General features: G+C 36.5%; 3 protein-coding genes across 3 annotated transcripts; 1 reads left to right on the plus strand and 2 right to left on the minus strand.

Moving 5' to 3' along the window:
* The first annotated feature begins 15,062 nt into the window (after positions 1-15,062).
* On the plus strand, positions 15,063-32,234 carry LOC121444678 (odorant-binding protein-like). The gene is made up of 6 exons (XM_041646583.1): positions 15,063-15,119; positions 15,549-15,688; positions 16,961-17,031; positions 18,380-18,490; positions 19,193-19,294; positions 32,011-32,234. Exons 1-6 carry the CDS (start codon positions 15,063-15,065, stop codon positions 32,232-32,234), a joined length of 705 nt encoding a protein of 234 aa, XP_041502517.1.
* A 2,722-nt stretch (positions 32,235-34,956) lies between these two features.
* Positions 34,957-39,819, minus strand: LOC121444680 (odorant-binding protein-like). The gene is made up of 6 exons (XM_041646584.1): positions 39,763-39,819; positions 39,193-39,332; positions 38,204-38,274; positions 36,111-36,230; positions 35,373-35,468; positions 34,957-34,973 (listed from the first exon to the last, which is right to left on the minus strand). Exons 1-6 carry the CDS (start codon positions 39,817-39,819, stop codon positions 34,957-34,959), a joined length of 501 nt encoding a protein of 166 aa, XP_041502518.1.
* Positions 39,820-52,137: 12,318 nt separating this feature from the next.
* Positions 52,138-52,632, minus strand: LOC121444686 (peptidyl-prolyl cis-trans isomerase A-like). The gene has a single exon (XM_041646587.1). It carries the CDS (start codon positions 52,630-52,632, stop codon positions 52,138-52,140), a length of 495 nt encoding a protein of 164 aa, XP_041502521.1.
* Positions 52,633-72,089: the final 19,457 nt, after the last annotated feature.

Genomic DNA, 72,089 nt, shown 5'->3' on the forward strand with positions numbered 1-72,089 from the left:
GTGCTGGCACAACTGGATGTCAACCCGTAGAAGAATGAAAATAGACCAATATCTATCACCATGCACAAAACTCATGTCCAAATAGATTAAAGACCTCAATATCTTTCAGAACACATTGAACCTGATAGAAGAGAAAGTGGGAAGTACCTTACAACAGATGGGCACAGAACATCACTTCCTATGTATAACCCCAACAGCACAGACATTAAGGGCAACATTAAATAAATGGGACCTACTAAAACTGAGAAGCTTCTGTAAAGCAAAGGACACTGTCACTAAGACAAAAAGGCAACCTACTTACTGGGAGAAGATCTTCACCAACCCCGCAACAGACATAGGTCTTATCTCCAAAATATATAGAGAACTCAGGAAACTAGACTTTAAAATGCTAATTAACCCAATTAAAAAATGGGGAACTGAACTGAACAGAGAATTCTCAACAGAAGAAGTTCAAATGGCCAAAAGACACTTAAGGTCATGCTCACCCTCCTTAGCGATCAGGGAAATGCAAATCAAAACAACTTTGAGATATCATCTTATACCTGTCAGAATGGCTAAAATAAAAAAAAAACTCCAATGATAGCCTTTGCTGGAGAGGCTGTGGAGGAAGGGGTACACTCATCCATTGCTGGTGGGAATGCAATCTTGTACAACCACTTTGGAAATCTGTGTTTCAGTTTCTCAGGAAATTCGGGATCAATCTACCCCTGGACCCAGCAATACCACTCTTGGGAATATACCCAAGAGATGCCCTATCATATGACAAAAGCATTTTTTCAACTATGTTCATAGCCGTATTATTTGTAATAGCCAGAACCTGGAAACAACCTAGATGCCCTTCAATGGAAGAATCGAGTAAGAAAGTTTGGAATATCTACACATTAGAATACTATGCTGTGGTAAAAAACAATGACTTCTTGAATTTTGCATGCAAATGGATGGAAATAGAAAACACTATCCTGAGTGAGGTAACCCAGACCCAAAAAGATGAACATGGGATGTACTCACTCATAATTGGTTTCTAGCCACAAATAAGGGTCACGGAGTCTACAATTGGTGAACCTAAAGTAGCTAAGTAAGAAGGTGAACCAATGGAAAAACATATAGTTACCCTCTTGATTATGGGAAGTAGACAAAATTGCCGGGGAGAAAATTGGGCTCTTGGGGGTGGGGAGGATGTGGGTGAGGGGATATGGGGAGAGAAAAGGGAGGAGGGGAGAATGGGGGGAACTTCGGGAAAAGGATGATTGGGATAAAGGAAGGTAGGATAGGGGAGCACGGAAGCACAATTCTTAGTTAAGGGAGCCACCTTAGGGTTGGCAAGAGTCTTGAACCTAGAGTGGCTCCCAGGAGCCCAAGGACACGTCCCCAGTTAGTTCCTTGGGTGTTTTCTTTTTAACTTTCTATTATTATTATTATTATTATTATTATTATTATTATTATTATTATTAAAATGTCCACCTCCCCCCACCTCCCATTTCCCTCATCCATCCTCCCACTTCATCTGGTCTTCCCTTTCCAGTCCAAAGAGCAGTCAGAGTTCCCTGACAAGAAGTCAGGACAGGGAGGGGTGCACCCATACACTGAGACTTTGGGGATGATCCAATGGGAGCTCACCAAGGCCAGCTGTACTGGGACTGATGGGGCATGGGATCAAACGAGACTCTCTGAGCATGACAGATAATGAAGGCTGACTGAAAAGCCAAAACAATGGCACTGGGTTTTGATCCTATTGCATGTAGTGGCTTTGTGGAAGCCTAGTCTGTGTTTTCTTTCTTTTTTTTGTTTTTTTTTTGCCAAGTGTTAGTATAAATTCAGGCATCAGTGAGCGGATGTTGAGAGGGTAAAATGTGTACTTAGAAACAATCTGTTATGCCAATATTCTGGGTGTTTTCATATAGTGAACTTGGAATCATTGTTCTGTGGTTGGATGAGTCCACAAGTAAATAAGTCCTTAATGTACTTCATCAATTAGATTACTATAAAATGGAATGAAAATATTAGAAGAATTGAAAGAAATGGAAGAAAACACGATGTGGACTTTTATTGTTGAAAATAAAGAGAGGTCGTTTTGTAGTACAGGCTTTAAATTCAATGCTGTGAGCAATGATGAAATACCAGCCCTCTTTTGTGATTACTTAGAGGCATGAGAGAGTAAGTCAATAAATGAGTTAGCTTTGTATTCCATAAAGCTTTCAGAAAACGAAATTATGTTGTGCATATGCTTATGATCAACCAAAAACATGGAAAAATTCCCGGGAGCATTTGCATTTAATAGAAGAGTACAGAAGAAAGAGATAATGTTAAAATCTGATCTTATTTGACCTCAGCCTGTATGAGTGAAGAAAATTGTTCGACGTTGTACAGAAAGCCAAAGCCACAGGGAAGTGTTAAGGTTGGAGAATCTGTCAAATTTGTCACTCAATTGAAAATTAAATAGTTTTTACTTTCCAGACTTTCATAGTCAGTTGATCTTGATAGTGAGTAAACAGTTGTTTGTGGTTAAGGGAATTATTATCTCTTTTGATGATGTATTGAGACCAAACTGTAGATATTAATTTGGGAATAATAAAATATAAAGATTCAAGGACATGTAAGGTAGCAAGTTGTCAAAATATTTTCTAAGGAAAAGGATTTTGATAAGCATGAGACAAAATTCATTACAATAAGATTTTTGATTAAAATGAAGTTCTGTAATCCACATTCTCTAAATCAATTCCATAAAAAGATAACTAGGTGAACCAAAAACATATAGATTTAAGAGGAAAAGCTGAAAAAATATATGAGTATTAACCCACGAAACTTTATAAATTTGGAGACTGGAAATGTAAAAATTGTAGGGGAACAAAAGTTGAGTTAATACATTGTCCTACATAGAACAGGGAAGCAAAGAGGAAAGGAAAACTTTATAAAAAATGTAGATATTTGGGACATTGAGATAAACATTGCTTATAACTGCACACATATTCAAGATGTATGAAGAAATCCTTAATATCATTAGTTAAAAATAAGCACATAAAATATTAGTGGGTAATTGATTGGACATATGTCTATAGAACATATATTTTATAATAATTCTTCTGAAAATGTAAAACAAAACTGCATAGAAGCCATAACAAACATATTGCAATGTTTCTTTGAACAATGGTTCAGTATTCACAAAAATAGTGGTGGCATTTGAGAAACGTTACATCATACAGGTGTGCTCCTTTTTCTATATTGATCCTGAATATCAAACCAAGAGATATCACAGCTAAGTTCTTGATAAAAAAAAAAGTCAGTGAATCATCCATTTAGTTAGAAAAGTTCCACTATCAACGGTTTAAAAAACTCAAAAAACTAGACATCAAAAGCTCAAAATATCCAATTAAGAAATGAGGTACAGATCTAAACTGAAAAATCTTAACAGAGGACTTTCAAATGGCTGAGAAACTCTTAAAGAAATATCTAGCATTCTAAATCATCAGGGAAATGCAAATTAAAACAATTTTGAGATTCCATCCTACACATAATAAAATGGATAAAATAAAAACTCAAGTGATTGCTCATGCTAGAGAGGATGTAGAGCAAAGGGAATATTCCTCTTTTTCTGGCAGAAGTGCAAAATTGAACAGCCACTTTGCATAGCAATATGGTGATTTCTCAGAAAATTGGGAATATATATATATATATATATATATATATATATATATATATCAAGACCCATCTATGTTACTCTTGGTCATATGCCCAAAGGATGCTCCATCATCCTACAAGGACACTTTATTTATGTTTATAACAGCTTTATTCATAATACCTACAAAGCAGAAACAACCTAGATGTCCCTCAACTGAAGAACGGATAAAGAAAATGAGGAATATTTACATAATGGACTATCACTTACTTGGTTCTTAAAAATATGACATCATGAAATTTGCAGGCAAATTGATGGAAGTGGAAAAAAAAACATCATGAGTGAGGTAAACCAGACCCAGAATGACAAGCATGGTGTGTACGCACTTATAACTGGTTAGTACCTTTTAAGTAAATGATGAGCAAGCCACAATCCACAGACCAAGAGAGGGTAGGTAAAGAAAAGGGTTCTTGGGGGGTTAAGAGCTTTCCCTGAGAGGAGGAAGCAGAATATATTTTGAGAGTGTACCAAGGGCAGGTTGACACTGGAGGAGGAAGGATCAGGTTGGATTCAAGGAAGGGGAGAGTGTGGAAAGAATTGGTTGAAAATGGGGGCGGGGCATGTGGAAACGTGGTGAATTGGAAACTTCCTGGAATCTATGAGGGTGACCCTTTTGGGAACTCCTAGTAATGAAAAATCCAGACTCTGAACTCAGCATCTTTTCTAGCCAGGGAAGGCTTCACTGGTGGGAATGGGTTGTGTTTGGTTGTGCTGTTGCCAAGTGGGTCCCATGGAGATTCCTAAATAACTCAGGCTGATGCTAGGGCAGTGGGCTTCTCTCTGAAAAATGACATTAAGTACCCCACTATTGAGAGCAACATCCACACACCTCAGTGAATGGAGAAATGATTGACCTGGGCCTACATGGAGCCTTTTACCCCTAATTTCTAGTCTCTTTTGCATCCAAATTTACTCTACAGGCTATAGAAAGAGAATCCTGGACATCAAACCAGCCACAAAACCCTCAATCTACAATCTGTCCTTCTTGCAAGATATGCTGGGGCAATGGTAATGCAGAACTTGTGGGAGTGGCCAACCAATGTCTGGATGAATTTGAGGCCCACACCATAAGCTGCAAATCATGATATATACTGTATGGATGGCCAGGAATTTTGGAAATCCCAGATACCTAGGTTAGAACCAAACACACCTGGCTAAAAATTCAGTGAAGGGGTTCTTAATGATATTCTGGGATACTCATAGATTTGTTTTGTATGCAGTCATCATCAGAGATGTTTTCACTGCCAACAGATGGGGGTGGGTGCAGAGAATAACAGCCAGACATGCAGCGAGGGAGAGTGTCTCATTTGGAAGTACCCATCAGATTCCTCCTCTCGATGAACTGGGAGTTTCATGAAAGAGGGTAAGGAAAGATTGTAAGAGCCAGAGGGGATGGAGGACACAGGAGAACATGGCCCACTGAATCAGCTAAGCAGGGCTCACAGAGACTAATTTGGCAATCATGGAGCCTGCATTGGTTTGTATCATATCCTCTGTTTATATGTCATGGCTGTTAGCTTGGTGTTTTTATGGGACTCCTAACAGTGGGAGAGGGTGTATCTCTGACTCTTCTGCCTGCTGTTGGGACTCTTTTCCTCTTACTGGGTTGCTTTGTTCATTCTCTCTATGAAGGCTTTGGCCTTGTCTTATTGAATCTTGTTTTCTCTTGTTTCATTGTTGTCTCTTGAAGGCCTGCTCTTTTATGAAGGGAATAGAGGGAAAGTAGATTTGAGGGAGAGGGGAGGTAAAGGGAAACTGGAATGAGTAGTGGGAGAGAAAACTGTGATTGTGGTGTGTTGTGTAAGATAAAAACATATTTTCAATAAAAATAGGTCAACACACAAAAAAATATCAACAATCTGCATTGATTATAAGGGATTCTCCAGTAATTCTTACTGAGTGGTAACAGAAAACAAAACTATATGAAGAACAAATTAAAACTAATGTCTATTTTACATATTGTTTATGGCTAGAATTTCCTAATGAGTAATTACATACCATATTCATATTTTTGGGTCTGTATTATCTTTCTCAGGATAGGGTTTTCTACTTCCATCCATTTGCATGCAAAATTGAAGATGTCATTGTTTTTTACCACTGAGTAATACTCTAATGTGTATATATTCCATACTTTCTTCATCCATTCTTCCATTGAAGGGCATCTAGGTTATTTCCAGGTTCTGGCTATTACAAATAATGCTGCTATGAACATAGTTGAACAAATGCTTTTGTAGTATGATTGGGAATCTCTTTGGTATATTCCCAAGAGTTGTATTGCTGGATCTTGAGGTAGGTTGACTCCCAATTTTCTGAGAAATCACCACACTGATTCCCAAAGTGGTTGCCCAAGTTTGCATTCTCACCAGCAAGGGATGAGTGTTCACCTTACTCCACATCCTCTTCAGCATAGGTTGTCTTTGGTGTTTTTGATTTTAGCCATTCTGACAGGTATAAGATGGTATCTCAAAGTTGTTTTGATTTGCATTTCCCTGATCACTAAGGAAGTTGAACATGTCCTTAAGTATCTTTTGGTCATTTGAACTTCTCCTGTTGAGAATTCTCTGTCCTGGTCTGAATCCCATTTTTTAATTGGGTTATTTAAAATTTTAATGTTTAGTTTCTCGAGTTATTTATTTATTTTCAGATCAAACCTTTGTCTGATGTGGGGTTGGTGAAGACCTTCTCCCATTCAGTTTGTTGCCTTTTTGTCTTAATGACAGTGTCCTTTGCTTTACAGAAGCTTCTCCATTTCAGGAGGTCCCAGGTATTCATTGTTACTCTTATTGTCTGTGCTACTGGGGTTCTTCGTAGGATGTGGTCTCCTGTGCCTATGTATTGCAGGATACTTCCCACTTTCTTGTCTATCAGGTTTAGTGTGGTCAGATTTATATTGTGGTTTTTATTCCATTTGGACTTGAGTTTTGTGCCTGGTGATAGATATCGATCTGTTTTCATTCTTCTACATGTTTACATCCAGTTATGCCAGGACCGTTTGTTAAAGATTCTTTCTTTCTTCCATTGTATAACTTTAGATTTTTTGTCAAAAAAATCAGGTTTTCGTAGGATTGTGTATCAATATCCAGGTCTTCACTTTGAATCCATTGGTCAATGTCTCTGTGTTTATGCCAATACCATGCTGTTATCATTACTGTAGCTCTGTAATAGAATTTGAAGTCAGGGATGGTAATACCTCTGGAAGTTTCTTTATTGTATAGCATTGTTTCAGCTCTCCTGGGTTGTTTGTTTTTCCATATGAAGTTGATTATGGTTTTCTGAAGGTCTGCGAAGAATTGTGTGAGGATTTTGATGGGGATTGCATTGAATTTATAGATTGCCTTTGGTAGGGTTGCCATTTTTACTATATTGATCCTACCAACCCAAGAGCATGGAAGATCTTTATATTTTCTGGTATCCTCTTCAATTTCTCTCTTCAAAGCCTTAAAGTTCTTGTGAAATAGGTCTTTCACTTCCTTGGTTAATGTTACCCCAACTGACTTTATGCTGTTTGTGGCTATTTTGAAAGGTGAAGTTTCTCTGATTTCCCTCTCAGCTTCCATATCCTTTGTGTATAGGAGGGCTACTGATTTTTTTATTTGATCTTGTATCCTGGCACATCATTGAAGGTATTTACCAGCTGTAGGAATTCTCTTTTAGAGTTTTTGTGGTCACTTATAAGCACTATCATATCATTTGCAAATAACAAAATTTGACTTCTTCATTTACAATTCTAATCCCCTTGAACTCCTTATGTTGTCTTATTGCTTTTGCTAGACTTTCAAGCACTATGTTGTAGAGATATGGAAAGAGTGGACAGCTTTTTCATGTTCCTGATTTTACTGGAATTGCTTTAAGATTCTCTCCATTTAATTCGATGTTAGCTGCGTGCTGCTTGCTGTATATTGAGTTTGTTATATGTAGATGTCATCCTTGTATCACTAATCTCTCTAAAACCTTTATCAGAAAGGGATATTGAAAATGTCAATGCTTTTTCAGCATCTAATGAAATAATTCTGTTTTTTTTTCTTTCAGGTTATTTATATGATGGTCTACATTGATAGATTTTCATATGTTGAACCAACCCTGCATCTCTGGGATGAAGCCTACCTCAGCATAGTGAATGATTTTTTTAATGTGTTCTTTGATTCGGTTTGCCAGTATTTTGTTGTGAATTTTTGCATCGAAGTTCATGAGTGAGATTTGTATTTCTATTTCTTGGTTGAGTCTTTGTGTGGTGTTGGTATCGGGGTAATTATAACTTCATAAAAAGAGTTTGGCAATGATTCTTCTGTTTTTCTTATGTGGAGCACATTAAGGAATATAGGTATTAGCTCTTTTTCAAAGTTCTGTTAGAATTCTGCACTAAAACCATCTGGCCCTGAGCTTTTTTGATTGGGAGGTTTTTGATGACAGACAGCTCTTATTTCCTCATGACTTGGTCTATTTAAATTGTTCACCTGGTCTTGATTTAATTTTGATATATGGTGTTTATCTAAAAATAGCCATTTCTTTTACATTTTCCAATTTTGTGGCGTATAGGGTTTTGTAGTAAGACCTAAAGATTCTCTGAATTTCCTCAGTGTCTGTTGTTATACCCCCTTTTCATTTCTGATCTTGTTAATTTGAGTGTTTTCTCTCCACCTTTTAATTACTTTGTATAGGTGTGTGTCAATCCTGTTGATTTTCTCAGAGAAACAGCTCTTTGTTTCATTGATTCTTTGGATTGTTTTCTGTTTCTATTTTGTTGATTTCCGCTCTCAGTTTGATTATTTCCAGTTTTCTCCTCATCCTGGGTGAGTCTGCTTCTTTTTTTTCTGGAGCTCTCAGGTGTGCTGTTAAGTTTCTAATGTGAGCTTTCTCCGTTTTCTTTATGTGGGCACATAGTGCTTTGAACTTTCCTCCTAGCACTGCTTTCATAGTGTCCTATAGGTTTGGGTATGTTGTGTTTTCATTTTCATTGAATTCAAGGAAGACTTTAAATTCCTTCTTTTTTATTTCTTGACCCAGAGATGGTTCAGTAGTTGATGGTTCAGTTTGCATGAGTTTGTAGGCTTTCTGGGAGTGTTATTTTTGTTAAATTCTAACTTAACACTTTGGTGATCCGATAACACAGTTGGTTACTAAATTTTTTTTTGTATCTTTGGGTGTTTGTTTTGTTATCGAGTATGTGATCAATTTTAGAAAAGGTTACATGAGAAGCTGAGAAGAAGCTATATTCTTTGTTGTTTGGGTGGAATGTACTATTATGTTCATTTGATTCATTACATCAGTTAGTTCTCTTATTTCTATGCTGCTTTTCTTTCTGGTTGACCTGTCCTTTGGTGAAAGAGGAGTGTTGAAATCTCGTACTATTAGTGTGGGTTTTTATGTGTGATTTGAATTCTAGTAAAGTTTCACAGACAGAGAGAAAATGACTTAGGAACAGCTTATAAAATGTCCCTTTGCACTAGTCATTTTGGACATGCAAAACTGAGCATTGTTGATACTTACCTTAACCCAGTCAGAAGAGCAAAGACAAAAAAGATAACAATCAAGAAACCTATGAGGGAATGTAGAGAAAAGGGAACACTCATTCACTTGGTGGGATTGCAAAAAATGTAAAATTGCAAACCACTCTGGGCAATTCCTTGAGAAGATGACAGTAAATCTAGCACATGGAACTATGATTCCATTCTTTGTCACATGCTCAAATAATTTGATTTAATATCCCACTAGTATTTTCTCAGTAGTATTTAGCTGCTCTATTCACAATATCTAGGAAATGGAACAAACTGAGAAATGGATAAAGAAAATGTGTTTCCAATGCACTAGGAAACAAGATTTAGCTGCAAATAAACATGGAATCATGACCTTTAAACATAAATGAAAGAAGGAAATATTATACTGAGTGAGGCAACCCAGACCCAAAAAGTAAAAAAGGAACAACAAAAAACCCAAACATCATATTTTCTTCTTCATCTGCAGTTACTAGCTCCAAATCAACAGAGATAAATATGTAACATTGAATGAAAAAAAAAAAGAGATAGAATGTGTAACGAACTATGTATAAAGTGGGGTTTGAGGATTGGGAGGTAAATGACAAGATAAAGGTTCTCTAAAAATGAAAACATTTTCATAGGGTCAAGTTTCCAAGTTGGGTGAGGGAGATCTCTAATACAATAAGGCATGGGGAGGGGAGTGAAACAACATCAAACTTGTTTGGGCAAGCTTCAAAGGATAATATTTTTATTTACCTAATTTATTATAATTTTATTTTGTATTTATATTTTATATTTACCTAAATTTATCTACAATATATGTGAATGTAGGCATATACATATACAAGTGAATAGACATTGATATCATAAATAAACTAAGCCACTTGTACTGGTAAACTACCAACCAGAACAATAAACTAACAAATGGATAGTGTCGGGAATGAGAAAATTCCTTTGGAATGGTTTGTCACATTGTCAATGTGACTGCCAAAAATTATAAAGTATCTGTTTTCAGCTTGCTTACATTGCAGAGGTTATGGGTGGAACCCTATGGCTAAAGGCACTATACAGTTAAGATACTGGAATCAGATAATCATAACTGGTCAGAAACTTTCTTTCCTGTGGTTTTACTTTTCCTGTTCCAGAAAATATGATTTAAGATGCTAAGAGGCGGATATAAACAGTCCTAATTAAGAATGGCAATTAGAAGCATGGCCAGATAAGCAAAATGGTACAAAAAGTGATACTCATATGTTGGTAGCAACCAATAGGCATCTGACAGGATCAATAGTAACTTACCAGGTGGGAAATCATTTCTAGTACTATAAACCTTTTCAAATGCCCAGGGGTAGTGAGATCATGGATTTTAGAAAAGCATCTACTACTGCAACTTTGCTAGTTAAGCATATTCGGTCCTATATTCTAAATCTTTTCTTTATAACCAGACATAAGTGTAGATAGATCCCCCTTCTGGAAAATGTTTCTCTTTACAGCAAATAAAAACCATCACAGAAATCCACACCTGGACACAAAGTAGAGAACAACAGATTGTGAGACCAGGTCCCAGTAGATTAATCTATATCTCAGCTTCTCCATCTAGGAACCAGGGAACATCTCTGAAGAGGGTGTAGAAAGATACTAAAAGACAGAATACCAAGAATTCTGCTGTGGCACTTAAGATGCTAGAAATTATAGAGTTAAAGATGGGAGAAAGATACTAAAAGACAGAATACCAAGAATTCTGCTGTGACACTTAAGATGCTAGAAATTATAGAATTAAAGATGGGAAAATGTCAATATCAATGTCAACGTTACTATGAAAGTGGATATTTACTCAGAGATCCAGCAGTGGACAATGACCACAAATATCTAATGAGTGTGGGAAGAAGGTGAAATAGCATCACCTGAAGGAAGAGTGGCACTGTGATTGTTTGTTCAAGTGGCACTGTGATTGGTTGTTCAATGCAGAGTATAAAGCCATGAAACCATATAAGCATTTATACTTAGAGAAGAAAATCATACTCATCAGGTTGTGTGTAATCCATATATATATATATATATATGTGTGTGTGTGTGTGTGTGTGTGTGTGTGTGTGTGTGTGCGTATTTGTGTGTGTGTGTGCATCAACAATAATCAGAGTAAAAGGCTGTAAAGTTGAGTGGGTGTATGCATACAAGATGTTTCATAGAGGGTAGGTAGGTGGGAGGGACTTGTGGAAGGAAAGAAAGTGGGAAAAGGATGTAAGTTCATGACAACTGAAAACAATAAAATGCAATAAAACAGCACCTGATATCTAAAGAAGACAGTTAAAAATTTGACATTTGTGTTCAAATTTTCTTTCTAATATCACAGATGACTGAACTTCATATTTTGCATCAAGACAATATGTTACTTGACTATGATTCATTTAAATCTTCTCAGTAATAACTATGTTATTTTCTCTCTGTTGAGGATTATTTCTTTTATTTCAATTTCATGCCTTGAAGATTGTTTAAGATATTTCCATGTATACATAGTTTCAATTGAGTAACTCCCAACAGCACCCTTTCCTTAAAGCTATGACTTTTGAAGCTAGTGTCTGCCAAATTTATTTTTTAAAAAGAAAAAAATACAGAGACAAGAAGAAGCAGGAGAAATTATAAGGAAGTGTATTGTTTTTCTTTGTGGGATGTATGAACCTAAGAATCAACCATGCAAAATAAAGGACAAATAGCTTCATCTGTGTAAAGTTGTATTTGCCATGGAAGATATTGTCTGAGTTTTCTCCTACTAGCAAAGCCTTAGTATAAGGTCTGTCATCATACTGAGAGAAGGCTCTGAGAATGCAATGTGTCTTTAGATAAGGAACTTATGTGTAAATATCCTGGGTGTTTTAATTCTGTGACCATGGAATTCATAGTTACTACTCTGTGTAGAATACTGAATACAAGATCAAAATAAACCCTTAAGGTCCATCACCCATAATAATGATATAGAATAAAAATCAGCATCATATGAAAGAAATGAAAAAAAATTTTGGAAAAAAATGTTCCTAAAACAAATGGACGATTATATTTATAACAGATACTAATTTAAATTTAAAATCTTTGATTCCTTTAATTTTAAGATACTATATTATAACCACACCAAATCTCCTTACATTTCTTCCTTCAGAAGCATTTCATAGTTCCTCCTTTGATGGAGGAAGGTCATTGGTTAAATAAAAAGAAACTGCTTGGCCCTCATTGGTTAGAAGATAGGTGGGAGAAGTAAACAGAACAGAACGCTGGGAGGAAGAGGAAGTGAGCTCAGACCCCACAGCTCTCCTCTTGGGAGCAGATGCCTCAAAGAGATGCCATGCTCCCGGCTCCTGGGCAGATGCAAGCGATGAAGCTCCGACCCAGGATGGACATAGGCTAAAACTTCCCGGTAAGCGCACCTAGGGGCGCTACACAGATGATTAGAAATGGGCTAAATTAATATGTGAGAATTAGCCTAGAAGAGGCTAGATAGAAATGGGCCAATCAGTGATTAAATGAATACAGTTTGTGTGTTGTTATTTCGGGCATAAGCTAGCCAGGCAGCCGGGGTGCTGGGGACGCAGCCCAGCCGCCCTTATTACTACACTCCTTTCTCTGACAATATTTGGGTCTACTTTAAAAATTAGTTGCTGTCATATTCAAAATGGTGAAAATTTGATGAATATGACTGTTATGTGAGTACAGATAGAAGAAAGGGAATTGGAGTGAATGAATTTGCTTAGTGTTCCATAAAGCTTTTCAGAATATGAAATCCTTAACTAGGTTTGTACATATGTTTATACTCAAGCAAAGACACAGACAGTTTCTTGACACATTAATGTTAGAGAGGAAAGGAAGAAGGAAGTAGGAAGTATTTAAAAACTGTCCTGATTTGACCTCCACCTGAAAGATGAGACAAATTGCCTAGGATTGAACATGATGCCAAAACCGCAGGGAACTGTTGATGTTGGGGCCTCTGAGGTTATTTGTCACTCAACTGAAAATAAAGAATATTCTCTTTTCAAACTCTCATGGTTCATTCAACTTTGTGCTCTAAACCTAAGTATGGTTTTCAAAAATAATTTGTATCTTTTTATAATACATTGGGAGAAAATGTATATATTAATTTGGGAATTTAAAAATACATTGTATAATGGTAAATGTAAAGGAGAGAGTTGTCAATGGGTATCTAGAAGATTCTTTGTATTGATTTTTATTATTATTTTTTATTATTGATTTGTTACTTTATTTATTATTTTATTATAATTGATTACTATTTTATTGATTTTCTCTGCTCCCCTGTATGCCTTTGCCCTCCCTTTCAACCCTCTCCAATGGTCCCCATACTCCCAAGCTCCCAATTTACTCGGGATATCTTATCTTTTACTGCTTCTCATATAGATTAGATCCATGTATGTCTCTCTTAGCATCCTCATTTTAGGACTCACTTCCTACCTTGGAATTCATATGCATGTAAAATCATTCAGTGATATAAGAGTCCACAAAATTGAAAGAGATGAAGGGGATGCATATTGGAGGGTTTAGAAGGAAGAAAGAAAGTAAAGCGGGGAATCTTGTAATTATGCTATAATCTCAACATTAAAAGAAATAGACATAATAATAGGATAGTAGTTAAAGAAAGTGTCATGAAGGGCTGACTGATTCTTTATAATGATGGAGTTAGTAATCATTTGTTCTCAACCGAAAATATCAAATTGCTAACCGTAGGTTATGCCACGTATCAGAGAGGGAAGCAACAGAGGACAAATCTTGATATGTATGGTTGTTCCTAGAAATGAATGATAGGATCCTATGGCTAAGCACAACACAGACCTTAGTTTTGATGTGCAAAGAGGTAAACTGGGCAGGGAGGGTCCTTGCTTTAGTAAATATAATCATATTTCCTAAATGCAGAGTCCCGTCCATTTGCACATTGTACAGTTTTTTTTATGAGTGCCATTATTTTAATAGACTGTTTCATTTAATTTGTTTTCTTTTGGTTAGTGATATCTGTATTTATTGCCAGTGGACATCTAGCAACTTTTTTTTCCTATTATAAATACAGTTAAACTTTGGTGATATCTCTTGTAGATCTATACAATAGCCATTAAATTCAGTATACTGGAAGAATAAAGTAGTCAATATATTGGTAGACTTAAAGGTAGCACAGGATATATCAATACCCTTCGAGGAAATCCTCGTCATGTTTTTCCATCTTATCTTCTAACAGTGTGGTTGCTTTGGCTCATATAGCCCAGGCCACACCTTAAAATTCATTTAACTGGGCTGGAGAGATGGATCAGAGGTTAAGAGCATTTCCTGCTCTTCCAAAGGTCCTGAGTTCAATTCCCAGCAACCACATGGTGGCTCACAATCATCTGTAATGGGGTCTGGTGCCCTCTTCTGGACTGCAGGCATACACACAGACAGAATGTTGTATACATAATCAATAAATAAATATTTAAAAAAACAAATAAAAAATTCATTTAACTGCACAGTGTTAGGATTAGATTCAGAATGTATTTTAAAGTATGTGCCATGGTTTTAAATGAATCATATATGACATATCTACATGCATTGTGACCTTTACCCACAAGTATAGCTCTGGAGGCAAAATGATTACTTAAATTCTCTCACAGGGACAGATCTTTCTTTCTGAGAGGAATGTTCAATTAATCATCCCAACAGAACCTGACCTTTAGCCTAATCTTATTAGTTTAGGGGTATGAGATCATACGTCGTTCAGCAGGGTGAAGTGAACATACTGGACAGATGCAGGCTGTTGTGGTGCAGAACCATTGGTTGATTCCAGGAGACTCCCTCTAACTAACTGTATAAAAAGCTTTTCATTTCAGTTCCTTCACAACCAATACCCTTCTTTGATCTCCTGTGGAAGAGCAAAGGCAGGCACCACCATGGTAAAGTTTCTGCTGCTTGCTTTGGCATTTGGTCTGGCTCATGCTCAGGCTGAGGTAAATTCATTTGATCTGTGCACAGGTTTGATATTCTTCAATAGTTTAGTTCTGTGGGTGCGGGTGTCATTCAGTTTGTCCTTGCAAATACATATTCATGATATAACCTTTCTGACTTTCACTCAGATACAATTTTCCAGCCAGATTTCTCAAAAATCAAACGAAGAAAATAAAAAAAACCAATGGATTGAATTTGCAGAGCATAGGAGACCAAATATGAGTAGTTCCAAAATGTCTCAAGTTCAAAATGTTATGTAAATTGAGTTATCATATTGTCCCAAGTTATTCTTCTTCCCCAGAAGCATAATTTTGAACTAACAAACAAACTCTTATTGATTTATATTTCTCATTAGCTTATGTATTTCCAAAGATTCGAATCAGAGATGAAAGTAACAACTCAAATTCCAGTGGCCTTTGTTGTTTTTTCAGCTTGAAGGAAAGTGGGTTACCACTGCCATCGCTGCTGACAATGTGGACAAGATAGAGGCAGGAGGACCACTGAGACTCTATGTTCGTGAAATTACTTGCACTGAGGCATGTAGTAAAATGGAAGTCACATTTTATGTCAAGTAAGCAAATTGTCAACAGTGTAACCTGAGCAGACTGCTTACGTTTCACAGATTTTTCTATTGTTAAGCGTATAGGTGAATGTTCTGTTTCTGGTCATGAAACTGAAAATCTCATCTTCAGAAATGCAATTTTGTTATTTCATGATGGGTTAGCTCTGGAGACCACAGGAAAGTAAAAATCTGTCTCCAATTCTATGAGCTTTTCCTGAGAAATTCTTCTGGCTGGAGGCCTGTGGCTGAATTTTATGCTCTAATATTAAAATCATGAGATTCTAAGGATCTCATTTCTAGTTAGCCAAAAGGTAGGTGTGAGCATTTGGGTCAATGTCATGCATGTTATATTATTCAGGCATAGGTGTCATAAAATATTCTTCCACAAACAGGTCAGAAAAATCTAATTTGCAAATCCATGCCTGGTATGGGAAGTACTTCTCTATATGTGTTGTTTTTATTAGTTAATGGATAAAGAATCTACCTTGGCCTGTGATAGGGCAGAATATAGCTAGGCGGGGAAAACTAAACTGAATGCTGGGAGAAAGAAGTCGGTGTCAAAGAGATATCATGTAGCCGCCAGAGGGAATAGACGTGAGTTGCCAGCCGGAACTTTGCCAGTAGGCCACGAGCCTCATGGAAAATATAAAATAATGGAATTTGGTTAATTATAGATGATAAAGTCATTAGCAATATGCTTAAGTGATTGGCCAAGTGGAGATTTAAATAATATAGTTTCTGTGTGATTATTTTGGGTCTGAACTGCCAGAAACATGTCTGTGATGCTCTAGTTTCAAAATTTTTTTTCTGACATTTAGATGACAATGTTCAATGAAAAGGTGCTTAACACTGTAAAAACTTAAAATGTTTATAACCATTATTTTTTTCTAGCCACAACTGTTGTTTTTGGTTAGACACAAAAGCATTTAAAACACATTCATAAAATCTTGTGTACATATTTATTGTTGGAACAGTCAAAGAGAATGAACATATTGAAAATCATACTCCGTGAATACTGAAATTTGGATAAGGAATAAAATAGTCTTCATAACAATTGGGAAAATTGCTACAAATAAAGAAATTCATATGTATGATTGCAAACAGGATAATATTTTCTAAACAAACATTATGAAAAGTGAGGTAAACAGTTTCATCTCTTCTAGCTCTGAACACTGTTCATAGATATGAAAATATCTCATGTTCTGTAATATTTAATTAAATATTTAATATTAATTCAAAGGATAAATACAATAAACCATGATTCCTCTGTTTGATTTTCAGTGTGAATAACCAATGTTCTCAGACCCAAATCACTGGGTATAGGCAAGAAGATGGCAACTACAGAACCCAGTGTAAGTATGGGATCTTGGCACTTCCTCTATGAACAAAAGCATTGTGGGTGAGGGCATACATGCTGACACTTCAGCCACGGATAGATACATGGACCTAGAACAATTTTGGTTACTGGGAATGTTATCAGTCCTTCCAACCAACGGAGATATGATATGAAGTCAGAGTACATTGTAGGTCATCTGAAGTTTACATGGAGAAGTACACAATAAAGTAACGACACGAGTAATGCTAACAAAAAGTCTCCAAATAGTTTCCTGCATGAAAATTTACTTCTAAACAATATTCAGTGTCTTTTCTTTCATACAGTATTTTGGTTTGTTATTGGACAGGCCTGCCGCTCACTATTAGGTCTCGGTGGCCTCAAACATCTTTGCAAACTTCATGATTCAGTTCATCAAGTACTTATATTACAAGGATTATCTATCATCCTAGATTTATAGAGGATTTTAATTAACGATGATATAAGAAAGTTTCCCTTTCTTACATTTTATAAACATCATAACATTTAGATCACTGGATGATCAAATTGACTTTTGAAAAGCAGTTAGGGTAAAATCTGTTTAATAATTTCAAACTTACTACCCCAAATTTGAAAAAAAATGCTAAAATAATATCAACACTATTCAACTGAATTGTACACAGCATAACTTTTGGCTTGATTTTAAATGAAGAGAAGGCACATTCTTCTGGCAAAAATAATGCTTTTCTAACCTCACATGGATATTAAAAAGCAGTCCTGTAACAGAAAATGACCAGATCCTAAAATCCACTTATTTCTGTGAACCATTCTATCATTCATTGAGTATCTGTAAGTGAAAATATCATAGACACACACACATAAAACACACACACACACACACACACACACACACCAGAGAGTTTTTCATCTTACAAGTTGTAAGATGAAAACTTTTGTGCATATTTCTAATGAGTACAGTCTTTTTTGCATATGTATCCCTTTGCCCACCAGGTATTATTATGGTATGACACCAAAGTTTTACACTTTCAGGAAACTGACAAGTGGCCTTTTGTATCTGATTGAAATGGGAAGAATTACCCAACAGAGTGATCCCAGAGGTCTTGACACAGGAATTCAGAGAAAAGGGAAAGTGTCTGTACCTAGGATTCAGTACCAGGTTTAAAGAGTAAGAATGATTGGTTACCACATTATGATAGGATATGTAAAATGAATGACTACAAGAATACCTTTATACATGTGTGTCATATGATAGTGAATCAGAGAATATTGCAGAGTCAGGGTCAATATTAATGTTTAGTCAACAGGTAACATCCAACAAAGTAGAGAAATGGATGACACTGAGTTTTGAAATGTGTCTGTTATTGCAGTTGAAGGGGATAATGTATTTAAACCTGTGAGTGCAACAGAAGACAACATAGTCTTTACCGGTGCGAATGTGGATAGAGCCGGCCAGACAACAAACTTGATTTTTGTTGTTGGTAAGAATGGTAGTGGGTTTCCTGTAACAGTAACAAAAGTACGACCCTGTAAATGAGGATTAAGTCAGATTCACCCACCAAATACAGTATCCTGTTATTTCCAAACTCTTATCAACTAAATAACAGTCCATTTGTTTTGTGAGCCAATTTTTACATTATACTGTAATTCAAGTAGCATGGTCATTGAAGACTAGGGACGATGGCGGGGTGGGGGGTATTGGAAGAGTTGATGTTCGTGTTTCCTCACTGGAAAGAATAGAGTAAAATGGAGTATTTTCCCACAATTCAGACCATTTTGAGTTCATTTGTTCAAGTGTGTACTAAATTAAAACATGAACTCTAGAGTATAGATTTGGGAGAAAAGTGAAGCTTCCATTCATAGGCATCTGTGACTCTCTAGTGTTATGTTTTAGAAAGTGGGTAGGATTGAGATGAGTGAATTCTCTAGAGAAGTTTTTATTTTTAATTTTTTGATGCATCATGAAATGCTGAAAAGTGATCTCATACCGTCATTTAGACATTTTTAAATGTGTTCATGGAACTCTCAAAAATTATTATTGCCTATATTGACTCACCCAGGGTAGTTGAAATTAGAGCAGTTGGTATTTTTATTCTATGTAGTGGTGGGATACTAAAGACGCAATGTAAATTCTCCAGAATTCTACTGATCATGTCTCTGCCATTGGAATTCATGCAATGTAGGAAAAGGTCAACCTTTGACTCCTGAACAACATGAAAAACTTGAGGCATATGCTAAGGAACGTAGCATTCCACCAGAAAACTTTCAAGATGTTCTTGCTACAGGTAACCTTAATTAATATATTTGTCCATAGCATCCATAAATACATACATACATACATATGTATACGTATAACAATGGATATTCATAAATACATGTATGTGTATCTACATACTGAGTCTGTCTCTCTATGTATCTGTTTATGTATTGATGTATCTATTATTCTATGTATCTATCTACCTACTTATCTACTCAGTAAGATCTCTGAATGATGTTATATCTAGCTATATGTTATCTTTGAGTTGTTCTTTCCAGCAACATCCCCTGGGGAGCTGTTCTCGTATTCTTATGAGATCAGTTCTGTTAATCCTTACTCCATTCAACTACTTTTACAGATACTTGTCCTAAATAATGATCTTCTGTAGGTGAGTAGAAACAGAAGGCATGTCTAATCACCTTGATATTTGAGTGTATTTGTGCTTATTATTTAAAAAAAAATGGAGACAAGTATGGGACCAAGGGAAAAATGAATGCAAAATAAAGACAGGTTATTATTTGTCTTTTAAAAATGAAAATCTTACTGTGACAAAACCGAAGGATAGCATATGTTTATTTATAAAGCAGTTTGAAGGACATTTATTCATAATTGCTAATATTTTTGGTATAGAAGAATATTCCGTCATTAAAAGTGTGTCTTGACATTTGAGAAATCCTACTTTACTCATGACTGTGGCATATGATTTGTCACAGATATTGTATAAGCAGGTTGATCTTTTCAATAAATTCATTTAAACCTGTCAATATAAATTGTCGTATAAGATTAAAGAGTGTCATATTTCCTGTCAACAGAGCTCCTATAGAATTCAAAGCACAAGATATTGGTGATTTCTAGGGAAGAAACTGTTCATGGGCAATCCCTTCTCTATACTCTATATTGTTATATTTAATTTTGTATTCATACATTCCCAAGGATGAAAATTTTCCTGTCTGACTAACCATGTTTTAATATTTGCTTTCATGTCTGCAGAGATGACAACAGGATGAGAATTACACATCATGTCCTCTTTACCATGGAATTAGCATCACATACAAATCCCCATTTCTTTCTGAATAAATTTCCCCTTGACTATGAATTCAAGATACCACCATCCAAAGTCCTGACTTACTTTTCCTTTCTCTTTGTATGATCTATGAGCTGTTACTTTTTGAATGATTCAATAAAATGTTTCAAGAAGCAATGAGGACCTTGTGAAAAGGATTTCATTTAAAAACCACTTAAACCTTCACTAAGATAATTAAAATCACCACTCGGCTGTAAGAAATGATGTCTGTATTACTAGAACTTACTGTAATAATTGGAAACTTTACAATTCCTGGAGAGCCATGGGCAAGAACTCTGCTGTGGTAAATTGTGTGTTGTGCTCTTATTTACCTTCAGCTGAAAATTTGTTATTTGCAGATGAATGGTCATAAAACTTTAAAAGATTTCACACAACAAACTCTTTGGATCTGCCTCCATGTTACACATTATTTAAAATAAAGGGTAAAATATGTTTTCAATAGTTCATATGAGGAGATTGTCTCTTGTTAAATGACTTCAGTAAGTAAGCAAATGAATCAAGATATTCTCAATAATGTAAATCTGAGGAGTCATTCTCACTTGAAGAATAAGTTCATGAAAATTATAACAATCCCTATAAATATTCATATATTTATTACAATTTTCTGTTTGTGATACAATGATTCATTAGAATGTAGTTAGCTCTCAAAATAGAAAGCTATAGAAAAGGCAATGCAATTTTTTTTTATTTTCGAAGCAGGGTTTATCCGTAGCTTTTGGTTCCAGTCCTGGAACTAGCTCTTGTAGACCAGGCTGGCCTTGAACACACAGAGATCCGCCTGCCTCTGCCTCCCGAGTGCTGGGATTAAAGGCATGCACCACCACCGCCTGGCTTCTTTGAGAGCTTTAAACAAGGAAAAAGAAAAGATATTAGACAGTGTCGCTACATCCGGTCTCTCATCTAAAGATATAACCAAGTCAAGTACATTCAATATTCATAGGCAACAGATATGAATTAGAAAGAATGAAATAGTTTCTTGTTGACTAAAACATGTTATTTAACCTTTCTTCTGTTTCTTTAAAACACAGTGACGTCAGAACAAATACTGGACTAATGTTTGATAAAAGTTCTGTATATCCAATGTACATTTACATCACTTCACACAAATCTCAAAATAATTACTACTATACTTGTGTCCCATCTCTTCTTCCAATTTTTCCAAGTTCTTCAGGAATATTCGCATTTATTTAAAAGTATGTGTGAATGTGTGTGTGTGTGTGTGTGTGCCTGGATGTGTATTTAAAGAGAGGAGATTGATAGAGAAATTTATAGCCCATATGAGTCCATTTAGTATTTCTAATATGGATTCATGTTTAGTGCTGGACTCTTGGTCTTCAATTACTTACAACTTATGAGTGGTCTCATTTTAGAGGTAAAAGGAACATGGCTACTTCTTTTACTATCAGAAGTTGCTTTCTATGTTGCCAAGCTTTCAAATGGCATGAAAGTTCTTAAGCTCACCATTCACATCGTCATAACATAGCTAGTTTGCGCAATCTGAGAGGTAACTCAGTGGTGATTAGTTGAACTTTCATCCTGAGCTATAGAAGATTAATCATGCTTGGTTCCATAAACATGTCCAACTACCATTGTTGATTTCATCAACCAGTGTAATTTCTCTGAACATTCTGAATGTTAAGTTCTTAACCAAGACTTTAGAGATGATTTAAATATCGATCCTAGTTTGTAGTACTCTCATGTTGACCAAGATAATCTTCCTTCATCAATTTGTAGAGTGTATTATTATTTCTGCAGATATATTCTTATAATAGCCAGAAACCTCTCAAAGCAGTCAGTTTTGCAAGTTAAGAATTCCAGGAATTCTTATTTCTCTGTGTTCTCAGCAAAATAAACATGAAGAAAACAAATGACTTCTTTCCAAACCTGGATTATAGATCAAAAAAGCGTGTTCTCAGAAAGTGAAACACAAAGGTCTGAGAGACACTTAAAAGTGTTCAATATTCTTAGGCATTAGGGAAATAAAATTAAAACTATTTAGATATTTTGTCTTACTGGTGTCAGCATGGCCTAGCTCAATAAAAGAAATGATGCATGGAAAGGGCTGCACTTGGTCCAGGTATGTGGAAGTGAAAACTGATTCAGCTGCTGTCAAAATCAATGACGAGTATCCTAAAGATGACATCAGTCTTACCACAAGTCCTTCAAAGAAGAATTACAACCCAACTATCTTGACTTTTTTTTTTCAAGAATCTACACAGATGACCCCAGCTAAGAATCTAAGCAATAGTGGAGAGGGTACCTTGCTGTGAGACAATGGTCTTCTACTCTGTAAAAATTTATCAGTTATATTGCTTTCATGAAATGCTGATTGGCCAATAGTCAGGCAGGAAGCATAGGAGGGGCAGCCAAGTAGGAAGTAGAGGTAGGGAAATGAGAACAGGAGAATTCTGGGAAGAGGAAGACTCAGTCTGCAGCTGACACCCAGATACAGAGGAAGCAAGATGAGAATGCTTCCTGATAACAGGTTTCAAGCAACGTGGCTAATGCACACATTAATTATAGGCCAATATAAGTTATAAGAGTTAGTAAGAAGCCTGAGCTAAGAGGAAACCAGCGAATGTTAATGTACATCTTTGTGTGCTTTTGGGGGGGACTGAAAGGCTATGGGACCAGGCAGGACAGAAACCTCTGTCAACAGTACCTGAATTGGCCTTCCCCTCTAATCAGATTGATGACTATCTTAATTGTCATCATAGAGCCTTCATCAGCACCTGATGGAAACAGATGCATAGATCCACAGCTAACCACTGGCATGAACTCCTGAAGTCCAGACATAGAGATGGAGGAGTGATATTCCGAGCAAATGGGCCAAGTCTATGATGGGGAAACCCACGGATATAGCTAACCTGAGCATGTAGGAGCTCACTGACTCTATACTTATAGCTGAGGAACCTACATAAGAACAAACTAGGCCCCGTGAATGTGGGTGACAGCTGTGTGGCTTGGGCAATTTGTGGGGCCACTAGAAGTGGAACCAGTATTTATCCTCATGCATAAACTGGCTCCTTGAAGCCGATTTTCTATGAATGGTTAGCTTGCTCAACCAGATATAGGGAAGAGAGCCTTGATCCTGCCTCAAATAATGTGACAATCTTTGTTGACTCCCCATGTACGGCATCACCCTCTCTGAAAAGTGGATAGGGGTGGGGAGAAGATGGAGCAAATGGAAGGATGAGAGGGAGAAGAAACTGTGATATGAATATAAAATAAGATGATTTTTAAAATAAAATAAAATAAATAATTAAACTCCAGTCATACTTGGGAGGGAAGAACTTTTCCCAACTGAACCATTCCCCTAGCCTATGTGGATGTGAGTTTTTATTAGCATTGATACAAAAAAACCAACAGAATGTAAAGAATCACCTCCAAATATGTTATATATAGCCAGTGTTAATTTAATCCCTATCAAAGAACACACATGCACTTGCATACACACACAGAGGCATGCATTCATGTATGCATATGAACATTCATGCACATACAGAAAAACATAACTGGGATCATAGTGTTAAAAAAAACTTAATAAAATACTAGAAAATGAATATACACCCATATCAAAGGAATTGTTCACAATGATTAAGATGGATTTATTCCAGGGATACAGGCTTGATTTAAAATACATAATTCTATAAATATAATGATCATACAACATAATTAAGGCAAGAAAGCACATGATTAATTCAATAGATGAAGAAAAAGCCAGTGATAAAATATATCATACTTTCAAGATAAAATCCCCAGGGAGAGTCGAAATGGAGAAAATATACTTCAAAATATTAAAGGCTATCTCTGAGAAACATACTTCAAAATCCATTCTACATGTAGAAAACTGGCAAGGAAACTGACTAAAATCTTGAAGAAGAGAGAGTGCCCACTCTCCCTATTCCTTTACAATGTCATGTTGGATTTCTTGCAGTGAGCAATAGAGAAAGGGAATGAAATTATAATCACACACATATGAACAGATGAATTCCAATCATCCCCATTTTCAAATGCCATGGTATTATACTTAACACATGGCTGCATTGTACCAGAAAACATGTAGCAAAGTCAACAATTTCAGCAGCATGACAAGCAAAGAATCAGCATACAAATGTTAACAACCCTTCTATCTACCAATAGCCAAGCAACCTTAGAAAGAGTTCATGTACGGAATATCATTTACAATAGTATGGAAGGAAAGAAAATATATTGGGTTAAACATAAATTAAAACAAGAAGGCAAATTTCTTTCTTTTAAAAAATTGTTTATCTGGGGAAGACTAGGTGGGCACTGGCAGTGGCACCAGAATTTATCGTTACTGCATGTACTGGCTTTTGGAGATCCTATTCTCTTTGGATGAAAACCTTCTTTGCTCAGCCTAGATATAGTAAGGAGCGCCTTGACCTTCCATAAAGCAATGTGCCTTACCCTCTCTGAGGAGTGGTCGGGGTGTGGGATGAAATGGTGTGGGAGGAGGGAAGGGAGTGGGAGAAGAAGAGGGAGTGTGGACTTGGATTTGGTAATTTTTAATAATCTAATAAATAAAAAATGCTTTTATTCAGCTATATATTTTCTGTTCCCCTCCCTTCCTCTACCCTCCTCTTCTACCATCTTTCATGATTCCCACTTTCCCTATTTACTTAGATCTTGTCTTTTTCTACTTCCCATGTAGATTAAATCCATGTATTTCTCTCTTAGGGTACTCTTTGTTGTCTAGGTTCTCTGGGATTGTGCATTGTAGGCTGCTTTTCTTTGCATTATGTTAAAAAGCCACTGTGAGTGAGTACAGATGATATTTGCCTTTCTGAGATTTTGTTACCTCACTCAGTATGATGTTTTCTAGATCCATCCATTTGTCTGAAAATTTCAAGATGTCATTATTTTTTCTGCTGTGTAGTACTTCATGGTGTAAATGTACCACATTTTCCTTATCCATTCTTTGATTGAGGGGCATTTAGGTTGCTTCCAGGTTCTGGCTATGACAAATAATGCTGCTATGAAAAGTTGAGCATATGTCCTTGTGGTATGATTGAGCATACTTGGGTATATACCAAAAAGTTGCATGGATGGTTCTTGAGGTAAATTGTTTCCTAATTTTCTGAGAAATCACCATACTGATTTCCAAAGTGGCTATATCGTTTGCACTCCCACCAGTAATGGAGGAGTGTTCCATTTACCCCTTATCCTCTCCAGCATAAGTTGTCATCAATGTTTTTGATCATGGACATTCTTACAGATGAAATATGGAATCCCAGTGTTGTTTTGATTTGCATTTCTCTGATGGCTAAGGATGTTGAGCATTTCCTAAGTGTCTTTCACCCATTTTAGATTTATCTGTTGAGAGTTCTCTCTTTAGGTTTGTACCCGATTATTTTATTGGATATTTTGTTCTTTTGATGGCCAGTTTCTAGAATTCTTTGTTTATTTTGGAGATCAGTCCTCTGTATTATGTGGGGTTGGTGAAGGTCTTTTCCCATTCTTGTAGGCTGTTGTTTTGTCTTGTTGACCATGTCCTTTGCTTTACAAAAGATTTTCAGTTTTAGAAAGTTCCATTTATTAATTTTTTTCTCTTAGTGTCTGTGCTACTAGAGTCACATTTAGGAAGTGTTTGTGCCAATGCATTGAAGTGTACTTCCTACATTCTCTTCCATGAGGTTCAGCGTGTTTGGTTTTATACTGAGGTCTTTGATCCATTTGGACTTGAGTTTTGTGCATGGCGATAGACATGGATCTATCTTTATTCTTTTACATGTTGATATCCAGTTCTGCCAATACCATTTGTTAAAAAAGCTTTCTTTATTTTATATTTTCTATTTTTTTGCTTTTTTGTCAAAAATCAGGTGTTAGTAGATGTGTGGATTAATATCAGGGTCTTCGATTCAGTTGCATTAGTCCTCCTGTCAGTTTTTATGCCAATACCAGAATATTTTCAGTATTGTAGTTCTGTAGTAAAGTTTGAAGTCAGAGATTGTGATGTCTCCAGAAGTTCCTTTATTGTACATGATTGTTTCAGCTATCCTAGTTTTCTGATTTGATTTGTTTATTTATTCATTTATTTATTTATTTTTGCTTTTACATATGAAGTTGAGTAATGTTCTTTAGAGGTCTTTGAAGAATTTTGATGGGATTTTACAGGGCATTGCACTTAATCTGTAGATTGCTTTCGGTAAGATTGCCATTTGTTTTGTCCTCACTGTCCTTGTCTGCTTCTTGTTTTTTAGATAACCTATTATTCTTATTATTGATTTTATTGAACTATATATTTTCCCTGTTTTTCCTCCTTCCTCTTCCATTCCCATCCACCCCCTTCCATGGTCCCCATACCCCCAATTTACTCAGGAGATCTTTTCTTTTTCTAATTCCCATGTGGATTAGATCCATGCATGTACCTCTTAGCATCATCATTGTTGTTTAGGTTCTCTGGGGTTGTGAATTATATGCTGTTGTTTTTATTTATGTCTAAAACCTACTTATGAGGAAGTATATGTGATATTTGTCTTTCTAGGTCTCAGTTACCTCACTCAATATGATGTTTTCTAGATCCATTCATTTGCCTGCAAATTTCATGTTGTCATTTTTTTCTGCTGTGTAATACTCCATTGTGTAAATATACCATATTTTCCTTATCCATTCTTTGGTCAAGGGTCATTTAACTTGTTTCCAGGTTCTGGCTATGACAAACAATGCTGTTGTGAACATAGCTGAGCACATGTCCTTGTGGTACTTTTGAGAATCCTTTGGGTACATACCAAAAAGTGGTATTGCTGGGTATGGAGGAAGGTTGTTTCCTAATTTTCTAAAAAATTGCCATACTGACATTGAAAGTGGCTGTTCCAAAAATGCAGGAGTGTTCCCTTTGCCCCACAACCCCTTCAGCATAAGTTGTCATCAGTGTTTTCATCGTGGCCATTATTACACGTGTTAGATGAAATCTCAGTGTTGTATTGGTTTGCATTCCTCTGATGTTTAAGGATGTTGAACACTTTCTTAAGTGTCTTTCAGCCATTTTAGATTCTTCTGTTGAGAGTTCTCTGTTTAGGTCTGTACTTCATTTTTTAAAATTGGATTATTATTATTATTACTTTTGATGGCCGAATCTTTAGTTCTTTGTATATTTTTGAGATAAGACCTCTGTGTGATGTGTGGTTGGTGAAGATTTTTTCCCATTCTGTAGACTGCCATTTGGTCTTGTTGACCATGTCCTTTGATTTATAGAAGCTTTTCAGTTTCAGAAGGTCGCATATTAAATGTTTCTCTCAAGTTTCTGTGCTACTTGGGTTATATTTGGAAGTGGTCTCCTGTGTCAATGCATTCAAGTTTACTTCCCAATTTCTTTTCTATAAGGTTCAGTGTATTTGGTTTTATGTTGAGGTCTTTGATCCATTTGGACTTGAGTTTTGTGCATGTTAGTAGATATGGATCTATTTTTATTCCTTTACAAGTCAATATTCAGTTTGCCAGCACCATTTGTTAAATAAAATTTCTTTTTTTCTATTTTATATTTTATGCCTTTTTTGTCAAAAATCAGGTATTATTTGATGTGTGGCTTATTATCTCCATCTTCGAATCACTTCCATTGGTCCTTCTGTCTTTTTTTTATGTCTGTATGAGTTTTATTTTTTTCAGTACTGTTGTTGTATAGTAGAGTTTAAAGTCAGGGATTGTGATGCCTTCAGAAGTTCCTTTATTGTACATTATTGTCTTGGCTTCCATGGGTATTTTTTTTTGCTTTTTTATAAGAAGTTGAGTAGTGTTCTTTAAAGGTCTTTGAAGAATTTTTCTGGCTCTATTTTATAGGCTCAATGTCTTTTATTTATGGCTAGAAACCAATTATGAGTGAGTACATCCCATGTTAATCTTTTTGGTTCTGGGTAACCTCACTCAGGATAGTGTTTTCTATTTCTATTCATTTGCATGCAAAATTCAAGATGTCATTGTATTTTACCACTGAGTAGTAATCTAGTATGTATATATTCCACATTTTCTTCAACCATTCTTCCATTGAAGGGCATCTAGGATGTTTCCAGATTCTGGCTATTACAGATAATGCTGCTATGAACATAGTTGAACAAATGCTTTTGTAATATGATAGGGCATCTCTTGGGTATATACCCAAGAGTGGTATTGCTCGGTCCTGAGGTAGTTTGATCTTGAATTTCCTGAGAAATCGCCCCACTGATTCCCAATGTTTTGCATTCCCACCAACAATGGATGCGTTTACCCCTTACTCTACAACCTGTCCAGCAAAGTATATCATTGTTGTTTTTGATTTTAACCATTCTGACAGGTGTAAGATGGTATCTCAAAGTTGTTTTGATTTGCATTTCCCTGATCACTAAGGAGGTTGAGCATGACCTTAATTGTCTTTTGGCCATTTGAACTTCTTCCATTGAGAATTCTCTGTTCACTTCAATGACCCATTTTTTAATTGGGTTAATTAGCATTTTAAAGTCTAGTTTCTGGAGTTCTTTATATATTTTGGAGATCAGACCGTTGTCTGATTCAGGATTGGTGAAGATGTTCTCCCAGTCAGTAGGTTGCCGTTTTGTCTTGGTGACAGTGTCCTTTGCTTTACAGAAGCTTCTCCATTACAGGAGGTCCCTTTTATTCAAAGTTGCCCTTAATTTCTGTGATATTGGGGTTAAGCGTAGGAAGTGATCTCCTGTGCCCATATGTTGAAGAGTACTTCCCACTTTCTCTTCTATCAGGTTCAGTGTGTTCAGATTGATATTGAGGTCTTTGATCCATTTGGACTTGAGTTTTGTGCATGGTGATGGAGAGTGATCTATTTTCATTCCTCTACAGGTTGGTATCCAGTTATTCCAGCACCTTTTGTTGAAGATGCTTTCTTTCTTCCATTGTATACTTTTAGCTCCTTTATCGAAAATCAGGTGTTCATAGGATTGAGGGTTAAAATCCGAGTCTTGTATTTGATTCCATTGGTCGACTTCTCTATTATTTTGCCAATACCAAGCTGTTTTCATTACTGTAGATCTGTAATAGAGTTTGAAGTCAGGGATGGTAATGCCTGCAGACGATGCTTTATTGTATAAGATTGCATTGGCTATCCTGAGTTTTTTGTCATTCCATATAAGGTTGATTATTGACCTCTCAGAGTCTGTTGAGAATTTTGATGGGACCTTCATGGAGATTGCAATGAATCTATAAATTGCCTTTGGTAGAATTGCCATTTTTACTATGTTGATCCTCACAATCCAAGATCAAGGGAGATCCTTCCATTTTCTGGTATGTTCTTCAATTTCTTTCTTCAAAGACTTAAAGTTCTGGTCAAATAGATCCTTCACTTCCTTGGTCAGAGTTACCCCAAGATATTTTATGCTATTTGTGGCCAAAGTGAAAGGTGATGCCTCTCTGATTTCCCTCTCTGCTTCCTTTTCCTTCGTGTATAGGAGGGCAACTGATTTATTGGAGTTGATCTTCTATCCTGCCACATTACTAAAGGTGTTTATCAGCTGCAGGAGTTCTTTGGTGGAGTTTTTGGGGTTGGTTATGTACACTATCATATCATCTGCAAATAAGGAAAGTTTAACTTTTTACTTTCCAATTCGAATCCCCTTAATCCCCTTATGTTGTCTTATTGCTATTGCTAGAATTTCAAGCACTATTTTGAAGAGGTATGGAGAGAGTGGACAGCCTTGTCATGTTCCTGATTTTAGTGGGATGGCTTTGAGTTTTTCTCCGCTTAATTTAATGTTGGCTGTCGGCTTGCTGTAAATAGCTTTTATTATATTTAGGTATGACCATTGTATCCCTAATCTCTCCAAGACCTTTATCATAAAGTGGTGTTGAATTTTGTCAAATGCTTTTTCAGCATATAATGAAATGATCATATGTTTTTTTTCTTTCAGTTTATTTATATGATGGATTACATTGATAGATTTGTATATGTTGAACCAGCCCTGCATCTCAGGGATGAAGCCTACTTGATGATAATGGATAATTTTTCTAATGTTTTCTTGGATTCGGTTTGCCAGTATTTTATTGAGAATTTTTGCGTCCATGTTCATGAGTGAGATTGGTCTGTCGTTCTCTTTCTTGGTTATGTCTTTGTGAGGTTTTGGTATCAGGGTGACTGTAGCTTCATAAAAGGAATTTGGCAATGCCTCTTCTGTTTCTATATTGTGAAATATGTTAAGGAGTATAGGTATTAGCTCCTCTTGGAAGTTCTGGGAAAATTCTGCATTGAAACCATCTAATCCTGGGCTTTTTTGGAAGGGAGTTTTTTCATAAGAGCTTCTAATTCTTCGCAACTAATGGGTCTATTTAGATTGTTCACCTGGTCTTGGTTTAACTTTGGTATATGGTACTTATCTAAAAAAATGTCCATTTTTTTGCATTTTCCAGTTTTGTGGCATACAGGCTTTTGTAGTAATATCTAAAGATTCTCTGAATTTCCTGTGTCTGTGTTTATGTCCCCGTTTTCATTTCTGATCTTATTTATTTGCGTGTTCTCTCTCTGCCGTTTAATTACTTTGGATAGTGGTTTGTCGATCTTGTTGATTTTCTCCAAGAACCAACTTTTTACTTCATTGATTCTTTGGATTGTTTTCTGTGTTTCTATTTTGTTGATTTCAGCCCTCAGTTTGATTATTCCCAGTCTTCTACTTCTCCTGGGCGTGTCTGCTTCTTTTTTTTCTTGAGCTTTCAGGTGTGTTGTTAAGTCCCCAATGTATGCTTTCTCTGTTTTCTTCAAGTGTGCACTTAGTGCTATGAACTTTCCTCTTGGCACTGCTCTCATTGTGTCCCATAGGTTTGAGTATGTTGAGTCTTTATTTTCATTGAATTCAAGAAAGACTTTAATTTCTTTCTTTATTTCTTCCTTGATGCAGGTGTGGTTCAGTAGTTGATTGTTCAGTTTCCATGAGTTTGTAGACTTTCTGGGGGTAGCATTGTTGAATTCTAACTTTAATCCATGGTTATCCGATAAGACCCAGGTGGTTACTAATTTTTTTTTGTAACTGTGGAAGTTTGCTTTGTTACCGAGTATGTGGTCAATTTTCAAGAAGGTTCCATGAGCTGCAGAGAAGAAGGTATATTCTTTCCTATTTGGGTGGCATGTGTGTCAAGCAGAGTCTATAATTCAAATGCTATTCTTGGCAAGAGGAGCTTCAGAGCAGCTAACTAGGGATTTCAAAGCTTTGCTTGCAAGTAGCATTTTTTCTAAAAATGAAGGAAAAGGAACTGTTGTATACAAAGATGCTCTTCTTTTGTTCACATATTTTATATTACAGAAAGATACTGACCAAGAATATTCAGGTAGGGTTGGTTTCCTATTAAAATAAATCAGCTATCTGGGGTAACATGAACAATAGATTTGTCTCCTATCTTGGAATGCTAAGGATAACTATTTAGTCATAAACCATTGCCATATCAAAACAATGACAAAGATAGTAACTTTATGACAATTTAATCCAACTTCCTTCAATAAATGATGTTGTGGCCAAAATTAGGTTCCTCGAGCTTTCTTTGGTTATGTGAAGGTTAAGCCACAATAAATGGGACTCCCAGAACCTAGGACCCCACACTCATTCAAACAATGTATATGTGAGTGTGTGTGTGTGTGTGTGTGTGTGTGTGTGTGTGCGTGTGTATGAATGTAAAATATGTCAACAGAGTTTTGTAATTATTCTTTGAAGGACTTATGGTAAAACGGATGTTAGGATCCTACCCACTGATGTTGATCACAGCAGAATCAGGTTTCACTTCCACCAACCAGGGCCAAGTGCAGCCATTTCCCGCGCTGATTTTGATCACAGTTGAATCATTTTTCACTCCCACCAACCAGGACCAAGTACAGCCCTTTTCCTGCATCATAGACAAAATCTCTAAGGAGATTCAAGTTTATTTCTGTGATGGCTAAAGACACTGAACACTTTGAAGTGTGTCTCAGATATTTATGCTTCACTCTCTGAGAACATGAGTTTTAGTTTTATAATACATGTTTTGATATGGAGTCATATGTTTTCTTGGTATTAATTTTGCTGAGGAGATAGAAAGATGAGGATTCCTGCAGTGTAAACTTGTAAAACTGACACCTTTGGAAGGCTTCAGGCTGTTATAAGAACATATCTGCAGGAACAATGCATTCTACAATTTGATGAAGGAAGATTATTCCTGGTCACCATGAGAGTACTACTAAATAAGATCAGTATTTAAATCATCTCTAGTAGTCGTGATTAAGAAATTACCATTCAGAATATACATAGAAATTACATAGTTGGTGAAAAGAGCAATGATAGAGGAATATGTTTATGGAATCAAGGATGATTTACATTCTACAGCTCAAGGTGTAAGTTTAACTAATCACCTCTGAGTTACCTCTCAGATTGCGCAAGCTTTACCCATGTTAGCATAATGTGAATGGTGAGCTTTAGAACTTCTATGCCATTTGAAGTCTTGGCAGTTTAGAAAGCCACTTCTGATAGGACAAGATGTAGCCATATTCCCTTTACTTCTAAAATGAGACTTATGGGTAATAAGTAATTGAAGCATAAAAGGACAGCACTGGGTACAAATGCATATTAGAAACTCTAAATGGACACAATTGGGTATAAATTTCTGTGTCAACCTCTTCTTTCTTAATACACACACATATTCACACATATATTGAAATGAATTTGTATATTCATGAAGAAGTTGGAGAAATTGCAAGAAGAGGACACAGGAATAGCACTAATTAGTAGGAGAACGAAGGTGATGTGATGTAAATGTACACTGAATATACCAAATTTACAGAAGACATTGGTCAATTATTTTTTCTAAAGTAACATTGTTTTGCCAGTCACACAGTGAAAGTTTAAATAACAGGATTTTTCACAGAAAAATTATCATTGTTTCTTATTCATATCTCTTGTTTATGAATATTGAATGCACTTTGCTTTCTTTATATCTTAAGACTTCATTAAACTGTATGTAACAACATTTTCTAATATATTTTGTTTTTCCTTGTTCCAAGCCCTAAAAGAAGATCGCCTCTGCCTTTTCTAATTTGATAACTAACTACATCCTAAGTAATTGTTGCAATACAAAGAGAAAATTGTAACCAGCACATGCACATATGTGGGGCATGGTATCTATGGAATATCATTCTTAAGAAATTATTCTTCAAATGTAACTGAGTCATATGTACACTATTAAAGCATATCCTGATCCATTTGCTTACTGAAGTCATTTAGCAAAAAATAATCTCCTCAGATAGACTTTTGAAAACATATTTAATCCTCTCTTTTAAATAATGTGTAACATGGAGGCAGACCCAAAGAGATTTTTCCGTGAAATCTTATAGAGTGTTAGGACTGTTCAACCGCAAATCATAATTTTAAGCTGAAAGTAAGCATGAAGCACAATATAAAATTTATTTCTTCAGTGTTCTTAATCATGGATCTCCAGTAATTATCAAATTTCGTTTTTATCTATTTATTAACGATTTCTGCCTCCTCTCTGCCACTGCCTCCCATTCCCTCACCTCCCCCAATCAAGTCCCCCTCCCTCATCAGCTCCAAGAGCAGTCAGGGTTCCCTGCCCTGTAGGAAGCCCAAGGACCTCCCACCTCCTTCCCGGTCTAATAAGGTGAGCATCCAAACAGCTTAGGCTCCCACAAAGCCAGTACATGCAGTAGGATCAAAACCCAGTGCCATTTTTCTTGACTTCTCAGCAGTCCTGATTTAGTAATACTGATATCATTTGTTACACCAGAGTGGTTATTTTATTAGTTTAGTGAATATTTATGTGCTTTTTGAATGAGATCCTTTTCACAACATCTTTATTGCTTCTTGAAACACTTTATTTAATCATTAAGAAATATGAAGACCTTATAAATCATAAGAAGGGAAAGGAAATACAAGTCAGGAATTTGGTATAGGCTGCTCTGACTTCACAGGAGAAAAGACAATTCATTTAAAAGAAACGGTGATTTATATATGACATTGATTCCATGGTTAAGAGGATATGATGCATCATTCTATTCCTCCTGTCATCTGTGCAGATAGACATGAAAGCAAAAATTAAAACATGATTGAACAGACAGTAAAGATTTCATCATTGAGAGTTCATGGATGCAAAAATATATATAACAATATAATGAGTATACATAAATGATGGTACACAAACAGGTCCTATCCTAGAAATCACCAATACCTTGTACTGTGGAAACTATAGAAGCACTGTCAACAGAAAATAATGATATTCTGTGCCCTTACATGAAAATTTATATTGAGTGGTTTCAAGGAATATGCTGAAAATATCAACATCATTTTACCATATCTGTGACAAATAATACCCCACAATCATAAGTTATATAAGATTTTTACAAATAGCAAGGCAGACTCTCTTGATGAAGTATTCTTCTATGTAAGCATATTAGCAATTGTGAATTAGATAAAATTCTTCATCTTTTTATAAATAAAGATATTTTATCCTTCATTTCTATCTCTGTAATATTTTCTCTTTTAAAAGACATATGATACCCAGTCTTGATTTTACTTATTTTCAGTTCACATTTTCCTTGGTGACATACTTATCTCTAATTTTTATGTAATAAGCACAAATCATGGCCTTTGTTTCTACTCACCTCCAGAAAGTCATTATTGAGGACAAATATCTGCAAAAGAATATGAATGGGGTAAGGATTAACAGAAACGTTTTTATAGGAATATAATAACAGATCCCCAAGGATTATTTCTGGAAATAGCAACTGAAAGATTGCATACGAATCCATATAATCTGAATCAGGGATCTTACTGAGTAGATATATAGGCAGATAGATAGATAGATAGATAGATAGATAGATAGATAGATAGAGTTAGATTCGTTATATATATATATATATATATATATATATATTATGTATATGTTATATAAATACATGAATTTATGAGAGAGAGGGAGAGAGAGGGAGGGAGAGAGAGAGGGAGGGAGGGAGGGAGGGAGGGAGAGAGAGAGAGAAAGAGAGAGAGAGAGAGAGAGATTCTGTAGCCAAAATAATATTCATTGGGGTTACCTGAAGCCAGAACTTCTCTAATGTTTTCTTTTGGAATGTTTTGTTCCTTAGCAAATTCTTCAAGTTTTTCATATTGTTCAGGAGTCAAAGGTTTACCTTTTCCCACAGTTTATTAAACACAGTGTCAAAGACATGTTCAAGAAATATGGAGAAATTATATTGCTTCTTTATTATCCCTGCATCACATGCAATAGAAAATCCCAACTGCTTCAAAAGATCTATCCTAGGTATATCAATACAGACAGTGATAATTTTCCCCAAATTCCATTTTCAGTGTTTTATGAGGTATGCAAAAATAAAGCAGCTTCTTTAGGGAATTCTCACATCTCAAGCCTATGTATTTTCAAAAATATAACACTAAAGAATCATGAATGCTTATCAATGGCAGCTTCACATTTCTCCTGAGTCTATACTCTAGAGTTTATGATTTCTTTAGTACACACTTGATCAAATGACACTCAAAATGTTTTAAATTTCAGACAAATAGTATTTAGTCTTTTCTTTCTAGTAAGGAAACATGAACATAAACACTTCCAATAACATTCACCATCACCAATACTCTTCAATGACCATACAACTCAAATTACAAAATAAGGTAAAAGTTGGTCCACACAACAAGCATATTGTCATTTATTGGAGAGGAGTTTGGAAACACCACAATACTGTTTGGAGTGTGAATCTGACTTAACCTCGATTTTCAGGGTGCTACTTCTCTTACTACATCAGAAAACCCACTACCATTCTTACCAACAAGAAAAATCAGGTTAGTTGTCTGGCCAGCTCTATCCACATTCTTACTGGTAAAGACTATGTTCTCTGGTGTTACATGCACAGGTTCATATCTGTTGTCACCTTCAACTGTAATAACAGAAATATTTCAAACTCAGTGCCACTCATTTTTCTACTTTGTTTGGCATCACCTGTTGACTAAACATTAATATTGATCCTGACTGTAGCAATCATCTCTGATTCACTATCATTTAACACATGTTGGCAAAGGTATTCTTGTAGTCATTCATTTTGCATATCCAATCATAATATGAGAACCAATCATTTCCACTCTTTAAACCCGATAGTGAATCCAAGGTTCATACAATTTCCTTTTTTCTGAATTCCTTGTGTCAAGACCTATGGGATCACTCTGTTGGGTAATCCTTCCCCTTTCAACCAGATCCAAAAAGACACTTGTCAGTTTTCTGAACTGAAAACTTTGATGTCATACCATAGTAATACTTGGTGGGAGAATTGATACATATGCTAAAAAGAACATACTAATTAGACATCTGCACAAAATTTTATTCTTGTTAGATTATAGATAGAAAAGATGTAAGAATCAACATTTTAAGTTTACCAGACATTCATAGTGTGTGTGTTCTCTCTCTGTGTGAGAGTTTTTCTGTTTGCATTCTCTCTCTGTCTCTCATCATCATCATCATCATCATCATCATCATCATCATCATCTCTCTCTCTCTCTCTCTCTCTGTGTGTGTGTGTGTGTGTGTGTGTGTGTGTGTGTGTGTGCGTGTAGTATTTTATCTTAAAGACATTTATTAAGTTATAAAAGTGGTTCATGGAAAAATAAAATGAATTTATTATCTAGTAAATTTCTATTACTTCACTACTTTATAATGGTCATGTAAACTTAAGAAAACAATAAAGTTGGCAGAAGAATGTGCCCTCCCTTCATTCAAGATCTAAACAAAGATCATCCTATGCATACTTCAGTCCAATATTTTTACTGTTATTTTAACAATGTTTACAAAATTGAAGGAGTCTGTCTGAATTTTTTAAACAGATTTTCCCTAACTGCCTTTCAAAATTGAAGTTTATCATTTAATGATGTAAATTTTATGACCGCTACAAAGTAAGAGAATAGGAAACTTTAAAATAGGACCATTAATTTAAAATTTCCCTGAATCCAGAATGACAGTTCAGGCTTGTAATATGAGTGCTTGTCAGCCTGAGGCAAGAAGTTTTCAATGATGTTTGAGGCCACTGAGACCTATCAGTGAGTATCAGGCCTGTCTGATGACAAACAGAGATATTGTATGAAATCAGCATTATTTGTCATAGCCAGAACCTAGAAACAACGTAATTAGCCCTTTTCAGGAGAATGGATAAGAAAAATATAGTACATTTATACAATGGAGTACTACATAGCAGGGAAAATGACATCTTGAAATTTGCAGGCAAATAAATGCATCTAGAAAATATTATATTGAGTGAGGTAACCCAGACTCAGAAAAACCAATATCATGTGTACTCACTCATAGGTGCTTTTTAGACATAAGGAAAAGAAAAACTACCCTACAATTCACAATCCCAGAGAACCTAGACAACAAAGAGGACCCTAAGAGAGACTGGCATAGATACAATCTACATGGGATATACAAAAAGACCAGATTTGAGAAAAATGGGAGCATGGAAAAAAAATGGGAGCATGGACAACAAAGGAGAGGGTAGAAGGGGTTGGGCTAGGAAGGGAGGGGAGCAGAGAAAAATATATAGCCTAATAATAACAAATTTAAGAAAAGAAAAGACACTGAATATTATATAGAAATAAATTTTCATGCAGGAAACTATTTGGAGACATTTTGTTAGCATAATTACTTACATATCAGGTTCAGTGTTCTTCTCCATGTAAACTTCAGACGACCTACATTCTACTCTGACTTTGTAGCATATCTCAGTTGGTTGGAAGAACTGATGAATTTCCAAGTAACTAATATTGTTCTAGGTCCATGTACCTATCAGTACCTTAAGTGTCAGCATGAATGTGCTCACTCAAAATGCTTCTGTTCGTAGAGGAAGCTCCCAGATCCCATACTTACACTGGGTTCTGTATTTGCCATCTTCTTGCCTATACCCAATGGCTTTGGTCTCTGAACATTGGCCATTCGCACTAAAAATCAAACAGAGGATCCCTGGTTTATACTTTATAACCTTTAATTCATATTAAATATCTTTAAGTATTATAATGAACTTGATGATATAATAAAATGTATGAACAGTGTACAGAGCTGTAACAGAAGTACCTATGCTTACCTCACTTCTCTTAATTCTTGTTTAGAAAATAGCATCCTGTTTGTAATCATACACATGACTTTTTTTATTTGTGGCAATTTTACCAAGTGCTATGAATTCTCTGATGGCTTCCTTATTCAAATTTCACTATTCACTGCGTATGGTTTTCAATATCTTAATTCTCATGTTCTAATCCAATGATAACATGTACATAGTTTCATATGCACGTGTTTTAAGTGATTTAATTGATAACCTAAAACTTACATTCATAGCTAGAAGAAAGAAATGGTTGTAAGCTTTGTAAGTTCTTATGCTGTTATGCAACCTTTCAATGAACATAATCATCTAAATGGCAAAAAGTGTTTTTGAAAGTAGAGCATCAAAGAAAGGGGTTTGCAAATTAGATTTGTCTAATTTGTTTGTGAAAGACTTTTTATGATGTCATTGACTAAATAATATAACATATATTATTATGAACCAAATGTTCACACTTACCCTTCAACTTACTAGAAATGAGATTCTTAGAGTCTCTTGCATCTAATATTAGAGCACAAAATTCAACCACAGTCCTCCAACCAAAAGGATTTCTAAGGAAACACTCAGGGAATTGAAGACAGTATCAAACATCCATGTAATACCGGGAGCTAACCCATCTCGGAATAAAATAATCACATTGCCAAAGATGAGGCCTTAAATTTCATGACCAGAAACAGAACATTCCCCTGGAAGTTTGACAACATAAATGCTGAGAAATGGAAATATTCTACTCAGTTTACATAGTTGACAATTTGCTAACTTGACATAAAATGTGACTCCCATTTGACTACATGCTTCACTACAAGTAATTTCACGAATATAGAGTCTCAGAGGTCCTTCTTCCTCTATCTTGTCAACATTGTCAGCAGCGATGGCAATGGTAACCCACTTTCCTTCAAGCTGAAAAAAACAACCAAGTCCCTGGGAATGTGAGTTGGTACTCGCGTCTCTTATCTGAATCTTTAGAAATACATAAGCTAACAAGAAATATAAAATAAAAAATATTTTGTTTATTAGTTAAAAATTATGTTTCTAGGGATGTAGAATAACACAGGGTAATACGATGACTCAATTTACATAGCATTTGGTACCAGTGACTTTTTGGAACTACTCATGTGCTGGCCTCGTAAGCTCTGAAATTCAACCCGTTGTATCCTTCTTTCAATTGTTTCATCCTAGAAAAATCTTATTTAAAAAGTGCACATGTGTGAAAGCCAGAAAGGTTATTTCATGAATATGGACTTGCACGGACAAACTGAATGAAACATCACATCCACAGAAATATGCTGTTGAAGAACATCAAACCTGTTCACAGACCAAATGAAATTACCTCAGCATAAGCGTGAGCCAGACCAAATGCCAAAGCCAGCAGCAGAAACTTTAACATGGTGGTACCTGCTTTTGCTCTTTGGTAGAAGCTCAAATTAAGATATTGCTGTGAAGGAACTGAACTGACAAAGCTTTTTATACAGTTAGTTAGAGGGAGTTTCATGGAATCAACCAATGGTTCTGTGCCACAACAACCTGCATCTGTCCAGTATTTGCTCTTTGGCCCTGGTGAATGGCACATTATCTCATATCCCTAAACTAATAAGATTAGGCTAAAGGTCGGGTTCTGTTGGGATGACGAATTGAGTGTTCCTGTCAGAAAGAAAGAACTATCCTTGTGAAAGCATTAAAGCAATTGTTTAGACTCCACAACTCTACTGGTGGGTAAATGTCAATATCCATATGAACATGTTGTATCTGATTCGTCTAATCAATGCTGCCTTTTAAAATACATTCTGAATCTAAGCATAACACTGTGCAGTTACATGAATTTCAAACTGTGGCCTGAGAAATATGAGTCAAAATAATCACATTCTTAGAAGATAAGATGATAAAACTAAAGAAGGTTTTCCTGTACGGATACTGATATATCCTGTGCTACCTTTAAGTCTTCTATATTGACTACTTTATTCTTCCAGCACATGGAATTCAAAGGCTATGGTACATAACTACAAGAGAATCACCAAAACTTAACTGTATAAGTAATAGAAAATAAATGCTACTAGCTGTCCACTGGGAATAAAAACAGGTCTCATTAATAAAAAGATGCCAAATCAGTATTTGGTTCTTCTGTGTAATACTCCACTGTGTAAGTGAACCACATATTCTTTACCCATTCTTTAGTCAAAGGGCATTTAGGCTGTTTCCAGGTTTTGGCTATGACAAAAATGTGATATGAACATAGCTGAGCACATATTTTTTGTTTGATTAAGCATTCTTTGAGTATATACCCAAAAATGCTATTGTTGAGTCTTGAGGTAATTTGTTTCTTAATTTTCTGAGTAATAACCATACTGATATCAAAAGAGGTTGTAGCAGTTTAAATACACACCAACAATGGAGGAATGTTCCCATTACCCAACATCCTCTCCATCATAAGTTTTCATTAGTGTTTTTTTTTTTATTTTGGCCATTGTTACAGGTGGAAGATGGAATCTGAGAGTCATTTTAATTTGCATTTCTCTGAAGACTAACTATGTTGAGCACTTCCTAAGTGTCTCTCAGCCATTTTAAATTCCTCTGTTGAAAGTTCTCTGTTTAGGTCTGTATTCCATTTTTAACTGGGATTATTTGTTCTTTTGATGACCAATTTATTGAGTTCTTTGTGTATATTTGAGGCCAGCCTTCTATCCTATGTGGAGTTTGTGACAATCTTTTCCCATTTTGTAGGCTGCAGTTTTGTCTTGTTGACCGTGTCCTTTGCTTTAAAGAAGTTTCTCAGACTCAGGAGGCCCCATTTATTAATTTTTTTTCTCTTAGTGTCTGTGCTGCTGGGGTTACATTTAGGAAGCGGTCTCCTGTGTCAATGCGTTCTAGTGTACTTCCCACATTAGCCTCTATGGGATTCAGTATGGATAGTTTTATCCCTTTGGGCTTGAATTTTGTGCATGGCTGTAGGAGCAGGTCCCAGGTGGCTTACACCCGAATTAATCACACCGAAACTATGTGGTTTAAAACACTGCTTGGTGCATTAGCTCCAGTTTCTTATTGGCTAACTCTTACACTAACTTAATCCACTTCTAGTAACCTGTGTATCACCACTTAGCAGAGGCTTACTGGGTACAATTCCAAGCTTCTGTCTCTGGGGGTTCCATGGCGTTCCTCTGACTTTGCCTTCTTCCTCCAAGAATTCAGTTCTGTCTTGTTGCTGGGATTTTGATTGATATTGTGTTGAATCTGTCGAATGCTTTAGGTAAGATTGCCATTTTTACTATGTTAATACTATCTGCACAGAAACATGAAAGATATTTTCATTTTCTGGTGTCTTCTTCAATTTCCTACTTCAGAGATTCAAAGTTTTTGTCATGCAGGCCTTCCGTTTGTTTGGTTATAGCTGCTCCAAGATATTTTATGCTATTTGTAGCTATTGTGAATGGTGACATTTTTCTGATTTTTTCTCAGTCCATTTATCTTCTGTGTAAATTAGGACTACTGATATTTTTTAACTTAATCTTGTATCCTGCTGCATTGCTGAAGGTGTTTATGAGTTGTAGAAGGTTCTTGGTAGAATTCTTGAGTCCCTTATGTAGACTATCCTATCATTAGTAAATAGTGAGAGTTTGACTACTGCTTTTCTGATTTGTATCCTCTTGATCTTTTGTTGTCTTATTGTTCTAGTCAGAACCTCTTGAATAGATATGAAGAGAGAAGACAACATTGTCTTGTTTCTGATTTCAATGGTATCATTTTGAGTATCTCTCTATTTAGTTTGTGTTGGCTGTTGGATTGATGTATATTACTTATTATTTATTTATTTATTTATTTGTTATTTTTCGGTATATTCCTTGTATCCTGTTCTCTCCAAGACCTTTTTCATGAAGGGATGTTGAATTTTGTGGAAGGCTTTTTCAGCATCTAATGAGATGATCATGTGGTTTTTATTCAGTTTGTTTACATGTTGGATTACATTGACAGATTTTCATATGTTGACCCATCCCTGCTTTTCTGGGATGAAGCCTACTTGGTCATGGGTGCATAATTATTCTGATGTGTTCTTTGTCTTGTTTTGCCAGAATTTATTGAGTATTTTTGCATCAATGTTCATGAGTGAGACTGCTCTGTAATTTTCTTTCTTAGTAATGTCCTGGTGTCGTTTTCGGTATCAGAGTAGTCATAGCCTTAGAAAAGAGTTTGGCAATGTTACTTCTGTTTTCATTGTGTGGAACAATATGAGAGTGTTGGTATTAGTTTTTTTTTTGGCAAACTTGTTGATATCTGCACTGAAACAATTCAACCCTGTGCTGTTTTTGGTTGGGAGAACTTTGATGACTGTTTCTATTTCTTTAGCAATTATAGGTCTATTTAATGTGCTTGTCTGACCTTGATTTAACTTTGGTAAGTGATATTTATCCAGAATTTTGTCCATTACCTTTTGTTTTCCAATTTGGGGCAGTACATGTTTTCAAAGTATGACCTTATGATTCTCTGGATTTCCACCATGTCTGATATTATGTCCCCATTTCCTTTCTGATTTTATTAATTTGGATATTCTCTCTATACCTTTTGGATAGTTTGGATAAAGTTTTGTCTATTTTGTTGATTTTCTGTTAGGACCAACACTTTGTCTCATTGATTATTTGTTTTGTTTCTTTTGTTTCTATTTTTTGATTTCAGCTCTCAATTTGATTATTTCCTGCCAACTAGTCCTCTTGGGATAGTTTGTTTCTTTTTGTTCAAGAGCTTTCAGGTGTCCTGTTAACTTACTTCTGTGGGATTTTTTCTGCTTCTTCGTGTAGGCATTTAGTGTTATGAACTTTCCACGTAACACTGCTTTCATTGTGTCCCATAAATTTTAATATGTTGTTTGGTGACTTTCAATGAATTTTAGGAAGTATTTAATTTCATCCTTTATTTTTTCCTTGACCCATTGACGATTCACGTGAGCATTGTTTAATTTCTGTGTGTTTGCCAGATTTTTTAATCCAGCGTTGCTGTTGAATTCTAATTTTAAGTAATCTTCATCTTATAAGATACATGGGATTATTCCAATATTTTTTTATCTCGTGAGGTCTGCTTTGTCTGACCTAGTATGTGGTCAATTTTTGAGAAGGTTTCATTAGTTTCTGAGAAGGTATATTATTGTATGTTTGAGTGGAATGTTCTATAGGTATCTGCTAAGTCCATTTGAGTTCTAACATGTTTGTTCCCTTATTTCTATATTAATTTTCTTTCTGACAGACCTGTCCAGTGCTGGAATGGGGTGTCAAAGTCTCTCACTTTAGTGTGCTGGTTTTGTTGTGTGACTTACACCTTAGTACTGTTTCTTTTACATATGAGGGTGCCCTCATATTTGGGGCATAGATGTTTAGTATTCGGATTTCCTCTTGATGGATTCTTTTCCCGTAACTAATATGAAATGTTCTTCTTTGTCTCTTTTGGTTTATTTTAGTCTGAGGTTTATTTTGTTAGATATTACAATAGGTACATCAGATTGTTCCTTATTTCCATTTTATTGGAATTTTTTTCCAAATACTTTATTCTGAGGCAATGTCTGTCTTTGAGGTTGAGGTGGGTTTCTTGTATGCCGTAGAAGGATGGATTGTCTTTTCATATCCAATCTGCTAACCTGTGTCTTTTTATAAGTGAGTTGAATCCATATATATTGTGGGATATTAATGACCAGTGATTGCTAGTTACTTTTTTTTAAAAATTTTCATTGTTGGCAATGTTATTGTGTGTGTTTTCCCCTTCTTTGGGGTTTGTTTTAGTGAGATCATCTATTGACTGTGTTTTGTGGTTGTAGCTAACTTCCTTGGGTTGGAGTTTTCCTTCTACTATTTTGTGTAGTGATGGGTTTGTGGCTAGGTAATGGTTAAATTTGGTTCTTTCATGGACTATCTTGTATTGTCTGTGTATGTTGATTATAAATTTTCCTGGACATAGTAGTCCCGGATGGCATACATGGTCTCTTAATACCTGTCTCTTAACTCCTGACCAGGACATACTGGCTTTCATTGAGAAATCAGATGAAATTGTGATAGGTCTGCCTTCATATGTTACTTGGCCTTTTCCTTTGCAGCTCTTAATATTCTTCCTTTATTCTGCATGCTTAGTGTTTTGATTATGATGTGTAGGGGATTCTTTTTATATCTAGTCTATTTGGTGATCTATATGCTTCTTGTACTTTCATAGGCATATCTTTCTTTGGGCTGGGAAAATTTTCTTCTATGATTTTGTTGAATACATTTTCTGTGATTTTCAGTTGGACTTCTCCTTCTTCTATCCCTATTATTCTTAAGTTTGGTCTTTTCATGGTGTCTCATATTTCATGTTAAGCTTTTGTAAGATTTAATGTTTACTTTGATCAATGAGTCTATTTCTTCTATAATGCATTCAGTGCTTGAGATTCTCTCTTCCATTTCTTGTATTCTGCTGTTTATGTTTCCATTTGTGGTTCCTGATCATTTTCTCATAATTTTCATTTTTATAATTGCCTGGGATTGTGTTTTCCTTATCTTTTCTATTTCCATTTTCAAGTCTTGAATCATTTGTTTCATCTCTTTGATTACTTTTTTCTTGGTTTTCTTTAAGAGATTTGTTGATTTCTTCCAATTATTTGTTTTTCTTTTCCTCTGTTTCTTTGAGGGAATTTCTCAGTTCTTCTTTAAGGGCTGAAAACATTCTTCTACAGTTATATTTTAGGATGTTTTCTTCTGCTTCATCGACATTTGTGTGTTCGTCTTGCTGTTATAAGGCCAGTAGTTTTTGTTGGTATTGTGTTGTTCTTTGTGGTGTTGAGTGTTGTCTATTCATCTTTTCCTGATTGATGTAACTGGGCTGTTTCTCTGGTGATCAATCTTTCAAGTGTCAGTAGATCAAATGCTCAGGTGGTAGCTCCTCATGGTACAGTCAGTGCCATGATTCCAGACCCCCAGAGGTCAGTTGGTGTTCCCAGAATTTGCCCAGCCTTCCTGGAAGTCACTCTGAAATTCTGAGGGTCATTTGGGCTGTTGCAATGGAGATTGCTTGCTTGGGGCTGCTCCCACTGAGGTTGCTGCCTTGGGCCTGCTCTAACAGAGGTTGCTAGCTCAAGCCAGCTCCTGTAGAGGTTGCTAGCTCAGGCCTGCTCCCAGGTAGGTTCTCGCTGACTCAAGCCCAGTCCACAGAGGTCTCTGACTTGGGCCTGTGACTCCCTTTCACCTGCTCCTGTGGAGATCGCTTCCTTGGCCCTGCTCCAGCGGTGGTCACTGGCTCAGACCTGTTCCTCCGATGTCCCTGGCTTGGGCCTACTTCCAAGGACACTGACTTGGGTCTGCTCCCTCAGGGTCCATGGCTTGTGTCAAATCCCGCAGAAGTCTCTGATGTTGGCCTGATTCCTCAGTAGCTGCTCTCTTGTACCTGCTTCTGTGAAAGTCATTGTGTCAGGCCTGCCCTGGTGGAGGATACTGGATCAGTCCTGTTCTGATGGAGGTTGCTGGATCAAATCTATTCCCACAGATGTCCCTGTCTTAGGCCTGCTAACTCAGAGGTCCCTGACTTGTGCCCAGTCATGCAGAGGTCTCTGGCTGGTCCTGCTCTCTCAGTGGTTGCTCCCTTGTACCTGCTCCTGTGGAGGTTGCTACCTCAGTCCTGCTCAATTGGAAGTCACTGACTCAGGCCTGCTGTTGTGGAGGCTGTAGGCTCTGGATTTAATATTTTCTATAATGTTTGGATTCTTAATATTTTGAAATAATGTAAGCAATAATAAAAACGTAATATATGCTTCATTACATTAATTTAAACTGGTTAACTAAACATTGCTACAATTTGTTTATACTTGCTCACACGGAAATATATGAAGATATGGTTATGACTTGTGTTTTAGAGATTGGATCATCATTCACATCCAAATACATGCTTCTCTTCAAATTTAGAAAAGCATAGATTATGCAATTCATATAAGAATATTTCTTAAAAATGGCTGACTATTGGAAAAGTATTAGGAGAAAGTTAATTCACTTTTAGTGTTCATGTGGTTTTTTTCCTGTTATCAGTGAATCAAAGTAAGTGAAGAAATCCACTTACATTCTTAATTCAAATTGATGATACACTTTTCTGTTTGTTGACCTTTTCAAACCAAATAGATCACTCATTTACTACTGTTTCTTAATAACTTTCCTACAGACTTCCTTGACATGATGGTCAAAATCAATACTCACAGAAAAAAAGAATGTGTTAGAAATATCTTTGCCCATAAATCTCTCCTGTTCTAGTGATACTATCCTCCACATCCTACATTGTTTTCATGGCAGTATGGAAGACTTTCAGTTTTGTGAGGGTACAGTTGCCAATAATTTGCCTCCATTCTTTGGCAAATGGTATCCTGTTTGGAAAATCCTGACCAACACCTACAACTTGTAAGATATTGCCTATCTTTTCTTTCTTTTTTTTTTTGCCTATGTCTTCTTCTAGTGTTTCTACTGTTTCAGGATTCAGATTGTGGTCTTGATCCTCATGTATATAATTTTTGTGCAAAGTGTTAGATTGGATTCAATTTCATTGTACTGCAAGTAGATTCCCAGTTTTCTCAGCGGAATTCCTTGAAGATGCAGCCTTTTCTCCAGTGTAGGTGTCTTCCCTTTTCATTTTTATTGATTTTTCTTGAGCTCTACATTTTTCTCTACTCCCTTCCCTGCCTCTCCCCTCCCATTCAACCCTCTCCCAAGGTCCCCATGCTCCTAATTTACTAAGGAGATCTTGTCTTTTTCTATTTCCAATATAGCTTAGATCTATGTATGTCTTTCAGTGTCTTCATTGTTGTCTACATTCTCTGGGATTGTATTTTGTGGGCTATTTTTCTATGCTTTATGTTTAAAAAGCACTTATGACTGAGTACAGGTGATAATTGTCTTTCTGTGTCTGAGTTACCTCACACAAAATGATGTTTTCTAAGTGGATCAATTTTCCTGTAAAAGTCAAGATGTCATTATTTTTTTTCTGCTGTGTAGTACTCCACTGTGTAAATGTACCACATTTTCCTTATCCATTCTTTGGTCGAGTGTAGGCCCCTATTACTATATGGTATGGCAGCCAGGCTATAAAGTCATAGTCAGTATTTAAAGTGGTCAAGTTACCTTCCAGACAGGCTGGTGCTAACCTAACAAAAGGTCGGGATGTTGTTTATTTGTAATTTGGAGGATGCCTGATAGAGATGCTGATTTAAGCCCACGTGCCAGGTAGCATACAGAGCAGATAGGTAGATGTGGACGTGACTAAAAGCCTGGTTACCTAGGATACAGAATGCTAATGTATTTACCCTTCAGTTTACATTTTGGTAAAAAGACAGTTTGGAAAATAATGCAGGAGGAATTATTCAGGATCTGAACTCAAGACTTCATGAGGGACCACTGAGAATCCTCTTCCCATTAAAGCCATGGGAGTTGTATTCCCATGCCTCCATGACAGTCCAGAGAGGCAAAGATAGTTTATGTTGAGGTCTGGTCAAGAGAAATAATTTATGGTCCAGGCTAGCACTGGACCCCGACCATCGAAGGACATTTAGGTTGATTCCAGGTTCTGGCTCTGACAAACAATGCTGCTATGAACATAGTTGAGCACATGTCCTTGTGGCATGATTGAGCATCCTTTGTAAATATACCCAAAAGTGCTATTATTGGGTCTTGAGGAAGGCTGTTTCCCAATTTTCTGAGAAATTGCCACACTGACATCCAAAGAGGCTGTACCAGCGTGCATTCCCACCAGCAATGCAGAAGTGTTCCTTTTTCCTCACAACCTCTCCAGCATAAGTCGACTGTATAAATAATAGAACAAAAATCATTAGATGTCCACTGGCAATAAATACAGGCATCATTAACTAAGGATGTTGAACATTTCTTTAACTGTCTTTCAGCCATTTCTTGATTCTTCTGTTTAGAGTTCTCTGTTTAAGTCTGTATTCCATTTTTATTCGATTATGTGTTCTTTTGATGACCAATTTCTAGAGTTCTTTGTATATTTTGGAGATCAGAACTCAGTCTGATGTGGGGTTAGTGAAGATCTTTTCCCGTTCTGTAGGCTGTCATTTTGTCTTGTTGACTGTGTCCTTTGCTTTACAAAAGCATTTCAGTTTCAGTAGGTACCATTTCTTAATTGTTTCTCTCAGTGTCTGTGCTTCTGTGCTTATATTTAGGAAGTGGTGTCCTGTGCCAATGTGTTCAAATGTACTTCCTACTTTCTCTTCTATAAGGTTCAGTGTTGCTGGCTTTATGTTGAGGTCTTTTATCCAATTGGACTTGAGTTTTGTGCATAGTGATAGATATGGGTCTATTCTTATTCTTGTACATGTTGGCATGCAGTTATGCCAGCACAATTTGTTAAATATGCTTTCTTTTTTCCATTTTGTTGTAGTACGAGTGGCAAGGCTGTGTCCCCGGCACCCGGCCACCCGCATTGGCTAGCTTATGCCTCGAAATAATTACACGGAAATTGTATTCTTTTAAACACTGCCTGGCCCATTAGTTTCAGCCTCTTAACTCATTTCTAATAATCTATGTAGCAACACGAGGTGCGATTACCAGGAAAGATCTTAACCTGCATCTATCTGGAGTGGGAGAACAATGGCGACACCCTGATCCAGCTTCTTTCTCCCAGCATTCTGTTCTGTTTACTCCTCCCACCTATGTATACACCTGCACCTACCCGGGCAGGGCCCATCCATGCAGTGACGGCTTGGTCCTGGCTAGCCCGATTGTGTGAGCAGGTGGCGAGTAGGAGGCACAGACACATCGTACAGAATAGAATTGGATATTCATTATGGAATGGGAAGGAAAAGGGGGAAAAGAGAGGGAAGAGAGAAGAGAGGGAGAGAAATGGAAGAGAGAAAAGAGAACAGAGAGAGAAAGAAAAGGGAGCGGGAAAGGGAACAGAGCAAGAAGCCAAGATGGCGAGAAAAGGAGGTGCTGCAGAAAGTGGGTGTGGCTTGTCTTTTAAAGTGATGAACAATCATAACAACTTGAATATGGGTTTTCTACTTGATTCTATTGGTTTATACATCTATTTTTGTACCTGTACCAGATTGCAAGTTTTATTATTCTGTCTACATTTTAAGATTATGATAGAATTACATCACCATATGCTCTTTGTACTCTCTTCCATATTTATAGATTCTTTTGCAGGAATTGTCCTTACTAACATATTTGTGTCTGTTTTTTCCTATGTTTTCCAAATAGATAAAAATGGCCTGCTCGGTCTGTAAAATGTTAATTATGTGTTTACAAGCTGACCATTTGGTATTGAATAACCAATTACTCTACTCCTCCATGGAAAGATATCATCTCCAAGTCTTCATGTTCATTAGTTGCATGTGTGTAATATCTGTAGGGCTGAGGCCTCGTGATATTTCCCCAGTATCTACTTTGGCATCCATAGTGTTGTCTTCCTTGTTCTGTTACTGTTGAGGCAGTCATATAGATGACACTTTGTGGTTGTGGCTTCTGATACTGATAGGATATAGAATCTCAAACCAAACATCATGGTCCTCTAGATCCTTCTATCTTTATGTCCTTTCATACACCTCTCATTCCTGAACCTTAGGTATGGGAATGTTTTACAAATATCCATTGGGACTATGCTCCCCATCTTTGCCTCTGATTGATTGTGGTTTTTCTGTAATGGTCCAATGTATTGAAAACAGAAGAATTTTGTTTTTCATAAGAGGTGAAGAATGTAATTTTCTGTAGGTATAAGCACATGATTTGTTTCTGTGTGTGTGTGTGTGTGTGTGTGTGTGTATGTATTTTGTTGGTTTTGCTCTTTGGCTGCTGCTATTGTTAGGGGCTATACCGGATTAAGAAAGTAGCAGTTATTTCACCATACATCACATCACTAGTCCTGAGTAGTTAGCTAGGTTTATCTTGCAAGATTATCACTTACACAATATTAATATAATCATTCTATGATTATTAAATTCCTTTTCATTTTATAGGATTTCTTCTTAAACTTTCTCCTGACATTAGAAATTTAGCTTCTTCTTGTTGTTTATGCATAACCCACGATTGTTTCTCTTTTCATGCTATTGAAAATGGAATTCTGTCTATGACTTCTTTCTAAGGTGATTTTCTGTTGGTATATAGGAAGGATGTTGATTTTTGTAATCTGATTCTTTCCTTATAATGCTGCTGACTGTGTTGACTCTACTACATGTGTTCTGGTACAATTTAGACATGTGTTACCATGTCATCTGAAAATGGCAATGATATAAATTCATCTTTTCATAAGTGTGTGATTATAATTTCCTTCGCTTTCTGTATTGCTCACAGTAAGGCATCCAACACTTCATTGTAGTGGAATGGGGAAAATGGGCAGCTTGTCTTCTTGAAGATTTCAGTGGGTTTCCTTGCTAGTTTTCTACATAAATGATGCTGTTGACAGTATGTTTCTCAGATATAGCTTTTAATATTTTGAAGTATATTTCTTCCTTTCCTACTCTCTCTCGGAATGTTATCTTGAAAGGATGATGGATTTTATCAAAGGCTTTTTCTTCATCTATTGAATTAATCACATGCTTTGTTACCTTAAGTATATTATATGATTTATTATATTCACAAAATTCTCTATGTTAAACCAAACCTGTACATATGTGCACAAATGTATGCACACATACATGAATGCATGCCACTCTCCCTTTCTTCCTCTCTCTCTATCTCTCTCTCTTTCTGTGTATGTGTGTTCTTTGTTGCAAATTAAGTTAAAACTGGCAATATATAACATATTTGGAAGTGATTCTTTACATTCTACATTATTTGTATCATTACGAATTAAAATTCAAACCCACAAGGGCACTGGGATGCTTCAGTTAGGAAATGTGCTTCCCTCCAAAGTATGACTGGAGTTGAATTCTTTTTATATTTTATTTTAAAAATAATCTTATTTTATATTCTAATCACAGTTCACTCTCCCTCTCATCCTTCCATTTTCCCCATCAACTCTTCAGAGTGGGTGAGGCCATCCATGGGGAGTCAACAAAGTCTGTCACTTCACTTGAGGCAGGACGGAGGGTCTCCCCCCTGTATCAAGGCTGAACAAGGTATCCCTTCATAAGGAATGGGATACAAGAGCCAGTTCATATACCAAGGATGCATACTAGCTCAACTGTTACTGGTCCCACAGACTGCTAAAGCCACACAACTGTCACCCACATTCAGAGGCCCTAGTTGGTTTCGGGCAGATTACCCAGCTCTCAGTCTCACTATCTCAGGTCAGTTATTTCTGTGAGTTTCTCCATCATGGTCTTGGCCCTTGGTTTGTAATATCACTCCTCCTCCCTCCCTATGGCTGGACTCCAGAAGTTCATCCCAGTGCTTAGCTGTGGATCTCAGCACCTGCTTTCCTCAGTTACTAGATGAAGGTTATATGGAGATAATTAAGGTAGCCATCAATCTTATTACATGGGGAGGACATTTTAGGTACCCTCTAAACTATTACTTAGATTCTTAGTTGGGTTCATCCTTGTGGATTTATTTTTTTCTTTTTTGTTAAGTTCTTACTTAGTTTTTATTCATAATCATAAACTTAACTCTGCAATCCAGCTATACTTAAAGGGGAATGAGGAAAATATGGAACCTAAAGAACTTCAGTGAGAGCCGAGATTACACGGTACTGTGAGCGGATGGGGCTGTGGTGCTCTCCTGAGCTTCAGAAGGAATGATCTGGTGGGTAAGAAGCCCGCAAGTCAAAAGAATTAGAGTTGTCCACAGTCAGAAATGGCGATCTTCTTTCTGGTCTTGCCATTCCTGGACCCAAAACGCTCCATGGCTTCCACAATATTCATGTCTTCTTTCACCTTCCCAAAGACCACATGTTTGCCATCCAGCCACTCAGTCTTGGTAGTGCAGATAAAAAACTGGGAACCATTTGTGTTTGGTCCAGCATTTGCCATGGACATGATGCCAGGACCTGTATGCTTCAGGATGAAGTTCTCATCCTCAAATATTTCTCTGTAGATGGATCTGCCGCCAGTGCCATTATGGCATGTGAAGTCAACACCCTGGCACATGAATCCTGGAATAATCCTGTGAAAGGAAGAACCCTTATGTCCAAATCTTTTCTCTCCAATGCTCAGAGAACGAAAGTTTTCTGCTGTCTTTGGAATTTTGTCTGCAAACAGCTCGAAGAAGATGCGGCCGAAGGGCTCATCATTGGCCGCAATGTCGAAGAACACGGTGGAGTTAACCATGGCTGCAGAAAGTGGTGAGAGGGGACAGCGGCATCTGCAAAGCCATCCTTGTGGATTTCTGAAATAAAATGTTAAGAGAATTTGATTGCTATTCTTCTTTGAAGGACTTGTAGTAAACTGATATGTCTTTTATAGGATCTCCCCATTGATTTTGATATCAACTAAATCTGTTTTGCCTTACACCAACCAGAACCAAGTGCAGCCCTTTCCCTGCATCATTTCCATTATTTATTTTGTTCATTCTACCAGCAATATGAGAAAATTTCTAAATTTTGTTATTTCCCTAATGTTATTTCTATGGTGGCTGAGGATTTTGAACACATTTAAGTGTTTCTCAGACACTTGTGTTTCACTTTCTGAGAACATGCTTTTTAGTCCTATAATCCAGGTTTTGAAATGGAGTCATCTTTACTTGATGTTCTTTTTGCTGAGGAGACAAAAAAATGAGGATCCCTGGCATTGTTCACTTGCAAAGCTGACACCTTTGGGAGATTCAGGCTATTATAGCAACACATCAGCAGAAGCAAGGCATTCTGACGTTTGATTAAGGAAGATTATCTCTGTACCATGAGAGTACTACCAACTAAGATTGACATTTAAATCAACTCTAGCAGTCTTTTTTTTTTACAAGTGAAACAAAGATTTATTTGATTTATTTTTCCCTCTCACAAAAGGAAATTTATAGCTAAGTACCTACTGGTATTGATTTAGCTGTTAAGAGATACCACTCGGATGCAAGATTTTCTGTCTTCTGCTGCTGTAGTTGGCATATCAGTTTTTATCTTCCTCAGGGGCACTCATGACACATCATAAGGACAGGATTTCTCCAGTTTAAAGCATTTTCTTTTAAGAAACACGGAATTCCTAAGAAGTATAACCAGTCTTCTGCCTCCATCTTGATTGCTATTCCCATGGTTCAAGCTCAATCCTAGCTGCAAAGGAGTGAGACAATGAGTCTGAGAACCATACCATGTCATTTTGAACCATGCCATGGCTTCAGTTGGTAAGGAACAGCAGGATGAACACGCGTGTCATCCTGAACCATGCCATAGCTTCACTTGGTGAATAATGGCAGGATGAACATGTGTGTCATCCTAAACCATGAATGGCTTCAACTGGTGAAGAACAGCAGGATGAATACATATTTAAATAGACACCTACACTAACCACACGTGAAGATGGTGGATTTTTAGTTCACCCATGCTGTTATTCACTGAGTTGCTTTAATGGAAGAAGATGGGAGAAAGGATTCAGAAAGAGCAATGATCTCAATGGATACAAATAATCACCAGGGCAGATATGTTCTAGAAGATTCAGGATTGTTTAAAAGAAGGAAAATATTAACAGTCCAGCACATGAGTGGATATATTTTCACCCAAATGGAGTCATTAACTAAAAAGTGTCAAACTGCTCTTTTTTCCACAGCTGATCACAACCCTGACAGTATGTTTTATTTTCAGTACCTGCCATGGTGATTATTTGTATCCATTGAGATCATTGCTCTCTAGCAGTCTTGATTAAGTAATTACCATTCAGAATACGCATAGAAAATACACTTGCTGGTGAAAAGAACATGGTAGTTGGAAAAGTTTATGAAACCAATCATGATTTAACTTCTATAGCTCAGGATGTAAGTTCAACTAATCACCTCTGAGTTACCTCTCGGATTAGGCAAACTAGCTAGCTATGTTATCATGATGTGAATGGTGAGCTTTAGAACTTCCATGCCATTTAAAGGCTTAGCAGCTTACAAAGCAACTTCTGATAGTAAAAGTAGTAGTCAGATTCCTTTTACCTCTATATGAGGGGCCAGCACTGAACATGAATACATATTAGAAACACTAAATGGACACTGCTGGACTATAAATTTATTTTCAATCTCTTCTCTCTCAACACACACAAACACACACATACACACTTCAAATAAATATGTATACTCATGCAGAAGTTGGAGAAATTGAATGAAAACATTGGGGGCATAAGAGTAGGAGCAATTATTTGGGTAATTTGAGTGAAATGATGTAAATATGCACTGAATATACAGAATTTTCACAAAATGTTTATCAAGCATTTTTTTCTGAAGTCACTTTTTTTACAGGATGCACATAGAAAGGTTAAGTAACGGATTTTTTCAACAAGAAACTATTTCCTTTCACACTATTTAAGAATATCCTGATTCATTTGCTTACTGAAGTCATTTAACGTAAGATAATCTCTTCAGATGGACTTTTAAAAACATACTTCATTCTATCTTTTAAATAATGTGTAACATGGGGGCAGAACCAACGAGTTTGTTATATGAAAACTTTCAGTGCCTTAGGACAGTTCAACCACAAATCACAATTTTCAGCTGAAAGAAAATATGAAACAAAACATAGAATCTAATTCTGCAGTGTTTGTGCACATTGCTCTCCAGTAATTGCAAAATTTCCAATTATTACAATAAGCTTTAGTAGAACAGATACAATTTGTTACAACAGTGATTCTTTTCATTATCTTAGTGAGTATTTATGTGTTTTTTGAGCGAGATCGCTTTCACAAGGTTTTTATTGCTTCTTGAAACACTTTATTTAATCATTCAAAAAGTAAGGAGAGTTTGTAGATCATAAGAAGGATGAGGGAAGAGAGATCAGAAATTTAGTATGTGGTATCCTGATTTCACAGGAGAGGGTAGAATCCATTTAAAAATAAATGGTGATTTATATGTGATGCTGTTGCAATGATGAAGAGGATATGATTCATAATTCCATTCCTCCTGTCATCTCTGTTGACATGAAAGTAAAAATTAAAGCATGATTGAACAGACATAAAATATTTCATCCTTAAGAGTACATGAATGTAAAATCAATAATACAATACGGAGTACAAAGAATGGATTGTACACAAATAATTCCTCTCCTAGAAATCACTAACACCTTGTATTTTGGATTCTATAGGAGGCCTTTTGATAGGAAATAATGACATTCTGTACCATACATGAAAATTTATATTGAGAGGTTTCAAGGAATATACTGAAAAGATCAACATGCTTTTACCATATCTGTGACAAATAATATGCCACAATCGTAACTAAAGTAAGATTTTTGAAATGACAAAGAACATTCCCTTGATGGAATATTCCTCAATATAAAAATATCGCCATAGAACCTTCATCCAACAACAGATGGGCACAGAGACAATGACCCACATTGGAGCACTGAACTGAGCTCCCAAGATCCAGTTGAGGGGTGGAAGGAGTGAGAGTATGAGCAAGGAATTCAAGACCATGAGGGGATCATCCACTGAGACAATTTGCTCATGCTAATGGTAGCTCACCAACTCCAACTGGACTGGGATTGAACCAGCATGGGAACAACAAAGCCCCTTGAAAGGGAGAATGGCAGCTGGGGAAGACTGGAGGGGCCACTGATAGTGACACTAGGATGTGTCTCTACTTGCATATGCCGGCTTCATGGGATCCTATTCTCTTTGGATGTAAACCTTGCTCAACCTCGACATAGTAGGGAAGGCTTTGGACTTGACACTGGGTGGGGTGCATGGCGCTCTCTTATGGTTAGAGGGGTGTGGGAGAATTTGTGGAGGGAGAGGGAGAGGACTGCGAGGTGGGGAGGGAGTAGGAATTTGGATTGGTATATTTTTAAGTAATAAAAAAGGAAAAAAAAACAAAAAAATATTAGCAATTCTCAATTAAATAAAACTTTCATATTGCTTTATAAATAAAAAATATTCTATCCTTCATTTATATCACTGTAAGATTTTCTGCAGTAAAAGACACATAATATCCAGTCTTGATTTTGCATAATTTGGAGTTTATTTTTTCCTCATTCACATACTTATCTCTAAATTTTTATGTAATGAGCACAAATCCATTCAACTATCAAGGTGTTTAGGCATAGCTTCTGTTTCTATTTAACTACAGAAGGCACTTATTTCAGACAAGAATCTGTAAAGCAACATAAGTAGGGTAAGGAGTGACATAAATGTTCTCATAAGATAATAAAAGCAGTTCCCCAAGAATTATTGCTGGAAATACAACTGAAAGATAGATTCCAACTAAGATATAATCTGAATCAGGTATCTTACTGCATAGGTAGGTAGGTAGGTAGGTAGATAGATAGATAGATAGATAGATAGATAGATAGATAGATGATAGATAGATAGATAGATAGATAGATAATAGGCAGATAAACTCAGTATGTCTATATACATACATATATTATGTATAAACATCAATATACATATATACACATACATATTTATAAATGTTTTGGTGAACAAAGTATTCAAAGATGTTACCTGTAGCCAGAATATCTTGAATGTTTTCTGGTGGAATGTTCTTTTGCTTAGCAAATTTCTCAAGTTTTTCATATTGTTCAGGAGTCAGTCAAAGTTTGACCTTTTCCTACATTGCATGAATGCCAATGTCAGAGACATGTTCAGTATAATTCTGCAGAATTAACATTGTTTACTTAGTGTCCTTCCATCATATGCAATAAAAAAAGTGCCAACTGCTCCAATTTCCTCTAGCCTGGGTTGGTCAATACAGAAAATAATAAATTTTCCCCAAGTACTGTGGACACATTTAATGAAGTTTATATGGTGGTATGACATCACTTTTCAGTGTTTCGTGATGCAAAAAAAAATAAAAACTACTTTTCTAGAGAATTCACTCATCTCAATACTAACCACTTTCAAAAACATAACACAAGAGAATCATGAAAGCCTATTAATGGAACCTTCACATTTCTCCCAAGTCTACACTCTAGAGTTCATGGTTTAATTTAGTACTTGATCAAATGACACTCAAAATGGTCTGATCTTTGGGAAAATAATATTTATTCTATTCTTTCTAGTGAGGAAACATGAACATAAAGTCTTCTAATACCATCGCGATCAGCCCAAGTCTTCAGTGATCATGCTATTCAAATTACAATATAATGTAAATTAGATCCACAAAACAATCAGATTGTTATTTAGTGGACGGGAGTATGGAATTACCATGATACTGTATTTGGAGGATGAATCTGACTTAATCTTCATTTTCAGGGTGATACTTTTGTTACCATTTAAGAGAAACCACTACCTTTCTTACCAACAACAAAAATCAAGTTTGTTTTCCATTCTCATTGGTAAAGACTATGTTCTCTCATCTTGCATGCACAGGTTTAAATATATTGTCTCTATCATGTATAATAATGGAAATAATTAAAAACTCAGTGTCACTCATTTTTCTACTTTGTTTCATGTCACCTGTTGACTAAACATTAATATTGATTTCAACTCTAACAATCATCTCTGATTAGCTATCATATGACACACATGGGCAAAGATATTTCTATAGGCATTCATTTTACATATCCCAACATAATATAGTGACCATATTTTCTACTCTTTAAACCTGATAGTGAGTCCTAAGGACAGACACCTTCCTTTTTCTCTGAATTCCTTGGGTCAAGACCTGTGGGGTTACTCTTCTGGGTATGCCTTTTCCTTATAACCAGATCCAAAAGGTCACTTGTCAGTTACTTGAAAGTGTAAAACTTTCATGTCACGCCTGGTGGTGGTGGCGCATGCCTTTAATGCCAGCACTCAGGATACAAAGGCACACAGATATCTGTGAGTTCAAGGCCAACCTGGTCTAAAAGAACTCCTTCCAGGACAGGCTCCAAAGCTGCAGAGGAATCTGGTCTCAATAAATAAATAAATAAATAAATAAATAAATAAATAGTGTCATACCATGGTAATATTTAGAAATATGCACAAAATTTTATTTAATGAGATTATTGATGGAAAATATGTAGGAATGAGCATTTAAATTTTCCAGAATTCATATTATGGGTGTATGTCTATCTCTGTGTGTGTGAGTGTTCGATGTGTGTATACCTCTGTGTGAGTGTATGGGTGTGTTTGTCCATGTTTGTGTGTATGTGTGTGTTTATTTGTGTGTGATAATTATACTTACTGACACTAATTAAATGATAAAAGATTTTTATGGAAAATGGTCATGTTCTATTACAGGACTGCTTTTTAATATCTATGTAAAGTTAGGAAAGCATTTCATTTGCCAGAAGAATGTACCCTCTCTTCATTTAAGATCAACCAAATTTATACTGTTTATAATTTAGTTGATTGATGTTGCTATTATTTTAGCAATTTTTACAAAATTAAAATAGTCAGTCTGAAATTCATAAACAGAATTTCACCTAACTGCTTTAGAAAATTAAATTTTATGGTCCAATGGTTCAAATATTATGATCTCTACAAAATATGAGAAAAGGGAAAGTTAAAATAGCACCATTAATATAAATTTTCCTTGAATCTGAAAGGATAGATAACGACTCTAATATCAATACTTGTTTGCTTGAGGCATGAAGTTTGCAAAGATGTTTGAGGCTGCTGAGACCTATTAGTGAGTAACAGGACAGTCCACTAACAAACCGAAATACTGTATGAAATAAAAGACACTGAATATTATCTAGAAATAAATTTTCATGCAGAAAACTATTTAGAGATATTTTCTTTTTTATTATTATTTATTTATTTATTAAAGATTTCTGTCTCTTCCCCGCCACCGACTTCCATATCCCTCCCCCTCCCCCAATCAACTACCCCACTCTCATCAACTTAAAGTTGTCTTGATTTGCATTTCCCTGATCGCTAAGGAAGATGAGCATGACCTTAAGTGTCTTTTGGCCATTTGAACTTCTTCTGTTGAGAATTCTCTGTTCAGATCAGTGCCCCATTTTATAATTGGGTTGATTAGCCTTTTACAGCCTAGTTTCTTGAGTTCTTTATAAATTTTGGAGATCAGACCTTTGTCAGTTGCTGGGTTGGTGAAGATCTTCTCCCAGTCAGTGGGTTGACTTTTTGTCTTAGTGAAAGTGTCCTTTGCTTTACAGAAGCTTCTCCGTCTCAGGAGGTCCCATTTATTCAATGATGCTCTTAATATCTGTGATGCTGGGGTTATACATAGGAAGTGGTCTCCTGTGCCCATGTGTTGTTGAGTACTTCCCATTTATTCTTTTGTCAAATTCAGTGTGGACAGATTTATATTGAGGTCTTTAATCGATTTAGACTTTGGTGCCTGGTGATAGATATGGATCTATTTTCATTCTTCTACAGGTTGACATCCAGTTATGCCAGCACCATTTGTTGAAGATGGTTTCTTTATTCCATTGTATACTTTTAGCTCCTTTGTCAAAAATGAGGTGTACATAGGTTTGTGGATTAATATCCGGGTCTTCAAATCTATTCCATTGTTCAATGTCTCTGTTTTTAGGCCAATACTAAGTTGTTTTCGCAACTGTAACTCTGTAATAGAGTTTGAAGTCGGGGATGGTAATGCCTCCAGACGATTCTTTATTGTATAAGATTGTATTGGCTGTCCTGGTTTTTTTTTTTTTTTGTTTTTCCATATAAAGTTGATTATTGTCTTCTCAAGGTCTGTGAAGAATTTTGATGGGATTTTGATGGGGATTGCATTGAATCTATAGATTGCTTTTGGTAGAATTGCCATTTTTACTATGTTGATCCTCCCAATCCATGACCAAGGGAGATCCTTCCATTTTCTGGTGTCCTCTTTAATTTCTCTCTTCAAAGACTTAAAGTTCTTGTCAAATAAATCTTTCACTTCCTTCATCAGAATTACCCCAAGATATTTTAGGCAATTTGTGGCTTTAGTGAAAGGTGATGCTTCTCTGATTTCCCTCTGTGCTTCCTTATCCTTAGTGTATAGGAAGGCAACTGATTTCTGGGAGTTGATCTTGTATTCTGCCACATTACTAAAGGTGTTTATCAGCTGTAGGAGTTCTTTGGTAGAGTTTTTGGGGTTGGTTATGTACACTGTCATATCATCTGCAAAAAACGAATGTTTAACTTCTTCCTTTCCAATTCGAATCCCCTTGATCTCTTTATGTTGTCTTATTGCTATTGCTAGAACTTCAAGCACTATATTGAAGAGGTATGGAGAGAGTGGACAGCCTTGTCGTGTTCCTGATTTTCTTGGGATGGCTTTGAGTTTTTCTCCGCTGAATTTAATGTTGGCTGTCGGCTTCCTGTAAATAGCTTTTATTATATTTAGGTATGACCCTTGTATCCCTAATCTCTCCAAGACCTTTATCATAAAGTGGTATTGAATTTTGTCGAATGCTTTTTCAGCATCTAGTGAAATGATCATATGTTTTTTTTTTCTTTCAGTTTATCTATATGATGGATTACATTGATAGATTTGCATAGGTTGGACCAAACCTGCATCTCAAGGTTGAAGCCTAGTTGATCATAATGGATAATTTTTCTAATGTGTTCTTGGATTCTGTTTGCCAGGATTTTATTGATAATTTTTGTGTCCATGTTCATGAGTGAGATTGGTATGTAATTCTCTTTCTTGGTTAAGTCTCTGTGAGGTTTTGGTATCAGGGTAACTGTAGCTTCATAAAAGGAATTTGACAATGACTCTTCTGTTTCTATATTGTGAAATACCTTATGGAGTATAGGTATTAGCTCTTCTTGGAAGTTCTGGGAGAATTCTGCATTGAAACCATCTGCTCCTGGGCTTTTTTTGGTAGGGAGGTTTTTGATAACAGCTTCTAATTCTTCGCAACTAATGGGTCTATTTAGATTGTTCACCTGGTCTTGGTTTAACTTTGGTCTATGGTACTTATCTAAAAAAATGTCCATTTCTTTTGCATTTTCCAGTTTTGTGACATACAGGCTTTTGTAGTAAGATCTAATGATTCTCTGAATTTCCTGTGTCTGTGGCTATGTCCCCCTTTTCATATCTGATCTTATTTATTTGTGTATTCTCTCTCGGTCGTTGAATTAGTTTGGATAGGGGTTTGTCGATCTTGTTGATTTTCTCCAAGAACCAACTTTTTACTTCATTGATTCTTTGGATTGTTTTCTGTGTTTCTATTTTGTTGATTTCAGCCCTGAGTTTGATTATTTCCAGTGTTCTTTTTTTTTTTTTTTGGTTTTTCGAGACAGGGTTTCTCTTTGGTTTTGGAGCCTGTCCTGGAACTAGCTCTTGTAGACCAGGCTGGTCTCGAACTCACAGAGATCCGCCTGCCTCTGCCTCCCGAGTGCTGGGATTAAAGGCGTGCGCCACCACCGCCGGCTATTTAAAATATTTGTTTATTTATTTATTATGTATACAATATTCTGTCCGCATGTATGCCCACAGGCCAGAAGAGGGCATCAGTTCTCATTACAGATGGTTGTGGGCCACCATGTGGTTGCTGGGAACCGAACTCAGGACCCCCGGAAGAGCAGGCAGTGCACTCAACTACTGAGCCATTTCTCCAGCCCCTATTTCCAGTGTTCTACTCCTCCTAGGTTAGTCTGCTTCTCTTTCTTTCTAGAGCTTTTAGGTGGGCTGTTAAGTCTCCAATGTATGCTTTCTCCGTTTTCTTTAAGTGTGCACTTAGTGCCATGAACTTTCCTCTTGGCACTGCTCTCATTGTGTCCCATAGGTTTGAGTATGATGAGTCTTTATTTTCATTGAATTCATGAACGACTTTAGTTTCTTTCTTTATTTCTTCCTTGATGCAGGTGTGGTTCAGTAGTTGACTGTTCAGTTTCCATGAGTTTGTAGACTTTCTGGGGGTAGCATTGTTCTTGAATTCTAACTTTAATCCATGGTGATCCGATAAGACACAGGTGATTACTAATATTTTTTTTTGTAACTGTGGAAGTTTGCTTTGTTACCGAGTATGTGGTCAATTTTTGAAAAAGGTTCCATGAGGTGCAGAGAAGAAGGTATATTCTTTCCTATTTGGGTGGAATGTTCTATAGATGTCTGTTAAGTCCATTTCATCCATTACCACCATTAATTCTCTTATTTCTCTGTTTGGTTTCTCTCTGATTGACCCTTCCAATGGTGTGAGAGGAGTGTTTAAGTCTCCCACTATTAGTGTGTGTGGTTTGATGACTGCCTTGAGTTTTAATAATGTTTCTTTTACATAAGTTGGTGCTTTTATATTAGGGGTATTGATATTCAGGATTGAGACTTCATCCTTATGAATTGTTCCTGCTTTGAGTATAAAATATCCCTCTCCATCTCTTCTGATCGATTTTAATTTGAAGTCAACTTTGTTAGAAATTAGTATGGCCACACTTGCTTGTTTCTTTGGTCCATTTGCTTGATAAACCTTTTCCCAGCCCTTTACTCTGAGTAGATGTCTGTCTTTGTGGTTGAGGTGTGTTTCTTGTAAACAACAGAATGTTGGATCCTGTTTTCGTATCCAATCTCTTAACCTGTGCCTTTTTATAGATACGTTTGCCATTTTTAATATGTTATTTTTATCTACACAAGAACATGGGAGACCTTTTCACTTTCTGGTGTCATCTTCAATTTCTTTGTTTAATAATTTAAAGTTCTTGTCATACAGCTCTTCCTTTTGCTTGGTAAGAGTTATACCAAGATATTTTATGCTGTGTGTGACTATTATATAGTGTAATGTTTCTCTGATTTCTTTCTCAGTCCATTTATCAGCAGTGTAAATAAACAAGTTATTAATCTTCTATCCTGTTACATTACTGAATGTATTAATGAGTTTTAGAAGTAACTTGGTAGAATTTGGGGGGAGTCACTTATGTGATGTATCATATCATAAACAAGTAGTGAAAGTTTGACATTTTCATTTCTAATTTGAATTACATTTTCTTATTTCATTTTGTTATTGTTCTTGCTAGAACCTCAAGTCTATATTGAATAGATGTGGAGAGAGTGGACAACCTTGTTTTGTTCTTTATTTTGGTAGGATCACTTTCAGTTTCTTGAAGGCATAAGTCACAAACAATCCCACACCAGTTTGGAATTATGATTAATAGGATGGTATTTATTTAAAGGGGAATAAACTTGAAGATCACTATACCAGACAACAGCCCTCTGAGCAATCAGAGGGCTTGCTCAGTGCTCCTGGGGTTTGCTTTGTTATCATGATATTCATTTAGGCCTGCTTCTGTGGAGGACACTTGTTTGGTCCTGCTCCTGCTGAGTTTGATTGCTTGGGCCTGGTTCCCCAAAAATGGCTGGCTCAGGCCTGTTCTGCTGGATGTCACTGGCTTGGACTTCTTCCTGAGGATGTTCCTGACTTGAACCTGCTCCTGTGCAGATCTCTGGCTCAAGCCTGTTCTTGAGGAGTTCTATGCCTAGAGACTGGCCCAGTGGAGGTTGCTGACAATATGCAGAAAGAGTTGTCTTGCATATTGAAACCACTGAATTTATACAAGATGATACAGATTTGACTTCATTATCCATTCAGGTTCAAGTTATAATCAGGAATAGCATTTATCCCATTCACATAACACAATCTAATCCCATATGGATCTGCTCTGTCTTCTAGCACAAGGTAATGCACAAATTGACTGATTATTAATTTGAAATGTGCCAAAGGACTCGGAATTTCAAAAGAAACATCATGTCAATAGCCAAAGTTTAAAATAACAGTTTACTGTTACTTGGCAATAAGCTAAGTGGATTAGAAAGAGATGTTGTACTTGCTCTTTCTATAACCAAATACCATTACCTGAGGAGAGTAACCAAAAGGGAACTCAAAGGAATGCAATCTGGGCAATGGATGTGTGGGACCTCCAGATGCCGCGCCAGCATGGGCTGGAACCAAGAGTCTCGGTGGAGGGTGTCCAGGTTGAATGAATACACAGAGCATGAGGTTGAGGTGAAACAGCTTCTCTTTATTGTCTTACTGGGGTTGGCTTTATACCATGGCAACAAATGAGGAGGGGGCTATGAAGGGACTGTAACCTGACCCGGGCAGGGATCAAGGAATGGTCACCATGCACTTAAAATTCCTTCCTTCCCTGCTCCAGGAGCAGAGGGAATTTATTATGTTTTCTTTGCAGATAAGCACCTCAAATGGGAGCAGGGATATCAACTTGGGGCTGCAGTTCCCACATTAAGTATTATAGTACAATGGTCATTCCTGTTTCTCATATTTATAGTTAGATTAATCAGGTTCTTTAGATACACAGAGATTGTATTCGGCATCGATAGGTAATCTTCAACCACTTCAAAGACCGGTAGAATATGACATTTAAATACTTTAGGATTCTGTTGACATGAGGCATGATTATTCATGACAGCACCAACCAATTTGGAAGAGAATGTTCAGCCCTGAAGACACTCCACTTGGAGCTTGTTTTCTTTTTGGCAAAACTGGCCTTTAGGCAAGGAACTACCCATGCATGAACGTCTGACAAAATGAATGGTGTCCAGACTGGACATTCAGGGTACAAGAAAAAAAGACTGCCAAAACTTTCAAAGACAGAGTATGACACTTTTGAAAAATTTTCTTGCCTCTGAAAATGGTCTGTCAGTTACTCTAGGCCTTAACCAAAGTTGGTTGCTTCAACATTGCAAATGAGACTTTGGGTGATTGCCAAGATAGTCAGTTGTCTCTGTGATCTACTGCACATTTTGGAAACTGCTTGATTACACTTCCTACCTACTCAAGTAATATTATCTTCCTTCTCAGAACTTCGATGGGGTTTACAGATTTGTTGTAATTACTTCCTTCTTATGGTTTACCAAAGTCATTTCTAATATAAGGCTTAGACTCCTTGGGATATAATGATTATTGAAACATTTAGCATATGTTCCTTGCTTACTAGTGTTTATGCTGGTTGTAGTTCTAATTTTGATGCTTGATAGTTATTCCCATTGTATAAAGTTTTGTATTGGGTTTGTAACTCTCTTACATATTTGTGCATGATTTTTCTCCTATGCTTTCCAAATAGATAAAGATAGCCTGATCAGTCCGTAGACAGAATAATAAAACTTGCAATCTGGAACAGGTACAAAAATAGATGTATAGACCAAGAGGATCAAGTAGAAGATCCAAATACAAACAGTTATTCCTATGGTTATATGGACTTTTTTTTCTATTTTTTTTATTGAGAACAGGAGAAAAAAAAAACAAGTTTCCACCTCCTCCCAGCCTCCCATTTTCCTCCCCCTCCTCCCACCCTACGCCCCCTCCTACCACCCTTCTCCTTCCCCCACTCCTTTCCCCCTCCCTCGCCAGTCCACAGAGCAGTCAGGGTTTTCTGCCCTATGGTAAGACCTAGGACCTCCCACCTCGGTCCATATCTAGGAAGGTGAACATCCAAACTGGCTAGGCTCCCACAAAGCCATCACATTACGTAGGATCAAACCCCCGTGCCATTGTCCTTTGCATCTCATCAGCCCTCATTGTTCGCCATGTTTAGAGGGTCCAGTTTTATCCCATGTTTTTTCAGTCACAGTCCAGCTGGTCTTGGTGAGCTCTCAATAGATCAGCTACACTGTCTCAGTGGGTGGGTGCATCCCTCGTGGTCCCGACTTCTTTGCTCATGTTCTCCCTCCATCTGCTCCTCATTGGGACTTTGGGAGCTCAGTCCAGTGCTCCAGTGTGGGTCTCTGTCTCTATCTCCATCCATCACCAGATGAAGGTTCTATGATGATATGCAAGATATTCGTCAGTATTGCTCTAGGATAGGGTCATTTCAGGTTCCCTATCCTCAACTGCCCAAGGAACTAACTGGGGACCTCGGCTTGGGCACCTGGGAGCACCTCTAGGGTCAGGTCTCTTGCCAACCCTAAAGTGGCTCCCTTAACTAAGAATTGTGGTTCAGTGCTCCCCTGTCCAACCTTCCTTAAAAGTCAAAGCACTTACACTGGAGAAAAGAAAGCATCTTTAAGGATCGATCCTGAGAAAACTGGGCATCTACTTGCAGTACAATGACATTTGACCCTTTCTTTTTCTTTTCACAAAGATTAGATATAAATGTACCAAAGACCTAAATCTGAATCCTGAAACAGTAGAAACACTGGAAGAAAACATAGGTAATACCTTACAAATTATAGGTATAAGTCTGGATTTTTCAAACATCATTCCATTTGCCATGGAACAGAGGCCAAGTATTGGCAACTGTACCTTCATAAAACCAAAAGTCTTCCATACTGCTATGGAAATAATGCATGGTGTGGATAGGTATCAGTAGAACAGAAGAGATTAATAGGCAAAGATATATCTAACTTATTCTTTCTTCTGTCAGTATTGATTTTGACCATCATGTCAAGGAAGTCTGTAGGAGACTTCTTCACAAAAAATAGTAAATGAGTTAGTCAGTTGGTTTGAAAAGGTCAACAAAGAGAAAGGCATATCATTAATTTTAATTAAGAATGTAAATGGAATTTTCACTTACTTTAATTCACTGATAACAGGAATGAAAATCTCATGAACACTAAAAGTGAATTAAATTTATACTAATACTTTTCCAACAGTCAGCCATTTTATAGAATTATTCTTATATGAATTGTTTGATCTATGCTTTTGTAAATTTAAAGAGAATAATGTATTTGGACGTGAATCATGATCCAATATCTTAAACAAAATAACAATCATATATTCATATTTTTTCAATGTAAACAATTATAAATAAGCCTAATACTTCAGTAATGTTTTATTAAGTAGTTCAAATATATATAATAAAGTATATATATATATATTGTTTTTATTAACTAGAGGATGCAAAGTAACAAGAATTCAAACATTAGAGAAAGCAAAATAACATAGAAACAGATTGTGTTATACTTACACAGGTTTGGAAGTTACTAGTACTAGTCATATTAAAACTTTCTATGGTGTGATTAACTTCTTTGATCTTAAGACATGGTGAGTGGAGGCATGGGAATTATGATTTCAATGTCTAACAGTGTAGGAGAAACTGAGGTCTTTGTGCTCGAAGAAAAGTACTAGGTTACTGGGATGTTAACCACATGGGGTTGTTCCTTCAAATACAGTAATGCATAAACTGATATCAGCCCACAAGGCTTGGGGCTTGGGTGAACTTTGTGATAGAGACTAGACCAGAACCTCACCTAGGCCCTTATTGTGATCATGTTTATCTCACCAGTCTATAGAACCAAACTTAATGGACGGTGTTGCATGCAGTCATTCTATAGCACCCATCATTTTGGAATTTGTCACATGTAGTCAATGTATAGAACCCATCTTTATGTAATGTGTCACATGTACTTTATAAAGAATTTTGATGTATTCACATTGGATCTTTTATTTTGCTTACTTTGTGATTTATTGTGTACATCGCATGGAGTTAATAAACACCAGGCCAGTTTTCACTGAATTGTGTGGTGCCTAAATATTGCAAGAATAAATTCCTTGGTGCCAGACTAGCAAAGATTATTTAGTAATTTTGAAGCAAACTACCTTATTGCCTCCTGTTAATCATTATCCTGCTGACCACAGTGGATGCAGAGATGCACACAAAACTGTGCTACATATGTAGATCCTGTCTCAATATTTTTTTATTATTTTAGTTTCATGGGAGATACCTCAGGCAATAATGTGTTCTCGGGGAAAGCCTATTGATCTAAGTGCACTGCCCTCTTCTATATAATGTACTAGATGTGGGCTATAAACTTGTCAATCTTGCAGTGTAGGAATGGAAACAAGAGGATCCCTGGGCCACGGTAAACTGTTAAACTAAGATACTTGAGAAGCTTCAGTGCAATGAAAGAACATGTATAAAAAGCAACCTGTTGGTGCCTGAGAACTGACATAAGAGGATGAACTTTTCTCTCCAAATGCATGCTGCTGAAGCACAATATTGATGAGGATTAAGAAAATGTGTAGGTCTTAGGAAAAGAAAAAGGTGACAACATAGTCAGGTAACTTTGAATGTCTAAAACTCACTGTTTGTGGCAAAATCAAATTTCACTAGTTATATTTTTGCTGACAGAATTTAAATTGAAACATCCTTTTTGAAACACTTTACATATGTAGGCCAACCTGTAAATACTGACAAATTACCATGGTATTTAAACCTTTACTGGAAGTGTTAATTAACAAATTACCATTTAGTGCACTGTGAAAATCTTCTCCCTGCAATTAAGATGTATAAATTCAATGGAGAGTTGCTGGTTACCAGCTATTAGAAGAGGCACTATTGCATTATTGGGGATAGCATGGCAGGTCTTGTCTATTAATAATGCATACAACTTCAGCAAAGCTCCTCCACCAATGGCTCAAGGAACACAGCAAAAGAGGTGCTCAGTATGTTTCTTAGAGTTAATGAATTGTTGTAATAAGAGCGGTGGGGCTACTTTCCCAGCACCCGGCCGCCCCCACGGCTAGCATTACCCGAAATAATTACATGGAAACTGTATTTTTTTAAACACTGCTTGGCCCATTATATCTAGCCTTTTCTCGGCTAACTCTCGCACCTGGACTAGCCCATTTCTTATAATCTGTGTAGCCCATGAGCTGGCTTACCAGGAATGATCTTAACCTGCGTCTGCCTGGAGTGGCAGAATCATGGTGACTCCTTGACTCAGCTTCTTTCTCCCAGCATTCTGTTCTGTTTTTTCTGCCTACATAAGGATTGGCCTATCAAATGGGTCTAGGCAGTTTCTTTATTAATAAGAAATCCCTCCCACATCATTTCCCCTTTTTCTGTTTAAACAAAAAAGAAAGGCTTTAACTTTAACATAGTAAAATTACATATAACAAAACAGTTATCAAGCAAGAATTAGAGTTATAATATTTATATCTTTTATCATTACAATGGAAAACTATAATTATCTATCTATTCTTCAACTCCATCAAAGACTCCAGAAGAATACAATATTACCTAAGCAAACAAAAAGTAAGCAACTTTTAAAACTCTAGAAATGACAGAGACATCTCGCTGCCTGTACAATCACCCAACGTTCCTCTGTACCGTTGGGGCATCCAGCTTCAGCCATCAGGCCCATGGTATCCAGCAGACATTTCCATGAAGCAGGCAATTTCAAAGACAGTTCAGTCACTATCTGCTGTGTCCTGCAGAATGTCTCACAGACTCTTTCATGAGTCATGAATCCCAAAACACCGTCTCACCTTTTGGCAAGTTCAGCAGTCCTCTCTCTGCGGGTTCTCTGTGTCCATTTTATGCAACAGTCTAGGCAAGAGCAGTTTCTTGCCCAAATGGCTATCAAACTCCATAAGGATCCTCTTCGATGCCCATCTTCCTCTCGAAGTAGATTGGTGCTGCAAGGAGTAGAGTGTCTCATTGTCATGAAAAGTCTTAAGTTATTAAAATATTTTAAATGCCATATTCTGTAGCCTTTGAGAGATATGAAGAATGCCTATCTGAAATATATCTCTATATATCTAGAAAATCTAAGTAACATGAGTACAAACTTGACTATTATTTATGATTATCCATCAACAACCTATATTTCCTAATTATACATTACATTTTAAAAATGAACTACACAATCACAACACCTTATTCAAGATCACAAATACATATACACATAAAAAATGACCTTAAAATCCATACCAATGAAATAGAGAGTAGCTAAGTATATGAGGGTACTTAGAGAAACCATATCTTGGGTTGCTGGGGAAAGGAATTGATGTGTCCTATTTCAATTAACAACTTAAAACTTCATTAAAGCAGCACCTGATACATTAAGCACACAACTAAAAAATTACATTTGAGTTGAAATACTGTTTCTAATAAAATACAGCACTAGACATACTTCATTTTACCATCAGGAAAATGTGTTAGTTTTGGAATATTCCTTTTTATTATTTTATTTTTTTTCCTTTTTTTAAAATTTTTTATTGAGAAAAAGAAAAAAAAAGTTTCCGCCTCCTCCCAGCCTCCCATTTCCATCCCCCTCCTTCTACCCTTTCCCCTCCCCCTACTCTTCTCCCCCTTCTTCTCCAGTCCAAAGAGCAGTCAGGGTTCCCTGCCCTATGGAAAGTCCAAGGTCCTCCCCCCTCCGTCCATGTCTAGGAAGGTGAACATCCAAACTGGCTAGGCTCCCACAAAGCCAGAACATGAAGTAGAATCAAAACCCAGTGCCATTGTCCTTGGTTTCTCATCAGCCCTCATTGTTCGCCATGTTCAGAGAGTCCGGTTTTATCCCATGCTTTTTCAGTGACAGTCCAGCTGGTCTTGGTGAGCTCCCAATAGATCAGCCCCACTGTCTCAGTGGGTGGGTGCATCCCTTGTGGTCATGACTTCCTTGCTCATGTTCTCCCTCCTTCCGCTCCTCATTGGGACCTTGGGAGCTCAGTTCAGTGCTCCAGTGTGGGTCTCTGTCTCTATCTCCATCCATCACCAGATGAAGGTTCTATGGTGATATGCAAGATATTCATCAGTATGGCTATAGGCTAGGGTCATTTCAGGTTCCCTATCCTCAGCTGCCCCATGAACTAACTGGGGATTTTTACTATGTTGATCCTCCCAATCCAAGAGCCAGGCTTCTTTAGGTATATGAAGTTGTGTTTCACTTGGAATGTTTGTTTAATTTTACAACCCAACTGCTATCTTTCCACCTACCTCTACATCTAGTTTGTGCAATTTGCTTTCATTGCAGCAAGGATAGAGGGAATGTCCATGAAGTCATTCAGAGGAGTAAGAATGAGCATGAAAAGCAGGAAGGAAATGATAAAGGAAACATTTTCTTCAATCTGAATTAATGAGATAATTTGTCCTGGACTGTGGAGGAAGCCAAAGCCAAAGGCCCTGGTTGAGTTGATTTGTCACTGAAGTGAAATGAAAGTTTATTTATTTTCTTGAGTTGGCATACTTGATTCAACTTATCATTGTTTAAATCTTATTTTTCTAAAAGAGAATTATTATCTCCTTCTTAATGTCACAATGGCCAAAATGTAGAAATGATTTTGTGAATAGTAACACTACTCTACTTTAATGGAAAGCTAAAAATGGATGTTGTCCGGGAATATCCTATGCAGAAGGATTCTCCTAAGTTTGAGCTTAATAAAATCTAATTCTTTGCAATAAGGGCTGAGGTTTTTTTCTTTTCTTTTTTTTTCTTTTTCTTTTTTTTTTTTTACGGTGGTTGTAGGCTTTTTTTTCTTTCCTGTAATTTGAAGTTCTATAAGAAAAGCTATTTCCGTGTGGGGTAGAGTTATGTGCAGGCATGTCATAGATCTGAATATTTAAAAAGAAATGTGGAGAAGATTTAGTGTGAATGGCCACAATAGAATTTAAGAATTTGAACAGTGGAGTAAAGAACACTTTTCTTGAGTCAATGAGTTAATGCATTAAATCTATCCTTTTATGACAGCACTAAACCTGAGTACCAAGCCAAGAAACATATCTGCACAGTTGTTGACAAAAAAGTAGTGACTGATTGTTCCTTTTACTTTGAATGATCAACAACAATAAAAATATGTCCATCAATTATCAATCTAATGGCAACTTAGCATTTGAATCCTTCATGGTAGATGGAAATCAGTCTTCCCATGAACATCAGAGACAAAATCCAGAATGTTAGGCTACATGAACAAATATTGAAATTAATCACTCTTCCACTAATTATTTCATAAGTCTTTGAGACACACAAATATCAAGAGTTTCACATACCTTAGGCTAAGTTCTTTGGGCAGCATAGTAGTAGGTCATGGACTCTGTGTGAG

Source organism: Microtus oregoni, unplaced genomic scaffold, assembly GCF_018167655.1.
Source record: "Microtus oregoni isolate MIOR12 unplaced genomic scaffold, Mior012 000137F_ref0000512, whole genome shotgun sequence".
Classification (NCBI taxonomy): Eukaryota; Metazoa; Chordata; class Mammalia; order Rodentia; family Cricetidae; genus Microtus; species Microtus oregoni.

Excerpts from the sequence above, each read along its gene's own strand:
- LOC121444678 (XM_041646583.1), top strand. The coding sequence starts at position 15,063 with ATGGTAAAGTTTCTGCTGCTTGCTTTGGCATTTGGTCTGGCTCATGCT. Across the intron at positions 15,120-15,548 it reads TGGCTCATGCTCAGGCTGAG|CTTGAAGGAAAGTGGGTTAC; the intron begins GTAAATTCATTT and ends TTGTTTTTTCAG. Across the intron at positions 17,032-18,379 it reads TGGCAACTACAGAACCCAGT|TTGAAGGGGATAATGTATTT; the intron begins GTAAGTATGGGA and ends CTGTTATTGCAG.
- LOC121444680 (XM_041646584.1), bottom strand. The coding sequence starts at position 39,819 with ATGTTAAAGTTTCTGCTGCTGGCTTTGGCATTTGGTCTGGCTCACGCT. Across the intron at positions 39,333-39,762 it reads TGGCTCACGCTTATGCTGAG|CTTGAAGGAAAGTGGGTTAC; the intron begins GTAATTTCATTT and ends TGTTTTTTTCAG. Across the intron at positions 38,275-39,192 it reads GGAGTCACATTTTATGTCAA|TGCGAATGGCCAATGTTCAG; the intron begins GTTAGCAAATTG and ends TTTGATTTTTAG.
- LOC121444686 (XM_041646587.1), bottom strand. The coding sequence starts at position 52,632 with ATGGTTAACTCCACCGTGTTCTTCGACATTGCGGCCAATGATGAGCCC.